Source organism: Adiantum capillus-veneris, chromosome 30 (assembly GCF_014529385.1).
Source record: "Adiantum capillus-veneris isolate H3 chromosome 30, ASM1452938v2, whole genome shotgun sequence".
Taxonomy (NCBI): Eukaryota; Viridiplantae; Streptophyta; class Polypodiopsida; order Polypodiales; family Pteridaceae; genus Adiantum; species Adiantum capillus-veneris.
The window spans coordinates 72,375,089-72,447,177 of NC_140960.1; positions in this window are offsets into that span (position 1 = coordinate 72,375,089).

A 72,089-nucleotide genomic window follows, 5' to 3' on the forward strand; every position below is an offset into this window, starting at 1 on the left:
GGGCTAATGATAGCCGTTTTTCGGCTCTTTGTAATTGCCAGAGTGAGTTACCTCACCCTACCAATTTCACCTAAACACTGTGGCTATCCCTACCATTTCACTGTACATAGGCGTGCGTGAGTCACGGGACTTTTCCCATATCTTCTTAAAAAACCCTCAATTAGCTAGTCATTGGGCTAGTTGAGCCAAAAAAAAATAAAAAAAAATAAAAAAAAATAAAAAATATAAGTATATTATGGCCCATGCGTATGTACATATTTCTTTGTATATAGGGCCTAAATAAAAGATTTTTTCATAATTATTTTGGTATTTATTTAAATATTTCTACCTAGGTGTGTGTTATTTATGCTCTGTACATTGCCTCACCATTACCACAATTTTTCCTTACCATTTTTCATACTCTTTATTCCATATAGAAATATTTTCATGTAATTTGGTGTAACTCCACCCCAACAAAAATCCAAAAAAACTAGTTTTATTTATGTGTATATTTTTTCACTATTGTGATTTTTCCCTTCCTACATCTATTTTGTTTTTTTTTCTAAAAAAATAGAACACCAAAAATATTTATCTTTTTATGGTAGCCTCATAATGAGAGAGATTTCTTTTGACCCCTTTATATTTTTTTCCACTTATATTATTTATATTTGACATGTACATATTTTTTAGACCCCTCAATATTTGATTTTCTTAGTTGTACTATTCACTTATATCACAATCTCAACAATATCTTCAATTATAGACCTACCAAATAAGGTCAAGGGTAGGTGGCATGCATACATGCACTATGGAGGGCTCACTCTTGGAGGTATTCAAAAGAATCATCCAAAGAAGGACCCCACAAGGACCTTGTGCAGTGGAAAAAAACGGTCGGTTTTGCTGAATTTTTAAAGTTCACTTGCTCTCCGAATTTGAAAAGGTGATACAAACAAACGTTGTAGCTCGTGGCCTGAACTTTTGCCTCAAATTTTTTCATATTTTTTTGAGCTACGAGCTGTGAGCTATGATTTTATTAGTGGACCCCAGTTTTCCCATGCTATGCAGCCACACTCTCTCTTCCACTTTATCATTTTCCTCTTTCACACACACTTCTCCACTCATCATCCCCACCTCTCTCACCACTCCTCTCTGCACCCTACTCACCTTCTCCTCAACCTTGAAGAATAAGAGAAACCATGGTGAACTCATACCTCCCACACACAATTCCATTCCAAAATTGACCACCTAGTCTCATTTTTCCTCCTCCAATTTACCCATATCTATCAAAAAAACCACAAAATTCAACCTCTTCTCTTAAAAGATAGCATCATGGTGGTTGATTACTCAGCTTCAATTACCTTGTCTCTCAAGGAAGGTCAAGAGTGGAGAAAAAATGTACCGTCAAAGCTAGTGGACCGTCAACAAGCGTCAAAATTGGCCCTACTCAAGACACTTGGAGCATCAACCTTGGAAGAAATCCACCTTTTCTTACCTCTTAAGAGTTTTTCTTCCTTATTTGTATCCTACATGGATACTCCCATTGTAAATATCCAATTCCATTTGTAAATTAATACTAACTCTACTAACACTAACCCACTATGAAAAGTCCTATCACCTCCATTTCTCTCCTCTCTCTTTCCCCACCAACTTCTTGATAATTCCAAGCAAAAGAAATTAGATAAATTGCTGAAAATCTAATCCAACCATGGTTAGAGGAGTAACCCTAGCCTTCAAAATTGCTATAAAAGGAGGGTGTAGCTAGCACAAAATGGGGAGCCATAAGCAAGAGCACTATGCTATAGCTTGAGAAGCCAAGCTCAACCTCTCTAGAAGGAGCTCTTGAGTGGAAGCTCATTGTCTTATGCATGTGCATGTGTTGTAATAGGGGATTAGCAAGGGAACTCTATGCCATTGTAAGAGAGAGAGTGATCATTCAATTGAGAGTAGGAAATCTATCATTTCTCCTACTAGTGTAAGCCCAACATTTGCTGAATCAAGGAGGGTGGATTTGGACTAAGCTTGGATACTTTGTCTCCCTTCCAACGTGAAGTAATGGACAACAATGATGCGTAAGTGTCTTGGTGTTTTTTGTTAAGTTCTTGATAGCTTGTCTCTGGTGTTGTCATCAATCTAGCCATAAATCCCACATACTGTAAGAGGGCGACAGGGTGGAGAGGACTCCCCTGGCCTTAAGACAGTGATTGGGGTGGCTTTTCTTGTGATGTGTTGTGGTGAAATTTACGCAAGCTATGTTGAGCAAATACTAATCTCACTTTGATTTGTCATGACAGATTTGTAAGAAGGTATTAATGCAACAAACACCCCCTCCCCCTTTCTCTCTCTTTCTTACATATATAATTGTGTTTGCTTGATCATTGCCGATACGTTTCAAAGCAACCCGAGCTCTCTCTCTCTCTCTCTCTCTCTCTCTCTCTCTCTCTCTCTCTCTCTCTCTCTCTCTCTCTCTCTCTCTCTTTACGCGTCCTAGTTCGCATCCAAAACTAGGTGGTGCCCCAAATTTGTGTAGGGTTAGGTTGCGGGTTTGTGTGTGTGTTTGTTGTTTTTTCCAATTCCAACTCAATTGAGCAGCATGGGAGCCTTGAAGGGTGTCTAGAGGTTGCTCTTCTTGTTGCCCGCCCCGGACCGCCTCATTACCTACCATGCATTTTCAGACCTCCTTTTTCCATGTCTTGCCACAAAAATTAACAAAGGTACTGTTGAGAATATTGCTCTTGTAAAGCTTATCTACAATTAGGGAGAGAAAGTGGGGATGTCTTCTGAGGCAGTGCTTCTTGCCAAGCTTGGGATATGCCTATTCTCTTATGGATTGGTCGTTCAATCTGTATACGATGGTAGCTCTGTGTTTGACCCTGCGGTCCTGGACTTGACAGAGAATTTTTCTTCTGGTGTGTCCACAGTGGCTGGGCTATCCTACACTGGCTGCAGCTCCGCACATGTTTCAGCTACGCCTCAACAGTGGTTTCATGAAGGACGATGCAATTCCAACGGGGCCAGAGGTTGATCAGTCATTATATTGGTGATAGCTTTTATGCATTATAGTTAGTTTGTTTTGTCAAGCATGTAGTTAGTTTTCAACAATAAGCAAAACAGTACACTCACACCAAACTCTCATTGGGACTGAAGTTGTGTATTGAGTCGTGTCTTTGTCGTTATGATGTAGGTGATCCATTCCTCGTGTAGCCAATTGCATTGGGATAGCAACCTAGTGCATTGCCTATATTGAGATGTTTTTCAGTCCAATCAAATTGAGTCCAAGTCCAAGTCCAAGTCGTGTCAGGTCAAATTGTAAGTCATTCCCCCTAGATGCGGCGTTGGAAGCGACAGTCCCCGCGTCAAATTTGTGTCCTTAGATCAATCCAATCCCTCAATAAAAAAAGATAAAGGGGGGAGGTGTGGTGTGTGGGTCTCGTAGGTGACTCTGACCACCTAGTGTGGCCGGAGGACACTAGCTGTAGGTTCTTGGCATATATAACCAACTCTCTCCTCTCTATAAAAGAGGCTGCTGACTCATAGAGAGACAAGCTAGTTTTGGAGCACACATCTCTCTCTCTCTCTCTCTCTCTCTCTCTCTCTCTCTCTCTCTCTCTCTCTCTCTCTCTCTCTCTCTCTCTCTCTCTCTCTCTCTCTCCTGTGACGAGTACATCCCAATATTTCAAAATTTCCCAAAAAACCCTTGTAAGTATTTTGGTTGGATTGTTCAAGATTTTCTAATCTTAATGCTTTTTGACAATTGATATCTATTTTTGACTGCTTAGAATGTAATTTGTCACAAATTACCTCGAAAAAAAGAAAATTGTGTTTAAAAATAATGAAGAAATTCATCTTCAAAACCTACATAACCGACTTAAATTCTACTTTAAGCATCTTGTATTGATAGACAATTACTCTTCTTATGAAAAACTTTTAAAAAATATCTTTAGAGAAATTTAATCTCACAGCCTGGGGCATTTTGGAAAATTTGAAGGGCATTTTGGGAATTCATGTGACAAAATATTGGGAGTATTCTAGGAATTGGGAATATTGGGAGTATTCTAGGAATTCCTGGAAATCGAGGGGTATTTTGGGAATTTCCACAAATTAAAGTGGTATACTTGTAATTTTTCTTTCCAAAAAAATGGCAAACCTACATATGAGGAAGAATTGCCTAAATGTGGAATTCTTCCAGGGCCTTCAGTGCATGGTGTAGGCACTGTATGCTCTAGAATCACTAAGCTTTTTGTTGTGTGAAAGCTCGTTAACAGCGCTTATAGACACTACATGGGACGAGGCTCTAAGATCCCAGGTCACACCTCCTCTCTCCTTTTCTAAGGGAGATTTGTAACGGTTGAATGAGGGCCATGTGCCAACTTTTGATTTGAAGAGTGCATCCTACAAGCGAGGAGGGAAAGCCCTCCCAAAAATATAACCTATTCCCTAGCTTTTTTCATAGTGCTAGTAGGTGCAAAATTTCCATTTAAAATTATTGCCATTCTTTTCTCCTTTTTTGCAATTAGAAGGTGGCTTCCCCCCACTCACTCTGGTTGCGACCTAGTACTTACACTATATCTCTTCAAAATCTGTAGGTTACCCTCAGATTTAAAATTTAGAGTTAAATCTCAAAATTTATTGGAGGGATTGCACTAAACCTAAGCTCTTTTTTAGCACTAAAGTGTGTGAATGAAGCAATGGCCTCATTATGCAAGACCTTGCCCATAGATTATTAAATCAATCATCTTCTACCTCCACTACTAGAAATTTGATCGATCTCACTCATTCCTTGATGGCATAAATGGATTTGCAAAGTTGAGAGATGAATAGGTCAAATATAGGGGAGAAAAATGTGAAGAAGAAGAGGCTAATATTTGTGGATTCAAGTGTGGTACTGCAAGAGGATAGCCATAGGCGTGAGTTTGTTACGATCATTGAACCCATTGGTGGAAGAGGGTATGCATTTTCACGCAGGATTAGATAGAATATTGGTCGAAGGTAAAGGTTGAAAAGCTGGTATGGACGATTAGAAGAATTGAACCATGACATAAGATGACATGTTTTTGGACTCTACAAAATTGAACAGATAGATGTGGATGATTCATTCATGTTGGATCCCATGATATTAAGCATGGGGTTGTAGCACCATGTTTTTGGGGTCACAACAAATACATTACATCTAGGTCAAACCTTGGGGGTTCATGAAGGGTAATGTTTGGTTTTGTAATATAAGAAACATGCACACTTGGAAAGATTTTTAAGGGGCAAGATCAAAGCTAACAAAAAAAAATTAGATTACAGTTTATTTGGAAACTTCATTACAATGGAATTAATTAAAGAGGTTATTATTGTGTGCACTCACACATGTTTTCCAGTTTGGCATAGAGGGATCAAGGGAAAAGGGAGTTACATACTCTATGAAGTTGTGTAATTTTCCATGATGTACCAGCAAAGACTTTCAAAAGAGGGATTCCAAGAGGTTGCCTTATGTGCCATGCAAGAATATCTACTATGCGTTTCTCCAAATTTTAGTTTTGAACTCTCAAGCCCATGAGGACATGCTCCAAGCACCCTTCACCAAGATGGAGCTCTTTCAAACCTTGGGTGCAACACGACCAAATGTATAGCAATACTTTAAGTGTCTGAGGTTGTAAGAGTTTTACATTGTAGGGTATTTTGTTGTGAGCTATTGTCAATCTGAGATGTGGCCTAAAGTGTTTATCGGAGTAGGCACAAGTTTTTGGAGTTCGTTTTATAATGAGGTTCTTGAATTTACTGTTAATGCTTGCTAGCACATTTTGTATATTTGTTTGTGACTATGTATCAAGGTGCATGTGCGCATATTAAAGTAAGAGTATGGTTCTTTTGTTTGATACTATTTGAGAGGAAACATATTTACTTTGCTACACTGTCCTCTACAGAGTAGCTATTGAGGTCTTGATCTAGTATTTCTCATTGTATGTGGTCGCTCGCTTTCTTGTTTGCTCGGAAGTACTCGCTCGAGGATTGAGATTCCTCAAAAATAATCAACTCAGACTTTGTGGATCAGAAAGTGAATACTTGCCAATCTTGCAAGAAGCACATTTGAGGCTAGCGAGAGGTCACTTTTCTACTAAAAAAACAGCTAAGTCTATAATGTTTGTTGGAATTTGGTGGCCCAAAACACTTCATGGATGTTGAGCATACATGAGATGGTGCGGTGAATGCCAAAGAACAAAAATTATACTAAAAAAGAATGAAATGTCTATGAGACCAATGATAGAAGAACGCATGTTTGCCAGTGGGGTGTAGATTTCTTGGGTCCCATAGCATCATGGACTTATAGGACTCGTGGAAAATATATTATAACTGTTATGAACTATCTGACCAAGTGTGTTGAGGCAAAATGCACGCACTATGACACACTTCTTGTATGAGAATGTTTTTATCTAGTACGGTTTGCCTTTTGGGATTGTCAATGATCGTGGGACTCATTTCGTTAACGAAGTCATTGAGTATTAACTTGATGATTTCATGATCATACATCAAAAATCAGCTTTGTATCACCCATAGGCTAATGGTCAAGCCAAGACTACCGAAAAAGTCATGTGCACGGTAACCTAACCAAAATTGTGAACGACAATAGATTGATTGGGATCAAAAGTTGCCCTCTTTTATTTGGGCCTATAGAGTTGCATACAAGAATTCTCTAGGGACTACACCTTATAGCAAGGTGTTTGGAGTTAATTTTACCCATAGAGAGTATGATTCTAACCTTGCGTATAGCAAATAAACTTGACTGAACTGTCCAATTTATTGGAGGACCTAGAGAAGTTCGATGAAATTAGGCTAAAGAAAGTCATCGAAATATACACCAAAAAAGCAACGCATGAAAGAGCTTCATGACAAGCATGTGAATTCTAAAGACTTTGCTCCATGAGATTATGTGCTTGTTTGCACTCTTAAGCAAAAAATAATAATTTGAAAAAGCGAGGAATGGGATTATTTGTGATTCATTATATATCATTGACAAAATGGAGCCATTAAGCTCACCACATTGGAAGGACAGGAAATGCCAAATTGGATCAGTGGTTGCAAGCTTAAGACATATCACTTGCCACTGACTCAAGAGATGCTTGAAAGGGCACAAGAAACTAGAAAAAGAAAGAAAAATTATGATTTCGAGGTTCAATATGCACAACAAGAATCCAGAGAGTGTGCAGCAAAGAAAAGAACATTTTTGGAGATGCATAAGACTGTGTAGATTCATCAAATTACAAGCATTGAGGAAGATGAAGGAAGCTTGGACCCATTCATTTTTGCAAAAATAGGGGCCAACATGTTACCTATTCATGTAGTAGTTGATTCTAGTGCACAATTGAATACAATTAGTTGGGATCTTTGCCAAAAAATACCAAATTTGGTCCTACAACCGTTGAAAAGAACATTCATAGGATTCAATGGGGCTGTCAGATTGCAAGGAACTTCATGTGCATTCCCAAGGTTTGACTACAAATCTTATCTCCACAAAGGCTCTTCACAACAAATTTTCCCCAAAACTTCTACAATTCAGAATGTCATGCGGCCTCTTCACATTCCACACCACAAGAACATTTAGATATAGACAAGTGTGGATACCTAGAACCGTGACACTACCACCATTGATGTTAGAGTTAACATGGATACCATTTTTCGGAGTTCTCATTGTAAAACACTTATTATTTTGATAAATCGAGAATATTGTAACTCCTATTTTCTCGGATAAACTTGGTAATTAATGAGCTAGGGCTACAAACTTCCAGATTGTATCAGCCTGTCATTACCTATCTTTGGTCGAACTCCAGATTAGTAGTTTTGACCACCAAAAAACCTTGGCTAAGGTATAAAAGCCCATTTTTGTAAGTTATTATTAAGTTTTGGATAATGAAATACACAGCGTGAGCTAACGGCACTCACTCCTCTCCTTCTTGTGCTTCCTACTCCCTCCCTGGTTGTCACATTGCAGTCGCGTTTGTTGCATTGCAACCGCAGGTGAGAGCTCTACGCATTGACGTAAACACATCACGGTATTTTGTAGCTTTTGGCCTCGCCGACCCGTGGCCTAATTTCATCATAGCTAGGAATTTACACTTTCAAATTAAAAACGAAGTATAGGTGGGGTATTGGGGCATCATTGCTAAGCATTTAGATGCATTCTAGGTCGAAAACGACTAGGTCAAAAATCCACTACTGCTATTAATAATCGCAATTTTGGAACTTGACCTAAAGTGGGGTTTGAGACCATAAGCATGTGTGCTTAGGTCTTATAAACATGTCCTAAAAGTTTCACTACGTTTTGATTTCATTTGATGTTGTAACGGATGTGATTTGTTTGCCGATGAGCGATTGGCTTTTGGTGATTTCAGTCACTTGAGTGTAGCTTGAGTTAGATGCAAGTTGTTAGTTGTTTTCCGAGAAATTGACAACCTCTTGTAGCCTCTATGCACTAGTCGAGTCGGCTTTATCCCATGGATTGACAATTTAATCGTGATTCTCGATATTACTGCAATAAGATAGGATGGTGAGGTTAGACATGCGTCCCACATTTGGCACAGTTGCCGGGGACCGAAGAGACTTAAACTAGGAAAAAAAACGAGCGTTTTGTGAAGTTATCCTTTAAATTCCTCTAGATCGCCTAGAGTTCAAAACTTTCTTTTAGAAACCGCATAGCTTAAGATTGTCGTCTTTTGCTGTGTAGAGGTAGCTTGGAAGTAATCGTACTTGCCTTTAGGATTGTAGGATTGTAGAAATAGATTAGGATTTTGATGATGACTGGTAGATGAGACAAGTCTTAAGATCAATGCTCAGAAAACCATAAAAGACAAGAAAACGAGTGTTCGTGTGGACACTTTCCACAACCCCATTGCATGAGAATCTAGGAGTAGGGTAAGTAGGATATGAGGTGGATCTCAGAACATTGCTCTCTCACAAAGAATCAAGTGTGAGTTGTTATTGGAAGTTGCAGAATTTCAGGTCTACGGCTAGAAATAGCACGAAAAGAATCAAAACCACTCAATGCGATTGGAGAGTAAGCTTAAAAGTTGTCTGAACCAGTTGGTAAGCTCAAGGACACTTCGAGGTAAAAATTTCAAGAGTTGGCCAAAACTCCAATTATTTACTTTTTCTTGACATTTTAGGCCAAATTAAGTTTTGACTTGATTCAAAGGCTTAAAATAGCTTATGTAAAGACTGTCTTTGAAAAAATTGCAAAAAGATACGAGTGTTGGGGATGACATTTTGGGGCTTGATGATTTCAACGATTTTGGCTCTCTTTATAGCAATGCATCACAACCAGCTTTCTGACTAAATGCAACAGCACCTTCTCAATCTACTTTATCAAGGGTTTTTATATAGACCAGTCCTTGTTGTACACATCTTCTTTTAACACTTCATCACCAATTGGTGAGATAGCTAGCTAGGGAAAATTAGGGAGCATAAGATTGCAACAAGAAACACAACTCAAAACAAAATCGGTTGTTTCGGCCAATAGTCTTAACAAGGACTCATTAGGAAAAGTTTGGACTCAAAAATGGGCCTTGTAAGAATTGTTGATGTGGCATAGCTTTCAAAACGTGGGGATCGGTAAATTTTTTGCAAATAAGATCCAAACTTGTTGGAGGTTCGATATTTAGAATCTACTCTTCAAATGCTATCTATTGATATATAGCATGCATGTATTGAACATTGCCTTAATGTAGATCTAGAAAAAGGTTATTTTAGATTATCGTAACGGTAACAAAACCTGGTTGATTGAAAAAAAATGGCATAACTTTCATAGAAGTCATCCAAACTTTTCGGACCTTGGCTCTTTAGAATCCATTTTTCAAGAACTTTCCAATGATAGGTCATATCATGGGGTTCTAAGCAATATTTAGAGGGGTCTACCCAGTTGCTTTCTTTTGTACAACTTTGATGATGTGGCACTCTTAAAAGGCCCAAAAATGAGTTCAAAATTTTCCTAATGTTGATTGATTTGAACATAGCAAGCCAAAAGACTTTTGAAACTTCTTTTAATGGTGTAATTTTCTAGTTTAAACTTGGTTACTCACATTATCCTCTGTTTTTGGGTAGCTAATAGAAATCCTTGAGCAGATATAAGTATCGATTTAGATCAGTTGTCAACTAAAAGAATAAAGGATGACACTTTGTAGACAAGCAAGAGTACGACAAGCATGAGAAAAGTGATGGGTTCTGGTTTAAGATTTGGGGTGGTGGGTGCGAGTGTAATAATTTCTGTTGTTATGGATGGGGGTTCACAAATAATATGGGGATGGCTCCCAGCATGGGCATGGGTATGAGCATGGGAGTAGGCTCAACCAAGGGACCCATGATGGAGATGGGTTTTAATTCAAGGAGATCTACTGTGGGGTTTGTACTATCAGTAGGTTTTGGTAGGAACTCCATCCTAGGAGGTTTTTCAAATCAGCAACAATAGTATGGTGGATCCAGATGAATTGGATCTAGTAGCTTGCTAGTAATGTCAGTGATACTCACGCGCATTCTTCCTTTTGAAAATTTATTGAAGATATGGCATGAATTTTGGTAGGGTATTGGCAATCTAAACACGGCCATTAATCTTTGTACTAAACATGGACTTGACCAAGATTTCTTAAAACTAAATTAAATACATAAGAGATTTATTTAAATCATGCTCTTCTTTGAACCTCTTTGTCTGTAACATAATTGGCTTTGTAAGATGAGAAACTCAAAGGGAGAATTGTAGCATACCTTATGCATTCTTCCTTAAGAAAACTATTATTATTGTTGTTAAAATGTTGCAGAGGATTAATTAGAATCAAGAGATCTAACAAGTTGCGTAGTAAAGAATATGCATTTTTTATTTTTTGTTATCTTGATATCGGCTAGAAATGATGAACATTAGGAATAGATTTTCCTCTTGGGCAAAATTTACAGATGGAAGCTATTGTAAGATGTGTAATCTTATGAATGACAATTTTGAAATGTACGAGCTCCATTAGACATGAGAAGGGTTGTGCTTGCTTTTGTGATATTGGCTTGTACACTTCCATCACCAACATGGCATGACTTGCAGTAGCTATTTGTATTCAATACACCATTAGCTATCTGGCCATTGACACCATCATGACTCACATACCTTGCCAGGAAACATAAGCTAGTTTTCTTGTTAATATTTTCTTATATTTTTCACAATACACATCATAGTTAGGGATGTTTTTAGCATAGATTGCAATCTCTATCCCACATCTTCCTTCTTGAATGCAACATAGTTTTAAATGGCTACAAAAACAAAAAGAAATTGTGAACATGGCCATCTCTTTATCCACTATGTGTTCTCATCTTCCTTTGAGTGTCATCAACATTATGGACATTGATAGGTACATATGCAAGGTTTTCATGCATATATAGTTATATGATCTCATTATATAGGGTATAGCTATATATAAGATAATATATATTTATAGTTATATATATAATGATATAGTGCATCTATAATTCTATATCTACATAGTACAATTATATATATATGTATAGATGTATTCTTTGCAGTTCATATCTTGCTAGATGTTCAGGCTCAAAGTTAAGACTTTCTGAAACTTATACATGTTTTTGCTGTGTGCCGTTAGAAAAGGCTTCAAATTAAATGCCAAAAAGCTCGCAAAAATGGTTTTCATTGACAAAGCTCGAAATCAGAAGCTCGCTAAAAGAACACACTCTCAAAAAATCGTCAAAAAATAGTCTTTTTTGGTTATTTTTCATCACTTTTATTGATAATGAGACTTAAAAATAGAGAAATCCAACAAAAAACAATAAAGTTGTGTTTTTCAATGGATTTTCTTAATTATTGGATTTTGACTTTAGTTTTTTAGAGTATTTTGTTATTTTTGTTGATTTTTTTAATAAACACGTTAAAAATTAATAATAAATAGCAAGGAAGCTCAGATGGAAAAATGGAAGACACGATGGTGATCAGAAAGACAATGCGGACAAGCACAAAAATTTTCAATGAAATCAGAAGATGGAAGCGGGAAGCCTAAATTAGGCTGTCATACCTACTTTTGCAAAATACTTGCAGAATGAGCTAGAGGAATCCGATCAAGGAAATTTTTGGGTCTAACATAGATTTCACGGCCTGGTAGGACTAACGAGGGAATCTGGGGAAAATTGGTTCGGGAAGTCTGGGTATAGATATCCAAGGTAGGCTAAAACCACCTATCCAAGGTAGGCTAAAACCACCTCATTTCCACTTGTGGCCTTTGCAGAGAGAGCTTTTCGACCTCTTTCGTGCGTCTTTTCCGGAGTCTACAGTTGCATGTTTTCAACGCGGCCTAACACGAGACATGAGGGGAAGTTCTTTACGCATCAATGATCCATTTTGTACGGCCGGTAGCTAGTGTAAGCCCCTGGAAAAAACCCTAGAAACAGAGCAATGCACGAAGACCTATGACCAAAAACTGACCATAGCGGCCTGTCAGCTCGACCAAATCAGATGGATTTGAGATGTAGCATGTCCTAACATAATAGAACCTTTCTATATCATCAGTTGACCATTCGGCAGGGGTCGAGGGAATCCCCAGTAGAAAAGCTAGGTTTTTGGCAGATGCCAGAATTTCGATCTGACTCCACAGACAGCTTGCCTACGAGGTTCATATACAATGTATATGATTGGTTTAGTGAAATCAATCAAGCAAAGCCCTCGAAAAGCGAAAAACGGCTCAAAGGCTACAAAGCATCAAATTCGGCATACGGGGTCAAATTGACTCCAAATGAGCCAGAATTGGATGAGTTGCTTCACGACTATGTTGCGGACGAGTCCAAAGCCTCAAAATTGATTGATCAACTCAACAGGCAGCATAGTCACAGAAATCGGTGATTTCAGAGGTGACAAGCGCACAAAGTGATGCCGGCAAGATTAAACTTGACCAAATTCAATTTAGGACTTGTTCTAGGCATATAGAATGTGTTTAGGTCAAAATTTTTAAGTTTTGCAAAAAATTTGTGACTGCTGTAAATAATCATGTTTATCTACTTTTGCAATAGTTTTGCTTGGAAATTGTATCATCACCTCACCTATCATGTTTACACACCTATTTAATGCCAAAAATCAAGTATGAGCCAAAATGAGCACCTATAACTTGGCAAATTGCCAGAAAACGCAAAGAAGTCTTTGCAAGCCAATTTTTGGGTTATGGACCACATTTCTTTATCCAAATCACCTCATATCACATACACAAGGTCTTTACAATGCCTATAACCAATTTGTGCCAAGAAATGTTGATTTTGGTAGAAATGTTAATAATCGTGAGTATTTACTTTCTAGCCAAAATGGGGGAATTTTAATATTTTTCAATCATACATCCAAAGTACATGATGTATTAATCCCACTAGCCAAGTTTGAACCAATTTGGAGCTCAAAATCTCAAATTTCCATTATATCTACTGTTTCAAAGACCTAAAGCCAAAATCTGGTACCATTTTCACCCTATGCATCCAAACGAGCCCATATTTCACTCAGAGTATGTATTTGGCATATACTTCAAGCCTGTGATGCCAAGTTTGCAAAATGTTGAAAACATTACTCAGCTATAAATAAACGCGATTATTTACTTTGGTTACAAAATTTTGTTTGGACTTTACAATTTTGGTCCTTGCATGTTTTTATGCATCTATGCTTGTTCAAAAATTGATTTGAAGCAAATTGGACCAAAATTGTCAGCATTTCAGACTAAGGGATATTTCAGAGAAAAATCTGTCAAATCTGCTAACTTTGACACTCCATTCATTTCACAGGAGCCATGCAAGCAGCAGAGAGGGCCAAGAAGAAGCTCAACCAGAAAGAAAAGTTGCAGGAGCTACCCGCATACCAATTGGATCCAGATTCAGTCAAAGCCGCCAAGGCACCCTATCTTTCAAAAGAACTGCTAGAAGAGAATCACACCACAGTGTTCACCGGCAGATTCAAGAGTGAGGAGGGACATCAGGTAGAGTTGCAACTCCTACCAAAAGAAGTGTATGATGTCACCACCGCCAAGCCTGAGACCAAAGGAGCCAACCGCAGGCTAGGACTCAAAGATTTCTATGAACAAGAGCCGTACGGTGTGGATTTCCAAAAAGCTTACGAGCTTTTATCCATGATTAAAGAAGATGGAACTTCCGAGATTTGTGACCCTCAGGGGAATAAAGTCAAAGTGGTAATAACCAAGGAAACAGTGGTAGAAGCACTCAGACTGCCCACAAAAGGAATGACGATGAGGACAAGGGACAGGAAAATGGCTTTCACCAAAGAAACCACCGCAACCACCTTTGCAGACCTAGTTCACAAGCAGGTGGAAGATCTAGCCAGGTTATACCACCAACACTTCCACTTCTTGGCTAAAAGGCCACCAAGGTATACCACGCCAAATCATGCGGTTGCCACCACTTTCACGCAAGTCCTTAAGTCAACAACCACGCAACCGGTGGACCACGCACAATATGTCTTGACCACTCTGAAAGGCACAAATAAAGAAGAAAAGATTACTTACATGGGTGCACCAGAGGTATTGACAAGGATTGCATACCATGCCATCGGCATGGCCGACAACCTATCGCCTGTCCCAGACCAAAACACTTGGATACTGTCAGCTCAACCATCTCCTCGAGCTACAAGATCAGCCAAGAGATCCTACAAATATAATGAAGAGTCGGCTGAAAGCTCTCCGGCAAGGCACAACAATGAAAGCTCAAATAATGAAGAAAAGAGAGCACAAAGAGAGGAAATGAAGAGAAAAGCCATGGCAACACACCAAGAAGAGCCCGTGCAAAAGCAATCCCGGTTTGAAAAAGAGAAAGATGCATACCAACACAGTCGACAAGCACAAGAAAAGGACCCGAAAAAATGGGTGCCTAGTGGACTTAAGGGACCAAGGACCACACCAGGAAAGAGGCTGAAGATCCAACAGAATCCTTGGAAAAAATGTATCAAGAAGCAGAAGCCCTGAAGCTAAAAGAAACCCAAGAAGAGGCAAGGAAAGAAAAAGAGGCAGAGGACCAGAGACAACAACCAAGGAAACGGCAAGGGAAGAGGCACAACACGACCAAGATCACAAGCCTCCCCGACCCAGTTCATCGTCTACGAAATGGTAGGATAACCCTATTCCAAGCCCACCACCATCACCATCAATGAGAGCCACAGAAGCTGAGCCCACCAAAGAGATAGAATCTGAATCAAAAGAAGTAGAAGAATTTTCACAAGAGGCTACTGTTACACAAGAGCAACAAAAGGAGAAAGAACCCGAGCCAGAAAAGGGAACAAGTACTGCACAAGAGGACACAACAAAGTCCGAGTCAACACCTTCTACCTCAACACAGCATGAAATGGCCGAGGCATCCACAAAGCCTCAGGATGACAAAGCAGAACATGGCCAGCCACAGCCTCAAGGGCAAGAACAACTAGCCGTGATGATGCAGCCGAGAGAGACACAAGAGATGCCGAGACATCTAGGCAGCTAGCAAGAAATGAAGACTGGCAATCAAATGATGAGGTAATCCTGCAAGTCAACAAATATGCAAGGCAAATGCAGGATATGACGGAAAGACTCCCATCAGCAGCACTTAGTCGCAACACAAAGGCTAAAGAACTAGAGATGGTGATTGACACTCTCCAAGGAGAGTTAGAAGACAGATTAAATGTCATCACCAATCTACAAAAGAAAGTGTAGGAAATGAAAGTTGAAGCTGAACAACATCAGCTAGCAAGAGATAAATAGAAGAAGGAGATGGAGGAGTTAGGTGACCTACTTACAAAGTTGTCAGATGCTTGCAAAGCAAAAGATGAACAGGTGACAGAAGTTACAAACGAACTTCTAATGACAACCATGGTAGCTCAGAAGATTCAAGTGCAGTTGGAGGTCGCGAACTCTTCTCTACAATACTCGGAACAAAGAATAAATGATCATGCAATTTTCTTGCGGCAAATACGAGAGAATCCAGCCTTAGCCTCAATCAAAGGAACAGACGAGGTCTACAAAGCATTGGAGAAAAAGAACAAGGACCTCAAGCTGGAACTAAAGTTAGAGCAATCTCAACGCAGGGACCTGGCCTTGATGCGGGCCCAAAGAGAAGATGAATTGCTGAAGGAGATAGCTGAACTCAAAAGAGTCAACCAGCTACTACTGAGAGAGGGAAAGCCGAAAACGGAAGAAGAGGCAGTCACTTCAGAGCAGTCTCAAATAGAAATACCGGCAGTGTCATTTGCTGAACTGGAGACGCAGTCCACAGTAGAGCTGAGTGGTGAGGAAGATTTTCAGGTAACCATTACAGAAGAAGACACAGTGCCCATGGTCTAGCTCTAAAAGGCTGAAGAAGATGCACTGAAAGAAAAGATTACACAAGAGGTAGATGAGCAATGGAAGGCAGCGATGGATTGGGAGTTGAAAGTTCTTCACTCCGTCACACAACTCACTCCCAATAAAATCAATGCAGAATGGCACCAACAGTCCCTGTCATACCCTCTGATAAAAAAGGAGTTACTACAGGCAAAAGAAAGGCTTTATGTAGACATGCAAGTCGAGGGAGCAGATAAAGACCACCCAAAGTGGAGGTTGAGTTGGCTGAACAAAAATACACGATATTTGATTTTGTTCACGAGAGCACCTGCGGCCCTGCAAAAAGATCCAACTTTCTATCTTGTACCAAGAGTAAGTACTTGGATAGCACATGAGGCACTACTCAAGAAACAGCTAACTTGGCTAAACTACCCCAGATTGCTTGCTCCAGAAAAGGGACCACCGACTAAAGAATACATGGTGAAAACCCTAAAGGGCACCATGTCATTCTTTAAATGTCTACTTGATTTGTCATGTGCTATGCTATATAAGATCTTTCGAATGCTGCTCACATGCATCGAAGTGTTCAATGAGCCAGAGCAAGCACGTGTCCCTTGGATGTCATTCCTTGAGGGTAATAAAGGTTTGTGCTATGATCTCAGTGGCCAACCTTTCGAAGAAGTCCTCTATGGATTCTACGCCAGATGCATGTTTCTACCTTCACACAATATGCTGGCGTTCGAGGAAGCGTTCTACACGGGATTCTTCACTTGGAAAATGAAGATATTTGCATCAATGATCAGCAACCTCACATCAAGATTTGTAGGCTACTCAGCAGTGGAGCTGAAGAACAGAGTAACTACGCAATTTTTGCAAGTGCCAAATAAAGAAAGGAAGATCAGATACCAAAAGTGCACTTAAAGACCGCCTCGCCAGCCGCCAGCTCGAAGACTATTTCATCCCATAAAGCTGTGTCAAGAGACGACACAGGCGAGGAGGGAGGGAATGTTAGTAGCAAGATAACATGGATATCATTTTTTGGAGTTTTCATTGTAAAACACTTATTATTTTGAAAAATTGGGAATATTGTAACTCCTATTTTCTCATATAAACTCTGTAATTAATGATCCGGGGCTACAAGCTTCCAGATTGTATCAACCTATCATTACCCATCTTTGGTACAACTCCAGATTATTAGTTTTGACCAACAAAAAACCTTGGCTAAGGTATAAAAGCCGATTGCTCACTCCTCTCCTTCTCGCGCTTCCTACTCCCTCCCCGGTTGTCACATTGCAGTCGCGTTTGTTGCATTGCAACCGCAAGTGAGAGCTCTACGCATTGATGTAAACACATCACGATATTTTGTAGCTTTTGGCGTCGTTGACCCACGGCCTAATTTCATCATAACTAGGAATTTACACTTTCAAATAAAAAACTAAGCATAGGCGGGGTATTGGGGCATCATTGCTAAGCATTTAGATGCATTCTAGGTTGAAATTGACAAGGTCGAAAATGAATACTTCTTTAAAGTGAATTTTCTCTAATTATCTAGTTATTTTTTAGAAAGTTTCAATCAATTATGCTATTTTTCTCTATTTTCTATTTTTTTAATGTTTCTCTACGTAATAAATACCAAAAAAGCAAACAATTGCAAAAAAACCCAGATGTAGGTACGTGGAATCCAAAAAGGGACAAGAACTTTCAAAGGTCAATTTGGGGCAAGAATGACCAAGTTATGATCGAATTTGGATGAGTTGCAAAAACCGCTTTTTATGCTACAAACAATTGATTTGACAAAATGGACAGAATTGGGTTATACAACGTCTGATTTCCAATTTTTTGACACAGGGGTTATTGTATACATGAGGTAGGACTAACTATGATTTTTTTTTTTTACACAGGGGTCATTCTATACATGCGGTCTAGAAAAAAACTAACTTGGGAGCCCAAGGTATGTATAGTTGGACCTTCTGTGTGTGTGTGTGTGTGTGTGTGTGTGTGTGTGTGTGTGTGAGAGAGAGAGAGAGAGAGAGAGAGAAAGATTTTGGAGTGATTCTCTTGTGAGCCCCACGTTCTACATGCTTCTAGCTTCGACACCAGATATGAGAGGTATGCTCCCTACCTGGTACACTATGATTTAATGCCACTTGCATGTCAAAAATAGTAGATAGGAAGCTTGGGAGACATAAGCCAACCAACATACAAAAATGATGTTTACAGCGCATTGGAACATTAAATAATGAAAAAACTCCTAGGGTAGGTTTCCTTTTTAGTCGGCTAACATGCCCCTAACCTCTAGCTTCATATTGGCAACACTAGAAATCCCCTACAACAAAAAAATGCATTTTTTCCATGCTCTCAGAATGATTCAAGTTGACCGACAGCTTCAAAACACTAAGGCAATGCACTTTTGTGAAGGAGCTTCAGTGGTGGTACTGTTAAAAAGAGTTTGATAGTAGAAAACTCTTGTAGCTCAAGAAATGGTAATTTCTACGCAAGTTAGTAAAGGGATGTCAGATTGGGGAAAGATTTTACATCAAGTTCCTAAAGATCACTCCAATCAAGTCGACAATGGTACATTGTGCCACACAATGGCCGGTAATAAGATATCAAAGTCAAAGTGTTCTTTTAGATCACACAAAGGCCCCATCCTCAATGAAACTACAAGATTAATGAAGTAGCACCTTAGAAATGCTTCAAAGGGATGTATTACCATGTTTGATTCAATGCATGTTGAAAACATTTGTTCTTATGCTAAATAGGGAGAAAATTTGAATTTTTCCCTCCTATCTTTGCATCACTAAGTAAGATAGCCTATGAAATTGCAACCCATGTCCAATCTAAGGTAGAAACCATCTGTAAGACAAAACTCCATGAAAAAAGAGTCTACACATCCCTCGGGACGGAAATTTCACCGAATCAGAGTCTGAAACTATTCCCAAGATAGTGTGTGCAATCCAAATTAGACGGTATAAGGATCAACAACCTTAAATCATCAAGTAAAAGAGGTTTACCAAGAATCACGTCATTCAGAGCTCTGATGTGGAAGTCAGTAAGAAAAATCACAATTTTCCTTTCTAGAGTGCGAGTGTGAAATCAAAAGTGAGTCTGAAGCTACACATATGATACTCTAAGTCATCGAACCTTATGATCCAAAAGGTTTGACACCCGTTGGAACTATACATTTCACATTTTCAACCTTCTACTTGGTCAAAAGACTGAAATTGACTTACATTTTTCCTAGCAATTCAACTTCAAACTATAGGTGGGTAAGTAGCCATCAAACACCAAGAGAAATGAGCCTACAAATTTTGATGGGATTCAAAAGCCAACTGTGGAAAATGGGGGGGAAATTGCAATTTTCTCCCATAGAATGCAACCAGCAGATCCAAAAAGAATTTGACCTCAGGAAAATGTTGGCATGAGTCCTTGGATCACCTCTATGAGGTCAAAGTGGAAAAAAGTAACACCTGTGTCACATACGACCCTAAGAGCCTGAAGTAGATGCTAGAAACCTCGACCACGATCAAAGTCCTCCCCAAAATCTCATCAAACAAGAGCTAGAGCCAAGTCCATACACTTATAATTCAAGAAAACTCACCTGATCACGAGCCTAAGGCAAAACTGTGATTTTTTTTCTTATTTTGTATGAAACATACTTTTTTCAAAATGTTGAGGTTCTACATGGTTTATACAAGTGTTTTCAATAGGTTATTAAGTAACAAGCTCATTAGATTCCTCGAAATGAGAAAAACACCACACCTAGCTCTAGCCATTCTTTGAAATGTGACAATTGTTCACATGAGCTATGAAGTCTGACGCCAAGGGCAACAAGAAGAAATGGAGTTGCAAAAAGAGGTTGGAACAAATCTTGGAGTTTACCATCCTCAAGGACTCTTTGAAGAAAGCATCCACATACATAGAAAAGGAAAGATTGGAGCTTGAAGGTGCCATGGTTTACAAAGCTATCTATAGAGATGTTAAGAACAACATTCTTATGCTTCCCATGATACCTGGCGAGGCCTATAATTTGACAAGGAAGCTTCCCATAGAAGAATCTCTAGAAAAGACAAACCTCTTTGAACTACTTTTGCCTACCTCCTTGTGGAATTGACATTCAAAGAGCTCATGAGATCTACACCAACGTTAAAAAGGAGGGCACAACTAAAATTTCAATGCTAGACAACAACATGCTTCAAGTGAAAACCACTTCAATATTAAACTTTGAAGCATTAAATCTATCGGACAGGGGTGCGATAATGAAAGGGAAGAAAGATTTGGAACTAACAGTCTTTGCAAAGAATGGAGCAGCGGCAACATTCATCGACATGACATGGCAAGAAGCAAAGTTACCCAGAGACATCTTTATGCAGTTCTTCCATATTGATGACAAAAGACCGGGTTGCTACACCACACCAAACCACACGGTGGCTACAACTTACACCTAGGCCTACCATTAGAGAACACTAGAGATGATTGACCATGCCCAATACATCCTTGAGCTACTCCCCAAGAAGAAAAAGCATACAAAGCTAGCTTAATTATCAGCTCCGGTACTAACAAGGATAGCTTATCAGGCGATTGGTGCTACCCAAGATTTTATCTGAGGCCCCCTCTCAAAACGACTAGATTCAATACAAGGAAGAGGAAAGTGATGAGGAAGTAACAAAGCGGAACTCCACCCAGATTATCGCTCGCACCAGACCAAAGAGGAAGTTGCAAAGAGTCCACAAAAGAAGAGCTTGCCGATAGAAAAGGGAAAAAAACCAATGATGATGTACAAACTCGGCAAAGAAGAGAATGCTCAAAAACAAGCTAGAGAGGAAAGACTAGCTAAGGAATTTAAAAAGAAAAAGGTGGATGAGGGACGTTTTGCCAAAAAATGGATTTTACGCAAGATTCTCACCAAAAATGGGTTCCATGCAAGATTCGCATGAAAACTTCAATGTGCATTAGGGAAATTTTGGACTCTCAAAGGGGCCGTATAAGGACTTTGACTATCTCTTTCTTGTCCAAAACATGCGCACGGTAGATTTTTTATATATAAAATCAAAACTTGTCGAACCTTTTGGATTTAGGATGTACTCATTGAGATCTATCCATTCATATATATCATGTCATCAGATTCCTTACATTCTAGAAGAATCTATTTTTTGATGTGACAACTTCGTCTTGTAAATGGAATCTCTCCCCACATTTCAACTTCAGAGGGGAGGCCATAACTTCTCCAAATTTTTCGAATTTTGGGAATTTTGAACCTACTTTCTAAGATCTTTCCAATGACATGCTGGCTGATAGGGTTTTGACAAACTGCATATGTACTTCACCAGGGTACCCACTTTGGACAAAAGAGAAAAAGTTAAACCTCCTTATAGGGCCCCTTTGACAGTCCAAATTTTTCGTAATGGGCTCAAATGGAGCGAGAAAAAATGACAGAGAAAACCAGAGTAGAGGAAGAAGCCAAAAAGGCAGAGAAAAGACCATAGACGGATAGCTCAACTCCCTACCATGTGGGAAATCCTATGGACGTTTTGGGCATGAAACAACACAAACACAAGAATCTCAGCCTAAATATTCTCAAGCTCAAGAGACTTAGGAGGACCCAAAGGACTAGGATAGTTTCTAGAAATTGCAGAATCCCCCTACAGTACAAGAAGATATCAGGCGACGTGTCCCCATACCAAGCACATTCGCTCGATAGTGGAGCATGACAGATCCCTACTATCAAGCCTTGCAAAGAGTGGTTGAGGATATGTACCATGATGCATTACAAGATCACACTCAAAACATGAATACCATCTTGGCTCTCCAAGGAAAATTAGTTAAAGCCTATGCCAAGCTGCACACGCTAAAAAAAACAGGAAGATATCATTATAGAGGCTCAATTGGCAAGACAAGAAGCACATGAGTCAAAAGGCCAAGTGTGACCTAGACAATAGAAATTGGCCAATGCTTATGAAGAGATAGCAGTAGCTCATAGAGAAATAGACACATATGAAAGTGTGATAGAGGATCTGCAAGCAGTCTTCACAAATGTCATCGACCAAGTGAATACTCTAGAGAATCAGATACCAATAGCAAAAATCCAATCAGTCAGTGCAAAAGAGGAACTAATGGCCCAATGACACATAGTCAAAAAGATCAAGGCTAAGTCTTGATTGACGTGACTGGCTGACACTGGTGATACACCATTTGATACGAGTGCCAGAATTTTAGAGTTGGAAAGGGCGGTTGGAATTCAAGAACGAATGCAACATGATGCCATAGTACTAGCAATAACTTAAGAAGAAACTCTCCATGAATCATATGCTACTCTCAGGAAATAAAATGAAGATTTGAAAGCTTTGGTAGCCGCCTTACAAACCAAACTCAACTACAAGCAGCTTGAGTTTACCCACACAAATGATAATGGTGACGATGGCTAAGGAGAGCAAGGAGATACAAAAAGAGGCTCAACAAGGACAACCACAGACACAACAACCAAATTCATTCTTTGAAGTGACACACACCGCAACCACTAGTAATTGAGACAAAATGGAAACAACAGACTACCCAAGAGGCTCTTGAAACAAGTACAACTCCATAAACAAGTACAATAGAGGGTAGCAATGAGCCTAAAACTCTAGCTGAAAGAACATACCGCTTGGCAGAACAAGTCGGTGCTAAAATGAAAGAACAAATTGTAGTTATAGAGGAGGAGCATTGGAAAAAATCACTGGAATGGGAGACTAGAATCCTCCATTCACTTAATCTACAGCCCTTGAAGACAACAACAATCAATGAAGATTGGTATAATTACTCACTTCCACTTCCTCTAATAAGATATGAATGTCTTTGTAGGAAATTTTTCATTGAACAAGAGATGTTGGACACTCAATCAAATGAGTGATAGCCAAAGTGGAGAATGACGTGGCTTGAGAAGCAGAGTGGAGGATCCATATGATGAGGGCACCCACTCCCCTTGAAAAAGATGTCACGTTTTTCCCAGTACCTCAACTACGAACATGGATTTATCATGAAAAAACTCCAAAAATGACACCGCAACTGGCTGAACTACTTAGCACTACCAGGGCCCAAAGACAAAGAAAGACTAGATGAGAAATTGTACATGATCAATACTCTCACAGCAATAGTCAAGCAGTATGAAGGACTTCCCGACTTATCTTCTCAAATGCTAAGAAAATATGTAGAATGATGGTTGCATGCATCATAATGTACCATAAACCCTGGATTTTATACAATCCATGGTTATTATTTTTGGAAGGAAACAAGGGTTTAGTCTATGAACTCAGTTTGAGGACCTTAGTAAGCAACCAAACGAGAAAATTCTACATGGCTTCTTTGCACGTCTCATGTTCATGCCATCCTACTTCATGAACACCTTTCAAAAAGAATTTTGTAGGGTTTTTTACGTTGAACACCACTCTCTTTGGACCGAGAGTCAACAACTAGGCAAGTTTTGTGAGTTACCATGCATGCAATGGAACTTCATCAAATAGACACCATGAGACCCTTTTCCCCTAAAGATAGAGAGCTATCAAGAGCATATCAGGAAGGATTACAAGAGAAAGAAAAGTGCTACTCACAAAGGCAACCATTCATCCAAAGATCACCCCAATTTTGACTCATTTCAAGGACAACATGCAATAGGAGGGGGGAGTGTAAGAAGATTCCAATGATAATAAGGGCCAAGTGTGCATCAAGAGAAATTTTATCTTTATAACCCCAATTGGTTGTAATATTTTTGTGGAGACCTGTATCTGCTATCATTATATAATTTTGAAGCCTAAGATCTATTTCTTGCAAATTCAACCCTTATATCATCAAAATTGGAGCCAGGGTATAAAAGGAACTTTTGTAAAGGTTTTTAATTAGCATTATTATGAGAGAAGAGAGAAAACAATTTTCTTATGTACATCATGTGTGTCTTCTTCTTTCTACTATGAATTCATCTCCTTGTATTGCAGTGCACTGTTGTCTCGTCAAAAGTCAAGGGCACTATTGTGTTCATCTCATCAACTCTACATGTGGATACTTACATTGCAAACACTTCATCTCATCAATCTCTACATGTGGGTACCTACATTGTAAGCACTTTGCGGGAACCACACAACAACTTCTACAACCTTTTAGGTGACATATCTCACTATATGAGTGTTGTATTGTGATTCTATCAATTATACAAGGTTTTCAGCACTTAGGAGAACATAGTAGGAAAGTCCAAAATTTGAAATGACGACCTGTATCTTGCTGGACCCCGAGGTTGGATTGTGAGTCTAATTATCCAATTCTGTTTTGTGCAGTCTAAGGAATTATCTATTGAGTTTGGAGTCATTTGAAGTTAATTTTCTTGTGGATTTTAATGTGATTGTGTGAAAGAATTAGAGGAAGGAATACGGATTTCCAGTAGATAGAACACACATGAAGCATTAAAGTGGAGTGTATTGTGTTCATACGAGAGATTGACAACCTCTTGGCATGCCTCCATGACCTTGTCAAGTCACTTGCTTCCCAAGATTGACATTTTAGTATTGGTCTTGTGTCTTTCTAAGATGTGGTAGGTGTTGGCCATTATGGTCCCAAGACAGTGATACACCCTCCAGATGGACATCTCATCTTTTACTACAAAATCAAGGCTTTTACAATGGTAACAATCAGATATGGATACCAAATCCTAGTGTCCTTCAAGTGATAGAGAAAAAGTGGAAAATGCAAAAGATGGACACGTAGAGGCCAACAACAAGGTGGGTTCCAAACCTGCTATTGGAAACTTAATCATAGAGAACCCATAAACATTTACAACCACTTCTCATGGGAGATACGACAAAGGCTCCATCAATCCCTACTACAACCATAAAAATTGTTTTAAAAAGTAGTATCAACATGTGACAAACAAATCAAGAGGAGAAAAAGTATGCCAACCTACTAGAAAAAAATGATGGAATCCAAAGACCAAAACATTGAAAGAGACCTAAATCTCAAGAATCTATGGAATTGGGTTTTTGACCTTGAGTAGGTACATTCAAGGTGCCATTAGAAATACATGGCATAAGAGTTAGAGTTGGGTAGCTAACCCACTAAATTGTTGGAATTAGGGTTTCAAGAAAATACACACAACTTGGAGAGGATGAAGGAAGCTCAAGGCACATAACAGAGAGTGTTTTACTTAGTGTACAATGGAAAGATTGATATCCCTAGAGTGATGGGCGTATATACAATGCACAAGGAGAAAAAACCTTATAGTGAGGGAAAAAAATACCCCGTCGTTCCTAAGTGTGTTCACACACATCACTACCACATGTCTATGTTAGCAAATCCCCCCTATGAGTGATGCAATGAACGAGAGCTGGCACATAGAGTATAGGGAAGTGTCATGCCTTGTGAGGACATGATCAAGGCTCTCTATGGGTGATGAAAACAACCCTCATCAAGAGCTCCAACATCAATTTGGGGATGCGTCTCCTTCAAAAATGAGATGTCATGCTCCAAATGAAGACCCTCCACCAATGGAGAGAAATAGAAGTGATTCTCCAAACACTTGTACTGAAGATGTGGCTCCAAGAAGATAGCGGTCATAAAGGTCTTAAACTACTCCAAAGAGGAAAAGATCACCGCATAAATCTTCTCATCTTGATACCAAGAGAGAAGAAATATCTCCCAAGAAGAAAAAGGATAAAGATGTCACCCTCTTCTCCATCTTCATCACCCTCCTCTTCCAATGAAATTAGCAACTACTCCTCCAAGGAGCCTAAGAGGAGAGGACATTTAAAATCCTATGCCACATGAAAAATGTCCAACAAGATTAAGAAGTTCAAAGAAAGAAGAAAGAACGTCATTTTCCTCACCTTCAATGGTGCCTTTAATGCCACCAACAAAGTCTTTGCTTTCGTACAACAATTTGATGCAGCCTTTGGAGATGAGGGCTTTACAAAATCCTCTATGTTGCCATGCACTTTCAAAAGTCCACCAAGAGATGGTGGGCTAGCCTACGAGCTAACTGAGAAGCTCCAAAGACACGAAAAGCCTTGAGAGATTCCATTATGAAGAAATTTCTTTCAAGAAATGTCGCAGATAAAGTTCTCACCAAATGTTGAATCTTGAAGATGTCTCCATAAGAGTCTATCCACAAGTATGTAGACAAGTTTTGGGACCTACATCTCAAAGCCATTGTCTACAAAAAGCTAGGCTTTGGAGAGCAAAAGCAATAGTTTTGTGCCGGCCTACCCAAAGAAATGAATGAATATGTCAATTCTCAAAGGCCCAAAACCATCTTGGAAGTCATTCACCACACCACAGTTTCTTCAAGAATTAATTTTCAACAAGGGGCAAAGAAGAAATTTAAGCCCCATGGAAATTAAGGAAAAAAATGAGCCCAAGGGGAAGAATAATACTTCGCAATTTCTTCCAAAGGCAACCTTAACAACAATAACAACAACAAAGCAAAGGACAAAGGTTTTTACAAAAGTAAAAACAAACTCTCACCTGAAGAGCTAGAGCATTATCGTAAGGATAAGAAATTTTTTAAGTGTGGCGAGAAAGGACATGGCTATCAATTATTTTCACAAAGAAATGTACATAATGAACCACCTAGAGCCTCTATGATTGAAGCTCCAAAAGAGGACGGTCATTACAAAGGGTCACCACTTGCCTATGCATGGGGAAAGGTGATAAAACATGATGCTTTTATCCTCTTTGATCCTGGCTCAACTCATAATTTCATATAAATTGAGATAGCCACCAAATTAGGGATACAAGCTTATGAGATGGGGGATACTGTGCAGGTGGATGGGGCTTTCAAGGGACAAGAAGCCTTGGTCACACCCTTGATGGGGAATTGAGACTCCATGTCCAAAGTTATGTGGATAAAGAAGACTTCTGTATCTCAAGAAAAATCTACTTTAAGTGTGTGTGTGTGTGTGTGTGTGTATATATATATATATATATATATATATATATATATATAGCTTCAAATGAGAAAGGTAGCACCATACCCTTGTACATATACAAGCTTTTAGCAAGTCAATGAAAAGTTCGGGCTTCCGCGTACATGTTTTTTGTTAGAGAGTCTATGAATGACACTACTGCATTATCAAATAACAATGACAAAAATCAAGAAGAATAAAATTTATCTAACTGCATAAACCAACTTCAAGATGTGTTTCATTGATGACATCCCTGGAGAGTTACCTCCAAAATGAGGGGATGCCGACCATGCCATAGAGCTACTACCAAGAAGTTCACCTCCCAATAAGCCTCCTTATAGAGTCTCTCAAACTTAACAAGAGAAGATTATGAGGCAAGTGAACAAATTGGTAGAAAAAGGGATGGTAAGGCCTAGTCCATCCCCATTTTGCTCCCTGTTTCCATTAGTGAAAAAGATATATGGCACCTACTACATGTGCATAGACTATAGAGCCCTAAATAGAATCACGATTAAAAATAGATTCCCCGTGCCTTGAGTAGAAGATCTATTTGATAAGTTGCAAGTGTCTACCTACTTCAATAGACTTGACCTTAAAAGTGGCTATCATCAAATAAGAATAGTCAATGAAGACATTTTAAAGACGGCTTTTTGTACTACATTTGATATTTATGCATATCTTGTCATGCCTTTTGGCTTGACAAATGCTCTAGCCACTTTCAATCACATGATATGGAAAATCTTCCAAGCATATCACAACTTCACTGGACTATTCTTTGAGGATACAACCATATAATCCAAATCATCCAAATCTCTTGAGGAGCACATGAAACACCTCCAGGTGACTTTGCAAGCTTTGAGAGATAATAAGACTTTTATTAATCAGAAGAAAAGTGATTTTTTTCTACAAGAAATACAATACTTAGGTCATATTATCTCTCAAGTTGGTATCTGTACAGGCCCCCCAAGTTGGAAGTAATTAAAGAATAGCCTAAACCAAGGAGTTTACATGAGCTACAAAACTTTATTGATATGTGTGTATACTATATGCACTTTATAGAAAAATTCTCATTAATAGCTAGTCCACTACATGATCTAACAAAAAAACGTTAATTATGCATGGATTGGAAAGGATCAAGAAGCTTTTGAGATGCTCAAACAAAAGCTTATCTCTCAACCCATGCTTATTTTACCGGACCTCACAAATCCCTTTTTGTTAATATGGAGCCTAATTTACCCCTTGTAATTTTTAGTATTAAAAACACATATTTGTAAGGCCCCCATTATGACGAGAAGCCATCGTGCATGAAGAATAAATACTCATCAGAAAACCAAAAATTCACGGTCAGTCCCGAGCTTTGCTCGAGACCAGCTATGCCAAAATATTATGGCTGGACGACGATCGAAAAGTGATCGAAAAATGGCAAGTCGATTGGCCGGTGGCCTGTAGTCAATGGCTAGTGGCTTGTGGACAAATTCAATGGCCGATGGCCAATTTCAAGACAGACTTGTCTTCTCAAGGGCGGCCACACATGGGAGAGGGCAAGCCTTTTGGCCTTGTCTACACAAGGGTGGCTACACACGACTGCCTCTCATGAGAGAGGGCCGCCCTTTTGGCCTATAAAAAGAGGCCTCTTCTACACAAAAAAGGCATTGGGTAGCATTTTGGTGCATTGTGAAGTTGATGCAACAAGGTGGGTGTGAAGTGGTGAAAGTGAAGCAAGGCGGGAGCTCTATTAAGTGTATAGTCCCTTTTTAACCTACTTCTTGTTTGAATTACTAAATCCATTAAGTGGTTGTTTTCCCGTGGATGTAACCCATATTGGGTGAACCATGTATATCGTGTGTACTCTCTCTCTCTCTCTCGCTCTCTCGCTCTCTCTCTCTCTCTCTCTCTCTCTCTACTCTATAATCTCTAGTGTGTGAAAATTTGTCTCGCTCCATATTTAAGTAAGCTACTCTAATATCTACTTAGCTACTTCCTATTTTCTAACACTTTGAGGTCCAATGCAATGCATGTGGTAATTGGCTTGGACCATTTTTTCTTCAAGAAGGGCATGCCATAGCATATGAGAGTAGGAGATTGAATTTTGACAAGCAAACATTGGGAATTTATGAAAAACAGTTATTAGCTATCCTACATGCCCTAGAAACATGGAAGCATTATCTCCTAGGGACTCCATTTATTCTATGTATGGATCATCAAAGCCTCTAATACTTCATGACCCAAACCAATCTTTCTGAGGTGGGAAAATTATCTTTCACAATTCAGTTTTCATATTGATCACATTGGACGAAAGCACAACCAAGTGATCGATACACTTTCATGACGGCCAAAGGTAAATGATGTGACAATAACAACTCACAATGATTTTAAAGATGTAGTTTATGCCCTTGCGTTAGGGAAAAAACAAGATCCGTTTACCTTGCAAGAAGATGATTAATTTCTATATGGCAATAGGCTATGTGTTACTCACTCACTTCGTGAGAAAGTAATGTATGAATCTCATGCTTCTCCTTATGCAAGGCATAGAGGGACTCAATCTACTCTACGAGGAGTAGAAACATACTTCTATTGGTCTAGGATGAAAATAAACATACAAGACTATGTTTCCAAGTGCGAGATATGCCAAAAGACAAAATATGATCGAGGGAAGCAACCTAGATTACTCTAGCTATTACAAATCCATGATACACCATGGGAGAGCATATCCATGGGATTTATCTTTGGATTTCCCAAGTCTATCCATGGGAATACGGAAATATGGACTATAATTGACAGGTTCAAAAAACGCTCATTTCATACCTATCAGAAAGACTATTAAGGCACATCAAATAGCAAATCTCTTCATATCACAAATTTGCAAGTACCATGGCTTGCCTACATCCATTGTGCCAGATAGAATGACCAGTAATTTTTGGAAGAGTCTCTTTGAAAATCTAGGTACTATATTAAATTTCTCTTTGGCCTATCACCCACAAACAGACGGCCAAAGTGAAATAACCAACTCCACGATCCTTGATCTACTAAAAGCCTATGTTACAAAAGTACATCAGCGTTCTCAATGGGAGAAGTATCTAACTCTTGTAGAGTATGCATACAAAAACACTATATATACTTAAACAGGAAAAGCACTAATTAAGTTCATTGAGGGAAGATAAAAAAACCCCTTGCTACTCAAAGTACATAGGAAGATCTTCGTTGCTGACGAATATAGCCAAGACTTAAAAGAATCTTTTCAAAACGATTAAAGAAGCTTTCTTAGAAAAAGAAAAAGGTTATTTTTAAGAAGCACATAAGAGCCTTAACCTTCAAGCAAGATGATTGGGCCTTTTTAAAGTTTTTTAAGCTTGTCTAAGGCATACCTCGGTCAAGAATCCTACGGGACACCAAAATTATTATGCTAAACTAGCCAAAAGATACCATGGTTCCTTTCAAATTCTTAAGCCAATCAATGAGATGGCTTATCAATTGAATTTTTCCAATCATTCGCTCGTACACAATGCCTTCCATGTAAGCTTACTTAAGCCTGACAAAGGAGAGCCACCTCAATAAGCCATGATTGAAGATCCTATAGAATTTGAAGGTCAAGAAGAGGTACTCCAACCGGAGTCAAACCTATGACATGAAGACAAGGTCTTGTGAGATGGTAAGACTTTTTGATGGTATCTTATTAAATTTAATAATTTTCCTTTTGAAGATGCTAGATGGATGCAAGGAGTCCAACTTAAGGATAGTATGAACCTTGTCAAGGCTTACAATGACTCACTTGAGTAAACACATGTAAATGTATATAATGTATAGATTTCTGTTCTTATACGACTCTCTTTCTCTTATCGTGCACAAATTTTAAGGTATGCATGCTTATGATCATGTTTGTGGTGACTATGTCAATGATGTCCATTTTGCTTCAAATCAATTTTGGAGCATGCATAGATGCATAAAAACATGTAGAGATCAAAATCATGCAATGTAGGCAAAATTTGCAACAAAAGTAAATAATCGCGATTATTTACAACTGGGGATTTTTTCCAACTGTTTGCATTTTTGACATCACAATCTTGAAACATATGGCATTTACGTACTCTGAGTGAAATGTGCGCTCATTTGACTGCACTGCGTGGAAATGGTGCTAGATTTAGGCTTCAAACTCTGAAACAGTAGATATAAAGGGATTTTGAGTTTTTGAGATCCAAATTTGATCAAACATGATTAATGGGCTTGGAACATTATGTACTTTAGTTCCATGAGGTCAAAATTGCAATTTGCACTCAATTTGGTAAAAAAAGTAAATAATCACAATTATTAACTTTTTCATTAGATTGTACATTTTTTATTGCAAGTTGGTTCTAGGCATGATGTAGAGTCTGTGTGGAGATATGGGGTGATTTGGATCAAAAAATATAACAGTTAATCCATAAATTGGATTGAAAAGACTTTAGTGTGTTTTTTGACAAAATCAGAGTTTTTCTTGATCATTTTGGCTCATACTTGACATCTGGCATGTATTAGATGTGTACAAGTGATAGGTGAAGTGAAAAGATGAATTTCAAGCCAAAATTGCACAAACCTAAATAATCGTGATTATTTACAGCAATCACTTTTTTTGCAAGAAATGACAAATTGATGACCTAAACATCTTTAATACATCTAAAACAAGTCCTACAATGAATTTGGTAAAGTTTGGTCTTATGGGCATCACTTCATGCTCTTGTCGACTCTAAAGTCGTCGATTTTTGTGACTACATGGCATGTAGGGTTGGTTAGTCACTTTTGAAGCCATAGACTTGTCCGCTTCATAGTCCTAATACTACTCATCCAATTTGGGCCCATTCGGAGTCAGTTTGACTTCATATGTCAAATTTGACACTTTGTAGCCTTCGAGCTGTTTTCTGTTGTTTGAGAGCTTGCCTGACTATTTTCATGAAACCATCTAGGTTCATTGTGTATAAATCTCGTCTATAAGCTGACCATGGAGTCAGAATCCAATTGTGGCATGTGGCAAAAACCCAGATTATTTACTTGGGACCCCCTCGACCCCTGCCAAATGGTCATCTAATGATATGGAAATGTTCTATTATCTAGGGGCATGCTACAGTTCAAGTCTCATCCAATTTGGTTGAGCTGACAGGCCGCTATGGTCAATTTTGTATCGTAGGAGTTTGTGCAAAGCTTGGATTCTAGGGTTTTTTCTCGAGCCTAGACCTGCTACCCGGACATATAGAAATGTTCTTTGATAAGTTTAGAACTTTACCCTTATGTCTCATGTGAGACGGCGCTATAAATGGGCGACTATGGACTCCAAAAATCGTGCACGAAGAAGGCAGAAAGCTCTCTCCTCCAAGAGTGACTAGTGGAAATGAGGTGATTTTGGGCTACCTTGGATATCTATACTCGAACATCCCAAACTATTTTTCCCCAGATTCCACTGTTAGTCCTACTAGGCCGTGAAATCTACGTTACACTCAAAAATTTCTTCAATCGGATCCCGTTAGCTCATCCTGCAAGAATTTGCAAAAGCAATCCTTGACGGCCTATTTTAGGCTTTCCGCTTCCATCTGTCGTTTTGATTGAAATTTTCTGGATGTCCGCCTTGTTCTTTTGATCATTCACGTATCTTCAATTTCTCCATCTGAGCTCATTTGCTATTTATTATTAATTTTTGACATGTTTATTAGAAAAATCAAAGAAAATAATAAAATGCATTAAAAAAGTAAGTGAAAAAACAATAATTATGAAAATCCATTAAAGAACACTATTTTATTGCTTTTTGGTGGATTTCTCTATTTTTAAGCTCTAATATCAAGAAAAATGATGAAAATAAGCAAAAAAGGCTATTTTTTAATGTATTTTTTAATAATATATACACTATTTACACTCATCGAGGAGATGTTATCAGTCAAAATTCTTCTGTTGATGATTCTTAAGGAGATTATTAGGTAACTGCACAAAAAATCACACATTAATATCCAACTTTTTCCTCCCTCTTCAAACATTGCCCTTAATTACTGAAGTTCCCTTCCACCCCTCCTAGATGGAGTACTCCGGGACGACAGTGCATGGGCTGAATAATCATGGCTATGCATAGCCGTGGTTTGCTCTACCATGCTTTGAAGATCAGTTGCAATTCAAAGCAATATGTTGTGCAAGATTTGGGTCTTGAGTAATTAACTCAAGGGTTTTTGTGGTCGGGTTTCCTGTTGATGTTTTCCAAAGAGCCAATATTGTGGTTTGTGTGCTCTTTGCCTGATTGTACAGTCAGGATTCTTTGGCATACTGATTTCCTAAGCTGTTGGTATCAATGATGACGATTGTTGAGCTTTAACTCGCCACCGGTATCTTCGTTTTTTGTTGATAAACTATTGTGGTGGCGTGTTTTGAGACTTGACTTTCCACTATTTCATCAGCTTTACAGTTTGTGGAGAAGATAAATGCTCCTTTTTCCTCCAAACCCATCTTGTGTGAGGTTCCATGTTTGAAGATGCTTTTCTTTGAGTCGTTAGATTTGGATCTTTCTTCGGTACCGTAGATGATGTCTTGGGCACCCAAATTTGAGACGGTTTGTCCTTGAGTTGTGCTTTTGGTACCCAAATTTTCCTGACTCCTTGCATGCTACTTCTAGCATTTGCTTGTCTAGAGGATGAAGAAGATTGATTACCTCGTGGTTTCTTTTGTGGGTAACCTCTTTTCCATTCCTCTTTGCTTGGTGCAATTGGAACGATGAGTTGTCCTCCTTTAGGTGATAGCTTGAGTTGGTTGGTGTCCCAATCTGGTAGTGCCTTGTACGGCCATATCCATGAGATTCCAAGAATCATTGTTTCATTCCTGTGTTCATTTGGTAAGCATACAAATTGATGAGGGCATGAACATCCATGTACTATCACATTCAAGTTGACTACTCCCAATGCCAATGTTGGGTTTTTGTTGCATCCTTTGATAGTTGTTATTCCCGATGTTAAAGACTGCTTCGTTTCTTTCTTGTATATGGAATAATTTACTGCATTTTATCTGAGCTTTGGTATCTACCAATGCATTTGTGCTATGATTGTTCAGTTGTACTTTGATGTGATGTTCCGTTCCATCTAACCATTCATCATCCATTAACACATCATTTTTCTGCAATTCCCATAGTCTTTGATATGGTTCCAAAGTGTTGATGGGAATAGAAATTTGTTGATTTTTGAAAGCAGGTTTCCTCTTGAGTACTCAAATTCAAGCTTCCTCTTGGGCTTCATCTTTCTTTTCTTTGCTGCATGCATCTTCTCTACCAAATCATTGGTTAGTGGCAAATTGTACTTCTTTAAGCGGCATCCACTAATACAATTAGCCATTGGTTCACCGTCTAGAGTGGACAACTTAACTGCTCCACTTGGAGATACATCTTCAATGATAAACGGTCCATTTCCCATTTTCTTGAGCTTGGGAATGTGTTGCTTAAGGGAATAGATTAAAACTAGATCCCCTTTTTTGAAGATTTTAGTGACTAGATGTGAATCAAAAAACTATTTCTATTTCCGTTTTTGTGCATAGATGTGAGCTACAGCTGTTAGCCTTTGCTCATCGAGCTTTTCTTCATCTTCAAGCCTCTCTGACAATTCATGTCCGGTCCACTCAAGATCCTTAGCTACCCTTAGTGTTGGAAATAGAAATTCTATCGACAGTATGGCATCAAGAGGATAAACAAGGTTGAAGGGTGTAGCATTTTAATTTGTCTTGAATGAAACTCTATAAGCCCATAGATCAGCATGTAGATTCATTTCCCAATCAGTCCGTCCTAACCTAACCACTTTAGTCAATACTGATCTAAGAATTTTATTCGTGTGCTCAGCTTGTCCATTTGCTTGTGGATGATAGGGAGCAGATTTGTTATGGATGACCATAAATTCATTCTATAGATACTTAATTACCTCATTGAGGAAATGAGTTCCCCTATTTTTAACAATTTCTATTGGAATTCCATATCTTGTGAATACATTCTCATACAAAAATGCAGTTGTGGTTCTAGCATCATTTTTTATGGTTGCCTTAGCCTCTGCCCACTTGGTCAAAACGTCCGTAGTTACAATGATATATTGATCTTGAGTTCTATAAGTAGGGAGTTGTATTGGCCCGACAAAGTCTATGTCCCATTTTGCTAAAGATCTAGCCCCCATCATTGGTCTTAACACTAGGTTGGTAACCTAACAGGACATAAAAGTGTCCTTTCAGGGTTTTGAAAAAAACCTCCAAAACCATAGTAGATCCACTCATTTTGTAAAATCCTTTCATGAGGTTATAGTTCAAGGCCTACTACACATGTAAAAAATAAGAAACTTGGAAAATTTCCCATCTTTTGGTCACACCAAGCCTCCAAAGTTGATGGACCAGTACATTTTCACTAAAACAGTCATTTCTTACGTTTTGTTGCATAAAAATAAGATTAGGGATTTTTGTAGGACTTGAGATAAATTCCCTAGTTAACTTCAATGGGTTGGTGATAAGAAAATATGACTGCTTCTCACTCACTATTTTTTGTTTTGCCAAAAGAAATAGGTACAAAAAAGTTGAATTTTTACCATTCTGCAAACCTATCATCAAAGTTTCTATAGCCATGCTCAATACAAATAATATATGCATGTTTTCTTAGTTCCACATTGTTCTTTAGGTTCATAAGGATCCATGGAGCATGTCAAAAGAATAATACATCTCTTACCAAGGGGAATCTTGGGGACAAAGATGAAGTGCTAAATACAGCAAACATGAAAAAACTGGGTTCAACATTATGAGTTGTAGAATCCCATAGAAACTATTCAATATCTAGCCAAATTTGATCCTTATGACTAGATATGGTTACTACCTACAAAATGCATGTAGTTGTCACAAGAAACTAACAATATTGAAAAAGCTATACTTGATATACTAGATGTTTCGTTTTCTTCTATAATTGAAAAAATCAACCATCGTTGTTTACTATGAAAAATAGGGTATTAGGTGCCCCAAAACTCAAGGAATATTAGCTTTATGTTACAATATGCGACATAGAAAATCAAAAATGCATTTGGATATCATGAAAGCCACCAAAAAAATCATAGAAGAGCTAAAATTGGCTAAAAAACAGGATTTGACAATTTTTGTAATTTGGTCATAACTTACAACTTTAACATTTATTTCTCCCTAGAAGCATCAGGACATGTTGAGGACTACTAAAGATAGTTCTCTAGCAGTATAGACCTCACAAACATGAATTCTAGAGTGGTATAGTTGCAAAAAGTTGAAAAAAGCCAAAAACAGGACCCGTTTTTTCACACAGTTTAGGTTGTGAAATGTTGTGGAAGGACAAGGTTAAATATGGAATTGATATTCCAAAAAAATGTCGTGTTTTTTTCAGCTCATGAGACAACTTTCTAGATAGATAGCACCTCAAAATCTATTTTGAAACTCTTGACATAATTCAAGGAAAATGGTCACTTAATAGGACATAAAAGTGTCCCATTACCAACCTAGTGTTAAAGGCATTTTATCTACCCAGGTTGACATTTTTTCTCATTGACATGCATCACACCTTTGAACATATTCTTTAGCATCTGCAAAAAGTGTTGGCCACCATATGCCTGCCATTAAAATTTCTCAAGTGGTGGTTTCACTAAAAAAGTGACCTCCGGCTAATCCATCATGTGCTTGTTCTAGAATGAGGATGTATTCATCTTCATTTGCACAAAGACGCCAATGTTGATCCTTTCCTCTCCGACACAATTGGTTTCCAATAACAGCATAGTCTCTTTCTTCAGTTTCAATTGCTCTTTGGCAATGTTTACTCATGTCCTTCAGAAATGTTCTGCTTGATAAGTAAGTAGCTAGAGATAGTTACTCCACTTAGGAATGAGAGAAACTTGAAATAATGTCACATGAGGTATCTTGATTTCTTTTGTATAGCCTTCCAGCTAGTAACTAATACATAACCGATTGCCCAATTAATTTGGGTGTAATAGGAAGTGGTATTTGAGAATCCACTTGAGCTATGGTCATCAACGAAACCATATCTTCTGACCAACGGGGTATCATTTCCACAGACAACAGATATACATCTGGTATATCATCATCTACCCATCTTGGTGGTTCTCCTAAAATAATTCTCAATAAATGATCTGCTCTTTGGTGTGTGGTGCCCTTTTTTACAACTACAGTGAAATCAAATTCCAAAAGAATGACGAACCATCTCACTATTCTTTCTGTTTTGCATGGCTTGTTGACCAAGTGCAACAAAGCTTGGTGGTCCACAAAGAATACAAATTTGTTAGCTAATAGGTAATGTCTATACTTTTTTACGGCATTGATAATCCCTAATCCTTCCCTTTTAATGGTTATATAATTCTTTTCTGCCACATTCAACTGTCTACTAGCATATGAAATAGGAAAATGAATTTTTCCATCTCCTGGTTGAGCTAATATACATCCAATGGAAAAATTGTAAGCATCAACATGTATATGGAATATCTTATTCCAATCTGGTGCTTTCAATATTGGGGCTGAAGTGAGAGCTTGCTTAAGCTTCATGAAGGATTTTTCACATTCATTAGTCCATACAAAGAGTGTAATCAGGCTATACATGGGTTTTGTGATTATCGCATACATGGGATTGTTCACATTCATTAGTCCATACAAAGAGTGTAATCATACAAAGAGTGTAATCAGGCTATACATGGATTTTGTGATTATTGCATACATGTAAATGAATCATCTGTAATATCCACAATGTCCCATGAAAGCCCATACAATGATTGGATATCATTGTCCATATCAGGAGGTAAATGGTCTAACCAAGATGGTCTCACATGTCTATTTTGTTCGGCTGCAACTCTTCTTGCAGTTGGTCCTATTTTGAGTCCTTCAAACCAATCTGCTGGAAATAGTGACTCATGTTGTCTTGGACTGGATTTAGTGTTACCTAGTTTTCTTCGTGATGAGGTAGGTTTGGGTTTTTTAGCATTTCTCCAAAAATATCTCTCACGGAGTTCCTCTCTTGGAATAATTTCTGGTCCTTGGCCCAATATCCAATCTCTTATAGAGTACCCTTGGTATTTGATCTATTCTACCTACTCAGGACTCATCATAGCAAAGTTATTGTTATAAAAGTCCCTAAAAAGGTAAGTTGGTAGATCTGCTAAACCCTTGTCTTTGATTTTGAATATATCATATCATTTTCATGGGTGTTAACTGCCCTGATTTGGCATGAGAAGTCCATAAAATATCCTTCACATTCCTATCCTCCCAACAATAGACTCCGATCCTGGGATTATCCATGCTAAGAAGTTTCAAAGGTTTCAAATCAACTTGATCGTATTTCTCAAATTCTAAAGGGACCTTCTTTTGCTGCCATATCTAGAATTATGGTATCTACTTCTAACCCCCATTTGTCTATCACATTAGGGTTTTCAAATTTTAAATACTAAGTCCCGTTATTATCCATATACATTTTCCCTTGTTTGCCCTGATTTCCTCTTCAAACTCTATGTCATGGTCATTAATGCAAATGGTATACTCCTCATTAGGATCCAGGTAAACATGAGCTCCATGGCCATTAGTCTTATAGAAGATGATTATGTGCTTATATCGCATTGTCGTTCCGGTTCCTGAATGAGTTGAATAGGAAGACATTTCAGATGTTGAGTCTGAATAAGTGTCTGAGACTTCTTCAAAGATAGTGTCCAAGTGATTGTAAAGAATGAGGATGCAAGAGAGCTACACAAGACAAGCACACACCACACAGAGATGGAAAGCTTCTTCTTCTTCTCACAGAAAAGAGAGTACGAAAATGACTTAGTGCTAAAACTGAAAAGTAGCACATATGTACATGCAGTCACTAAGTGTGAACTCGCTAGAAGCGTACTAGGCTGGCACTATAAGTGTAGTCCAGCTGTAGAATCACTGGCAGAGATCCTCTGTGTCGGTCACCTAACGCACCAGTGAGTAAATGCCGTAAGCGGCCAAGACCCGTAGTGGATGCCAGCTCAAGATGTAGAGCTCGACATCTCAACACTCCCCCTTGAGCTCTGCATGTCGCAGAGTCCAAGCATAGTCCAGAAACGTCGAAGCTTCTCAGCTCCGAGGGCCTTGGTAAAGATATCCGCTATCTGCTCCTCTGTGCGGACGTAGACTAAGTCGATGTCGCCCGCCAACACTCGCTCTTGAACGTAGTGGTAATGGAACTCTATGTGTTTGGTCCTGGCATGGAACACTAGGTTCCTAGCCAACTGCATGCTGCTGAGGTTGTCACAATGGATGACAATCTGCTGGTCCACCTGCACTCCCAAGTCCTCAAGTAATGTGCGTAGCCAAGCTACCTCGCACGCCGCAACTGCTGCACCTCTGTACTCGGCCTCTGTGCTCGATAAAGCAACCGTAGGCTGCTTTTTGCTGCTCCAAGTAATAGCAGCACTCCGAAAAGAGAACATGAAGCCACTCGTAGATCTCCTATGAACAATGCTACCTGCCCAATCTGCATCTGTATACCCATACAATGCTAATGGCGCATCTGCTGCATAGAAAAATGCGTAGTCAAGAGTCCCTTGCACATACCGAAGTGTGCGTCGTACTCCATCCAAATGTGGCTTCATCGGAAGCTGCATGAACTGACTCTCCAAGCCTACTGTGTAGCTCAAGTCTGGCCTCGTGATAGTCAAGTAGATTAGACTACCCACAATCTTCCTGTACATCTTGACATCCTCAACAACATCACCCTTCTCTACACTCAGCTTTGCATTCACATCCAAGGGAATAGAAATTGGCTTACAATCATCCATACCATACTTTGACAACATGTCCAAAGCATACTGTCTCTGTGACAGCCATACACCCTCTGGAGTCCTGATCACCTCAATGCCAAGAAAGTAGTGCAACTCGCCCAAATCTTTCATTTCAAACTCCTGTTTGAGAAGACCCTTCACATGGTCAATCTCCATAGCATTGTCACCCACAATTATAAGGTCATCTACATATATGGTAATGACCACAATCCCCACATCACTCTCACGTACATAGAGTGAATGATTAGCATGAGCTCTCCTAAAACCAATATTGACAAGATACTTGGCAATCCTGTCATACCATGCTCTAGAGCCCTGCTTCAAACCATACAAAGATTTGAGAAGTCTGCATACATCATCTGGGTAACCTGGATCGACATAACCAGGTGACTGATCCATATACACTTCCTCTTGCAACTCACCATTCAAGAAGGCATTCTTTACATCCATTTGATGCATAATCCATCCTCTAGATGCAACCATTGCTATGACAGCTCTCACAGTCGTCATCTTTGCCACTGGAGCAAAGATCTCCTCATAATCTATGCCATAAGTCTGTGCATAACCCTTTGCGACCAGCCTTGCCTTGTGACGCTCAATGTTACCATCAGACTTATTCTTGGTTTTATACACCCATTTACAGCCAATAGCTTTCTTGCCACTTGGCAATGGCACCAACTCCCATGTGTCGTTTGCTTCCAATGCAGCCATCTCTTCATTCATTGCATCATCCCAATGCACATTTCCAACCGCATCCTCAAAACATGTGGGCTCCACATCCTGTATCACCTTAGCCATGTAGGCTTGGTGATGCGCTAGATACCTATCATAAGTCAATTTTTGAACTGGATTTCTTACTCTGTTAGATCTGCGCGGTCCTGGGTCACTCCTTTGCCCTCTAGCATCTTCTTGTACTTTCCTTACACCAGGTGTCCTGACAGCCGGAATTCAAAATTCCTCATCAAGACTTTGTTCAGAACCATCTGAATCCATGTCTACATGTGAAAAACTTGATGATGCATCAGCCATAAAGGGAGGTTCATCAACCTTTTCCTTTCCTTTTCGTGATACATTCCCTGTACCTGCTGGTGGAGTAACCTGCGTACGTAGTCTACAATTCCATGGCTTCTCAACAGAGCCACGAGAAGAGGACTCTTGTGGTCCACTCAAAACCTGTGACTATGGCCTCACATTTTGTAGAACCACATCATCTTTTACATCAGCCCCAATAGTGCCATGTGCATTACTGTACCAGCTGCTCATCTCATCAAAGACTACATCTCTTCTCACTTGTAATTCTTGTGTAGTAGGATTGTAGCACCTGTACCCCTTTTGTTCAAGGGAATATACCACAAGAATACATTTCTCTGCTTTAGGATCCAATTTCCTACGCAACTCATCTGGTACATGCACGTAAGCTATGCAGCCAAACACTTTCAAGTGTGCCAAATCAGGCTTTGTACTTGTAAACTTTTCCTCAGGTGTTACATCATGGACCGCAGCTGTAGGTGTCCTGTTCATAATGTACAAAGCTGTATTTACAGCTTCAGCCCAGAAATGATGAGGCATGTTCTTCTCATTCATCAATGCACATGCAACCTCTGCAATGTACCTGTTTTTCCTTTTTGCGACCCCATTCTGCTGTGGAGTATATCTGCATGTAAACTGCTTGCGTATACCATGCATTCGCAGAAAATCTGAAAAATCATTGGAGAAGTACTCTCCCCCTCCATCTGACCTCAATGTCTTGATTTGCATATCTGTCTCCTTCTCAATCATGACTTTGAAGTCCTGAAAGTGACCAAACACTTCACTTTTGTTACGCATGAAGTAGACCCATACTTTCCTTGTATGGTCATCAATGAAAGAGACATAATACCTGCAACCTTGCAATATCGGTTGGACCCCAAACATATGTGTGCACCACCTCAAGTGGCTTTTTACATACATTGCGCTCATGTGGAAATGAGCCCTTTGGCTGTTTTCCAAACTGGCATGCAGCACACACTTTATGCATACCATTGTTAACCCTCACGGCACACGGACACCCTATGATCTATAAACGTTGTATTATTTAGAGTCAGGTACCAGGCTTGTCGGACCAATAGGAAAAGGGTAAGAGTGATCGCCGATGAGAGGCGCACTCTAACTGGGACATTCAAGGGATTAGTTGGCTAAGCATGGGCGCCCAAGTGTGAATGGGGTGAGCTCATATAAAAGCCAACTAAACCTAATTTTTACTCATTCTCTCATTTGTGCAATAGAAGAGTGCTCTTGCTCCATCTCCATCTCCATCTTCTTCTTCACCTCCTTGTGTGTGTGTGTGTGTGTGTGAGAAAGAGAGAGAGAGAGAGAGAGAGAGAGAGAGAGGAAGAGTGTGTGTGCGATCGAGCATTACGAAGGCACGACGGCGGCGAAGCGGTTGAGTGCGGCACGACTGCAGCTTCTTCTTCATCGCGGCGAGGAATCCACCACGAAGGCGAGCGTAGAGCGGTGAGTGACACACCCTTTGCTCTCTTGAGCTTGCTAGTTTAGGCTTGTTGTGTGCTTGGAGCCGTCTGCGGCTCGCACACGGTGTATCGGCAAGTCCTCTGCTTCGACAGTGCGGCAAGGAGCGCACATTTTTGGCGCCGCTGCCGGGGATATGCCCTACACTAAGCTCGGTTAGCACTTTACGCTTTCTTGTGGTGCAATTTTTATCATAGGAAAGGCAGGGAATGAGTGTGTGTAGTTGTGTGGAGATTTCTGTTTTTTGCGTTTTCTACGTTTTCTGGTTTGCACTGCACAGTTAACATTTCTTGCGTTTTTTGCATTTTCTGCATTTTCTGGTTCTGTCAAGTTTCAATTTTTGCATTTTTCTGCATTTTCTGTGTTTTTTCAATTTTCTGCATTTCTTGCGTTTTTTCAATTTCTGCATTTTCCAGCATTTTCAATTTCTGCGTTTTCAATTTCTGCATTTTCTGCATGTTAAAAAAAAAACAATTTAAATTTTCTGGAAAAAGAAAAAAAAAAACAAAAATCTGAAAAAAAAATCCGAAAAATAAAAACGCGAGTGAGGGGGAGGTTAAATTTTCGGAAATAAAAACGTTGAGTTATAAAAACGCGGACGGGTTGGTTTGTATAAAAGATAGATCGGGATCATTTCCCCAAGCCCAAGCCCAAGCCCAAGCCCAGGCCCAGGCCTCAGTCCTCAGTCTTATGATATATACTAGACTCACTCTTATATATATACCCTACTCCCTCAAGAGGGAATGAGAGCATGTGGGACAAGTCCTCCACTCTCCTCCTTTCTCTTCCCACTTGCACCCTTAGACTTTCTAGTTTGGGCCTAGTTCCCTACTGGAAATTGACAGTTTTAGGGATTCCGAGGGCATAGAGTGACCAAACGGAGGGCTGTAAAGCACGGCACAACCCTCTGACCGAGACGCTCGTTTTGAGCTATCATACGCTTTATTCTATAGCCGGGTTGGAAAAAAAGGACCAAAAAGTCAAATTAAAGGAAGACTTGGGTTGCAAAACACCCAAAAATACTAGGTGAGCAGCCTTCATGGGCACTCACTGACACTTCTAGGGGATCAAGTCATATGAACCTACGCTCTGAGCGGGTGCTAGAACACGAGCATATTGAGGGTGCCTCTGTTCATACGGACACCCATTACCCATCCACGATATGATCTACACCCTCAGCGGGGACACAAGGTAGCACCACCCAAGACCCTAAAATAGCCGCTAGTGATTCCTCCTCCGACTCAGAAATCATGGAAGCATACCCTACCCAAAACACTGAGAGAGAAGGCCATGCACCTCCCGAAGCTCCACAGCCTAGTACTAGTATGTTTAGCCGTTTCATGGAAACATTAGGTAGAGCTACTCGCTCGGAACCTGATGCAAATGAAGCACACGAAGGGGGTGGGGAAGTGGACTCTCCTTTCACATCGCACGTGGACCCCACACCCCCAAAGAGTGTCCATGTGGATATCCTGCCAACTTCTTACCAAGTAGGCCCTATTGAGCTGCCTCCTTCAGAAGTTCCCTCTAGAGTACCGTTGGTGACAAGTAAAACCACGGGGAGCAACATTGCTTCTACCTCACAAGAAACCGTTAACACGTCGACTCTAGAAGGATTGTTCATTAATGATCATTGGACATACGACCTCCACACTGAGGTGTTGACGGATCTACACTCTGGCCACGCCTACCATGTAGGATGGATAGATATTGTACAATCCACCTCTAGTGCCACGAGCATCGAAGATCAACAGAAAATGATCTGTAATGTTATCCATGGCATTATTCAATCAGAAAGGCAAAACCGAGGGGTAAATATACTCTCAACTGGCCCCATGAGATTTCTGGATACGAGCAAGGCTCAACAGCCTACTCTATCACAAATGGAGACTCCTCTAATGAGCCCCATGGACCCATCTTACATCATTTCACCTGGGGTCTCTATGCAATCTGAGCCTCCGAGCGACAACTTTAGCTTCCCTAACTTGGCTCAACCCTCTACTAAGGAAAACCCAGTGCTCACTCCAGGGATAAGCCTGACAGAGAATGTACCGATGACATCTACGGTTAGCGCAGTGCCACTACCTAATGTCGTAGTACCTAATATGGGGCCTCGACCGTATGTGCCTCTAGCCCCTTATGCACACATGGCCCCCACACCTCCAATTGTACCACTTGCTTATGCTCCTCGAGTGCCGCTCCCTAGCCCTTATCCGAGTGGACCTATGCCCGGTTATGTTCCATATCCTGCATCATCCACACATATGCCAAGACCGGTACCCGTCCCTCTCCCACATATGATTCCAAGAGTACCTCCACCGGCCCTGCCTCCTCACATAGGTGACTTGGCAGCGTTTGCTCAAACCATAGGTCGATCTATCGCGGAAAATATGCGTCATGCATCTGATAGAGAGCCTAGAAGTAAGGCAGTACAAATTGCCAAACTCACGCAAAAATTCAATGGGGACGAAGATGCTAGAAAACACATTGAAGTGTTTGAACAAGTATGTGATTCCTTAGGGGAACGCAACGAACTACATAAGTGCAATGCCTTAAGCTTGACATTAAGTGGGAAGGCTGGAGATTGGTATAGAACCCTAAGGGTGGACGAGAAAACAATCTACCCTACCCTTCGAAGGTTGTTTCTAAAGGAGTACATACGAGAAGGTGTGCTTTGGGGTGTAGCATCTCAGCTACAGAAGGCCGAACGTAACGAAGGAGAGTCAGTAAGGGACTTCATTAGTCGTCTAAGCACTTAAACTCTCGCTGCCCTGTAAATGAGCCCTTCAACAATAACCAACTGCTTGATCGATTCATTCGAGGGTTGAGGAATGAAGGAATCTATAATGGACTAGTGATTAGAGGTATCACAACCTGGGAAGATGTCACTGCCAATGCAATCCAATTAGAGGACAACTTGATGATAGCAGGCATGAGGGTGTCTACTGACACGAGATCCACTAGCTCACAAGCCATTGAGTATGAACCCATGACTGCAAAGCCCATTGCCAATGAGCCAAAGGTATTTGAGACATTCTTGACAGACCTCACCAAGGAAATCCAAGAGTCTCTTAAGTATAATCGACCCCCTCAAAATAGTCACATGTATCCAAGAAGAGAGCAACAATGGTGTTCCATTTGCTTAGGTCCACATAGCACTAGTGAGTGCCCTACGTTTAGAGTAAAATTTAATGGAACTTGCAACGCATGTGGTAGGTATGGTCACCAAGCTAAGGATTGTTTAATGATCAAACGTATGATGGCAAATAGACCACCTGTAGCCTGGACGGATGCACCTCGAGCTCCTGTATTGATGCCTGCTCCACCTGTTGAGCAACTACCGCAACACATGGTCCCTAGATCTCAAAATGTTGTACAAGCTACACCGCTACCACCTCCTGTGCTAGGACCGCAGCCCCTGCATCCAAGAGTCGCCCCTATGAACCAAGTGGGTTGCGAGCCATCTAATGCTTATGCAGATGGCTGTGAGGAGGAAATAGACACTAGTATTGCCTACGGACTTGATACATTGGAAGAGTGTCCTATATACTACATGGAAGATTGTTGGGGGCAAGTCAAGCCGGTTTATCAAGTTGCTGCTCTCGCATCCAGAGGTCAAAATATCAACACCCAGGCTAGGAGGCCACCTCTTCAATGCTACGAGTGTGGTGGACCACATCGGGCAGCGGAGTGCCCTATTAGGCTGCAAAAGAATGCTGCACAGATGCAAATGAATCAAGGGAGCACGTATGCAATGCCAATACTCACATGTAATCGTTGTGGCATAGATCACTTGATTGCCCAATGCCCCTATAACCCAAATGCGCCTAAAATCACACCCCTAAATTTGGTCGAAATTGCTAGTGTGACATCGCCAATACCACCCGTCGCACCCGCTTATGCGATTACACGGTCCATGCTTCAAGGGCCAGGCCATATCCTCGAAGAGAGAGATACCATTTCAGTTATCCAAGCAAAGAAAAAGCAGACACGAAGGAAGAGGTCGCAGAATACGGGAAATTCAAAGCCAAGTTCCAAAACAAACATAGGAACAGGAGATGACCCCGTGTATATGAATGACCTCGAGGATGATTCAGATTCAATCGAGACAATGGAGACTAGAACCAATACCACAAAGGGAAAGACCAACAAAGAAAACCGTAACATGGAACCAAATGAAAACCGAATAAGAGAAAACCATAAAGAGCCTCTGAAAACACCACAGGTGTTTCCAAATCCAATCGAAGACCCCCAAGATAAACCGCAGGCGCAAAAAGGGAAGAATCGTAAAAAGAAGATTGAGACGTATCCAAACCCAGTAGACGAGATTGAGCAGGTGAAACATCTAAGAGGTTTAGTGGAGGAGACTCAAAGGGAACTAGAACCAGAACCCATGCATATCAAAATTCATGACACAGTGTTTCCCACGCAAGTTCATCCACCCCACATGAACCATAGACCGTTAACCATATCTAGTATCATCCAAGAAGGGAGTGAGGACGGGACATCAGAAAGTGAGCATACACCTTTCTTGTTGGAAAGGATGTTTAACGAAGGAATACCTGATCCCATTGAGGAATATGAGATTCCATCCTCACCAGTTCCTAGTCAAGGACCTACACCCTGCAAAACGCCAATGAATGTTGCCAAACTAGTGGACTTCATGTCTTCTGAGGTCCGAACCACGATCATAGCAAAGCTGTATGGAGATCCTGAGTTATTCCTTGCACTTCGAGCATTCCTTAACGGAGAGCTACGAAGGGGATTACCACAGTTTGCGCAACCAAATAGGCCTGACTCGATTATGATTGATGAGGAAAATCATGTGCCATCACTTGACTTAGATGGACACGAGTCTGTGATCGAGGTACCCATTAACGAATTAGGGCAGTAGTTTGAAGGCGACGAGTCTAATGCGACCCTACCCATCACTACCAAGGGATTAACTATAAAGGGAATTCTTGATGGTGGTGCGGGAGTTAGCATCGTTACAAAATATTGTTGGGAATCCATGGGAAAACCCCGCCTCAGTGTTACTAACATTGTGGTAAAGATGGCAAATGGTACCATAGCCAAACCTATGGGGATGCTCAAGGATCTTAAGATCAAAGTTCTAGGACACAAGGTACGACATACGTTCATTGTAATGGATTTCTCTAAACACCTTATGTCGTATGAAATGATTTTAGGACGACCATTCATGAGGGAAGCACAAATGGTTCATGATTGGTCTAAAAATCATGTCTATTTGCAATTCCAAGACTCTGTCCTTAGAGTGGATTTGGTGAATGGTAAGGTACACCCCTTAGGGAGTAAAACCATTATTGAACATCGCTCTGACACCACAATTCACTCAGCCCCACTACAATATTATTACACTTGTAAGAAGGATACAGACATCGGCCAAGATTCTCCTTATATGGATATCCTACCTGGGATGACTGAGTCGGACAATGTAGACTGGGTCCACCTAGCAGCAACCATAGACACTTGGGGAAATAGGGGGACGACCTGGGTAACACCTGAGGGGGATGAAATTCCTGTACCCTTAAATATGCTACAAGCAATGCATATCGCTTCACACAAGACTCATCCTAATGTAACGAAGAAAACATACAAGTGGGTCCCTAAAGCTTCTTTAGTGACCATAACTAGTGCTAAAAAACAAAAGCCTTGTAAGAAATGTACCACTCGCTCCAAGAAAAGTAAGAAAATGTTACGATGGATCCCTAAACGACTATTGGAAGCCCAAGGCTACTATCAAGGAAATGATCAAATCTGGGTGCCAAAACGTAGATTGTGCTCTTACCTATCACCTGACCCAAGTGAGCCCAATCCCGTAGCTCCAAAACGAATCAATGATCGTGGAAAGAAAAAAATCACAGAATGCTACACACCCGCTCCCGAGCTAGTTTGGGTACCTAAGAAAGAACGATTTGTTCCACCTAGCTCAGGAAGGGGGGAGTCCCATGAAGCTTCTAGCTCCTCATGTAATACATCCATAGAGGTAAAAACTTCTACACAGCCTCCATCTATAGTAGTGGACCTCCATGAAGCTACAAAAGAATCCACACCTCCCAGTGTTCAAGAATCACCTGATGAACCACTTCAAGTTCGATCCTGGGAGAGTACCTTACCACCCTTGCAACTTGACGAGGCACCTAGGGTAATACAAAACTACTGGCAAAAATCCTCACCTATTACCAACTGGAACAATTGGTTTCAAAGGGTGACAAGCTCATTTCAAATGGTATGATCTACCCAAGAAAGGGGGGAGTGTTTGTGGACATCCATCATTCACTTGCTTCCCTCTCAACCTTTCTCCCTGACCTCTTAATCACCAATCTTAGGGAATGTACATATAAAGCCTTATACTATAAAAAAAAACAAACAAAAATAAAAATAAAGATCAAGAGCAATTAGCAAACGAGTATGCACATTAAAAGTCAAAACATTGACTCAGACCTACACATGTCACATCTGGTACAGTGAAACAGAAACCTATGCCATAAAACACCTTTGATCCTCATCACTTGAGTGATGGAGGGTAGGTAAGATTAGTACGATAGGAGTGTTTCTGTTTTAGAGTTGAGAGATTAGCGAAGTTCTCTTTTTCCACTAATGTGCCTCCTAGAGGTATTGTTTTGTTTCCTAGTGTGTACAGGAGCGTGTTGCTATTGATAGGATTTGGACCTTCATGGAACCTTTCTCTCGTTCACACTTCAAATCAAGCGCGACCATCAGCACAAACAGGTGTTTTATGTCCATTAGCATTGCCCTTATCTTTTTGCATCCATGTTTGTCTGCCTTGATTGTGATTGGTAGCATAATATTCAGCGCATTTGCTTAGTATCAAACATTTAATTCAATGTAATGTTTTGTCATAATCACTTGTCTAGGTGTAAAAATCTGAGCGCGGCACGACTGCAGCTTCTTCTTCATCGCGGCGAGAATCCACCACGAAGGCGAGCGTAGAGCGGTGAGTGACACACCCTTTGCTCTCTTGAGATTGCTAGTTTAGGCTTGTTGTGTGCTTGGAGCCGTCTGCGGCTCGCACACGGTGTATCGGCAAGTCCTCTGCTTCGACAGTGCGGCAAGGAGCGCACAACCATCGACCTTGAATTTGGGCAAACCTTTTACAATCTGTTTTGATTGCATGCTGCGCAATCTCTGCTCATTGACATGGCCAATGCGTTTGTGCCAAATGTCAACATCAGCCACAACACCTGTGCCCTGTGCAAATAATGCAGCTTTTACCTCAGGCATGTCTACATTCAGCGTAAACATTCTGCCCACACATTTGCCCTCTGTGATCAGCTTACAACCATTCAGGAAATCTTCTACATAACAGCCATTTGGATTGAAGAGAACCTACAAACCCTGCTCAACCATTTGTCCAACAGAAACAAGATTCTTTGTAATTTTTGGGACATGAAGTACATCTGCTAAGTACTTTGATTTCCCACTCTTCGTATTTAGAGGTATGTCCCCTACATGAGCAATGGGGTGAGCTGTGTCATCTCCTGTCTGCACATAGCCTGACACATCTGGTTTACGCATATCTCTAAACCACTCTCCACGAGACGTCATGTGATTAGAGGCACCTGAATCCACATATCAAACATCATCTTGGGTGGAATTCTCTGCAGTCATTGTATTCATTACATGCTGCATAACAAACATGCGCTCGTTTTTGCTGTCATCTGCATCTCTACTAGTAGATGCATAGTTGCCTTGTTCTCTCTTTCCACTTGCTTTTCCCTTTGGACAGTCACATGACATGTGACCTCTTTCACCACAAGTCCAACATTCTCTGCTATCTGCAGTATGTTGCTGCCTGCTTGATCCTACACCACGATCTCTTTGACTCCCCCTGCCTTGAGAGTGGTTTCCCCTGCCACCTGTATTGTTTTGATTTGATTGAACTTCTTGAAATTGGCCCCTGCAACCTCTTGGGCCTCGACCACAACCTCTACCTCTACCTTTGTTGGAGTTAGAATAGAAGGCCTGTTCAGAATTATTTCTGCCATGAGAAGAAGATGTGTCAAGGTTCTTCTCCTCAAGAATAAGCATAGAAATAAAATCTTGGAACACGGGGATGTCGTCTCTTGTATTCATGGAATACTTGAAATGTACATACTCATCTCCTACGCCATCCAAGCATGCACAGACAATGTCATCGTCTTCCACTGAGACTTTAATAGATCCAAGAGCCTCAATGATACTCTTGATCTTCAAAGCATAATCATTGATGGAGAGGTTGTTCCTCTTAACCTGATTTAGCTCCAACTTTAGTTGAAGCTTCCTGGCCTTGGTGTTCACCTCGAACACTCTGCCTAAGTTTTTCCATGCAATGGCAGGGGTTTCAGCATCCTGTAGATAGCCCATCATGCCATCTGTGATGCTCATAGAAAGCTAATACATCACTTTGCTCTGGCCTTGTTGCTAGTCCCTCAAGGCTTTTCTTTGTTCTGGTGTAGCATTTGCCTCGGGAATCTGTGGTTCCTTTTCATTGTCTCCTTCTACATAGTCCCAATAACCTTTTCCTTTTAGGAAATTTGTTATTCTGAACTTCCATGCACGGTAGTTATTTTTCTCAAGCTTCTCAGTAACAATCTGACTGAAACCGTCAGACATCTTGAAGCACTAAGACAAAATAGCCGCAATCTACAAAAACTTGCAAATCTGCTGAACCTGCTATCGTGGTACTTGTAACGCTTTCTACACTCAACGAGTGTCCACAATCAAGCGTACATACAACCACTGTACTTGTACAGTAAATCTCTGTGTACTGCACTTTGGAAACCTGTTCAGAAACTTGGCATCTGGTCATGGATTGAGAACGAAGGGATTGTGATGCTCTTGCTCTCTTAGCCTCTCTTGCCTGCACCAGGCTCTGATACCATGTAAAGAATGAGGATGCAAGAGAGCTACACAAGACAAGCACACACCACATAGAGATGGAAAGCTTCTTCTTCTTCTCACAGAAAAGAGAGTACGAAAATGACTTAGTGCTAAAACTGAAAAGTAGCACATATGTACATGCGGTCACTAAGTGTGAACTCGCTAGAAGCGTACTAGGCTGGCACTATAAGTGTAGTCCAGCTGTAGAATCACTGGCAGAGATCCTCTGTGTCGGTCACCTAATGCGCCAGTGAGTAAATGCCGTAAGCGGCCAAGACCCGTAGTGGATGCTAGCTCAAGATGTAGAGCTCGACATCTCAACAATGATCACCTTGATTCACACTCTCTTTGGTGGACACTCTACTAGCAGTCTCTATAAATATGCCTTGATTTGCTAGTATACGACCAGATCTAAAGTTCATATAGACTGGTTAAGACCTAGATAGAGTACTTACCGTCGGATTGAATTGTTATCCGCTTTTCCACTTGACTTGAATGCAACTCCTGTCAAGTTTTCAATTCCTTACCTGCAACCTGATTCCTGTATCAGTTTTAATCAAGTTAGTTATTCTTTCACAAAGACTGTACAATTTTTGCTAACTATCGTGATTGGTCTATGTATATCACTTCAATTTGAGCTAAGTGAGTCAGCAAATGAGACTTTCATATTGTATCCTTGCAAAGAGCTAAAGAACTAATTTGCAACCTGAAAACTGAGTCAACAGGTATCAATTTGAATCCAATGGAACCCAAAATTGACCAGTGGCCTTGTATTATGTTGTTCTAACACTGTACAAGCTCAAAAGTCAAAAATATTGTCTCGGGTCTCAGTAGTAAATAATCGCAATTACTCACTTTTCTCAGTTTTTACACTTTTCAGGCTTGTTTTGCTAGGTAATCACCTTGTTGTGGTGATCTCTGGACAAGTTTGGTTGAGTTTGAACAAGAGTTGTCCAAGTTATCAAATGTTGAGTGTCTGCAGACTCTAATTTCACTAATCTGGCTTAAGTCTCAATTTTGTGATCCAAATTTCACCAAATTTGATTTGTGGATTCTACTTGATATGCTTGACCTTCTGGTATACTTAAATGTGAAAATTTGTCCAATTTTGTAGCAGATAACAATCACGATTATTTACTAATGGATTTTTTTTGCAACTTTTTGCCAAGATGTTGATACCAACTGGTGAAGCAACTCAACTTAAGCTCCCTAACCAAGTTTCACCACGTTTGGATAATTATTGCTCAATTTGTCAATAGTTTTCTGTCCAGAGACTGACTTTTCAAATCTGGCCACAGTTTTCACTTTATAGATCCAAATCTTACTAAATTTGATATGTGTGCTCAATATAACATGATAAAACTGGTGGGATGCTTGCTTAGTTGGTCAAAAAAGTTGAAAAATAGGACAAAAGTAAATAATCACGATTATTTTTTTGACAAATTTTTACATATTTTGGGTCATCTAAGCATATGCACATGTTTAACATTTCAATTTAAGCCTCTGAGTCAAATTTCACTAAGTTTGAGCAAGATTTACCAAGCAACACTCAAGTTCTCAACAATCAGTACAGATTTCAGTTTTCTCAAGGTTTTGGTTTGTTTTGTGATCCAAATTCTACGAGCCTTTACAAAAGATGTTTGCAATCATGCATAGAGTCTCTGGTATCAGCCTTGGTCAAGTTTGAGCTAAAAGTAAATAATCACAATTATTTACTTTTGGCCTAAAATTGAACACTTTTTGAAATTTTTTCACTAGACAGTCTTTTAATGGCCTGTCTTAAGTCTCTAAGTCAAGTCAAAACTTTATTTGGTCAAAAATCTCAATAAAAAGTAAATAGTCTGAGTTTTTAAAAACTCTTGAAAATTTACCTCAATTGCATCTTTAAGCTTACCCACTGGTTCATACAACTTTTAGAGCATTATCTCCAGCCGGATTTAGTGGTTGACAGTCTTTTGGTGCTGTTTCAAGCCATAGACCTGAATTTTTGCAACTTCACATAAACAACTCACAAATGATTCTTTTGGAGTGAGCAATACTTTGAGATCCACCTCGGATTCTATTTACCCTACTCCTAGGTTCTATTGCAATGGGGTAGTGGAAAGTATCCAAAAACACTTGTTTTCTTGTTTTTTATGGCTTTTTGAGACTTGATCTTAAGACTTGTCTTGTCCATCAATCATTCTCACAATCCTAATCTAATCCTACAATCCTACAAGGTACTTAGCAAGTACAATCTACTTCCAAGATACCTCTACCCAGCAAAAGAGGATAATCTTAAGCTATGCGGTTTTTAAGAGAAAGTTTTGACTATAGGTGATCCTAAAGGAAGTTAAAGGACAACTACACAAGACGCTAGTGTTTTTACCTAGTTTAGGTCTATTTGTTCCCCGGCAACAGCGCCAAATGTGGGACGGGTTTCTAACCTCACTCCTATCTTATTACAGACGTAGCGAGAACCACAAACATAATTGTGAATCCATGGGATGAAGCTGACTCGACTAGTGCATGTCAATCTCTTGAAAAACAACAAACAATTTGCATCTAACTCAAGCTACACTCAAATGACCGAAGTCACCAAAAGCTAATGATTAATTGACAAACAAATCATAATCGTTACAACATCAAATGACATCCAAATGTTACGAAATTCTAGGACATGTTTATAAGACCTAAGCACGTATGCTTATGGTCAAATCTCATTTCAGGTCAAGTGCAAATATCACAATTATTAACATTATAGTGAGTTTTTGACCTTGTCATTTTTGACCTAGAATGCATCTAAATGCTTAGCAATGATGCCCCGATACCCCGCCTATGCTTATTTTGTGATTTCCTAGCTTAAATTCCTACTTATGATGAAACACGGGTCAGCGATACCAAAAGCTACGGATTACCATGAAATGTTTACGTCAACGCGTAGAGCTCTTACATGCAGTTGCAACGTAATAGACGACACTAAAATGTGACAACCAAGAAGGAAGTAGGAAGCACGAGAAGGAGATAAGTGTGCGGTGTTAGTTCACGATGTGTTTCTATTATCCAAAAAACTTGAAATTAACTTACAAAAATTGGCCTTTATGCCTTTGCCAAGGTTTCTTTGGTTAAAACTAATAATCCGGGAGCTCTAACTAAAGATAGGTTTATACAATCTGGAAGCTTATAGCCCCGGTTCATCGATTACACTATCCATATGAAAAATAGGAGTTACAACATTCCCGATTTATCAAAATTATAAGTGTTTTTATAATAAAAGCTCTGAAAAATGCTATCCGAGTTAGCTTGCTGCTAACAATATGATTTCAAGGGAGAGATAATGTCATAAAATCTAATATCTAACTTTCTCAAATGATTTTCTCATTGTTTTCTGGCCATTTAAAATGGGAGGATAATGAGAATAAGAGTTGGGATATTAATATGTGCTACTAGACTTATCTCAATATAGGGGACCAAGAGGAGAGATAGTCTACCAAAGAAAAATGTGAACCCAATGAAGCTTGAAATGACGTTAGGGTAAGCTTAGCTAAGCCTCCAAAATGATGGTATTAAATTCTATTGGCTTGGGATTAATGGGAAAGTCTATTGCCAACTCTAAGTATTTTAGACTATCTAGAATATTTTCTGTTAGCATGAGACCCCAAGTGGGCAAGTGGCTTCCCCCACTTGCAAGGGGAAAGCCCTAGATGTAGGGATATAAGAGAGCACACGCACGCACACACACACACACACTCTAGAGAAGTCACCTCTTTCATATAGGGCATAAAAGACACATGGTAGACTCCGAGCCATGCTACCCTCAACCAAACTTGAATCCTATTGGCTAGCCAACTTGAAGAACCAATCAGAATTAAGCTTCATTAGAAAAATATTAACTATCATTTGATAGCTCACAAAGAGAACCAATAAGATTTGATCCCCACATTATCTAGCCTTGATCCCATTGGATGGCCTACCATGAACCAATGAGAATTGAGCATCCCATGATCTAGCTTAAATCTCAATGGATAGCTTACCTTGAGAGACAATAATAATTTAGATCCATTTAATTAAATAATTAAGCATTCTTCTCAAAGAGGGAATGAATGACACTTGTCGCAATGCTAAACATATTTCTTGTTATGAAGAAAGCCATTCATTAGCTAGCCCTAGCAAGGACCAATAGCCTTCAAGAATATCTTTTGGGAGAGGGGGTCAATTGGGGAGGGGGCGCTTTCACTTGCACTAGAAGTTCATTTTACACACAATGAGGCTCTACTTATCATGGGGAAAGGAAGGGAGAAGCCAGCACCAACAACACTTGACATGGAATGAAAATCCAAGCAAGTGCTAAGATTACAACCATGCTCACCTCCTTCACCATATCCATTACTATGCTATGCTATGATTTATGAGTGAAATAATGTGAGAATAATACTTCGTTTGAGAATACTTCTTCTTATTCTCCTCTTTCCTCACTCCCCACTAGCTCTCTCCACCTTTGAAGGTGTTTGAGGTCTTGGGATTGAGGCCCTACCAAGTGTCATTTTGGTGCATTAAGCTTTCCATCTTCATGGCATAAATTGGATTTTGAAGAACACAAAGATTGTATTGTGAACAAGTCTCTCTCAGTGGGAGAACTTATAAAACAAAGTCCATTTGGAGGGGGGACTGGCTCCAAGTAAATCTGGTCTTCAACTGTTGTCGGTTTTAATCTCTCTCTCTCTCTCTCTCTCTCTCTCTCTCTCTCTCTCTCTCTCTCTCTCTCTCTCTCTCAAGCTATTTTGCATGCCAAGCTAGCAAGTTATGTTGTTTCATGTTATAGACTCCAACCAAGAACTTTCTTTTTGTTCCTAAAGAATCTCCTAAATGAAACTCTCTCATTTGCTCATATAATTTTGTTACAGTTAATGAAACTAGCTTAATTATGTCACATTATTTATACATGTGTCTACTTGCATTTTTGGTGTCAATATGGAATTTGGCTTTGAGCTTTCCAGATAACTGACAAGAACCATGTGGCTCAGAACATCTTTTAGCTCTTTCTAAATGTCATCTATAGGAATGGGCTGAGTGTTTAGAGGTTCGATGTTTTTCACGACCTCCAATACCTAGATTGCCTTTAGTTTCCTCACCCTTGGAGCACGATTTCTCATTATTGCACCTACGCTATAAATTGTTTTTCACTATACCAAATGAATGACTAACTCTAATTTTTTTCTGAGAAATTGATTCCTATCAAGACTTAGACCTTTGATCACCAAAATGGAATGAGCTAGATCACTTTTGATAGCTATTCCAAGGTTAGACTCAGAGTAGTTGAATAAGTTTAGATGATTAGATTACCAGATGGAAACTTTAGAGTTCAAATATAGATTCCGGATTTACATGACCAAATAATACATTCATCCTTCACATGACTTGATATCACACTTCATATGAACAAAGAAATTGAAATAAAATAGACTTCATAATACAAGTCAAGTTGGAACGCATTCACATTCATAGCTTAGATTCAAAGTGGTTGAGATCCAAATTATAGAATTATTAACTAGGAAGTTCAAGTGATACAAACATTAGGACTCCATATTCCTAAGATCTTCTAGGCTCTATAAGATACAATAATCCTAAGAAAAGGTCCAAATAGTCTCAAAAATCTTAGTTCTCCATTATAGGATTAGTGTGTCCTATCTATAGATATATGCATTGAGCTTTAATTGGTCAGAACAATCATATAGTATAGAATAACTGGTGGTAACTCCGTTAGCTAGCTTGAGCAGATTCCAAGTAGACTCCAAAGAGAAGTCGAGAAAAGGTTCAAAGTGCCTCAAAGGTCTTAGTCTCCTAAAATAGGATTAGTGGGTCCTACCTACAGATATCCGTGTTGGGCTCTAGATGTGCTTGGAACAATCATATATTATAGCATAAATTATGGTAGCTTTGTCAGCTAGCTTGAATAGCTTCTAGGTAAACTCCAAAGAGAACTCATACAAGGCATCTCTCTAAGGTCTGGTTTCCACGCTTTAAATCATCCTCCCCTTACTTGAATTTTTTCATACACAAAATTTCATACTTTGCACTAGTGTCATCTCTTCCACTCAGTCTTCCACTTTAGGCCTTTGAATAAGGAAAGTTGGTGGTTCCACATGTGTGACCACCATCTTGTAAGTGAATAAGCTATGATGTTCGGATTACCAGATGGACACTTCATACTTCAGATGAGAGATTTAGACTTCAAATGACCAAATAATAGATCAATGCTTTAGATGACTTGAAATCAGACTTTAGATAAACAAATGAGCTAAAATGAAATAGACTTTAGATTACAAGACAACTTGGAATGATTCAAAATATAGTTTAGATTACAAATGGTTAAGATCCAAATTCTAGAATGATTAGCTAGGAAGTACAAATACAATGATCAGTATTGCGTACTCCTAAGATCTATAAGATACAATAATCATAAGTAGAGATTCAAGAGGTCTTAGATATCTCAACCTCCTAAAATAAGATTAGTGGGTCCTATTTATAGGTGTCTATATTGAGCTTTGATTGGTCAACATAGTCGTACAATATGGTGTAATAGATTGTAATTCCTTCGAGTAACTCGTACAACTTTCAAATAAACTCTAGAAAGAAACTGTACAAGGCAACTCTCTAAGGACTAGTTCCCACCTTCCCTACATAGAGAGTTTGTCCACAAAGTTGTAAAGTGCGTTCACCAGGAAAAGAGATGAGAATATAGTAAAAGAGTAGAGAGAGATGGTTTTTATTCTTTTTCTACCCATAGACAAGAGAGAGATTCTTATGGTAATGGTGATGGAGAACTTGAACCACCTTTGTATAATACGTATGTAGAGTTTCACCAAGTTCTATATATCTTTCAACAATTGAAATTGAGGTCTACTACTCCTTATACGCTAAATCTATAAGTTAGAGTGTTCCCCAATGCAAATTGGATGTCCCTCTCTCTAGCTAAAGGCATTGCTAAAAGTATGGAAATGGTGATGGAGAACATGTACCACCTTTCTATAATATGTCTGTAGAGTTTCACCGAGTTCTATATATCTATCACCAATTGAAATTGAGGTCTACTGCTCCTTACATGCTAAATCTATAGGTTAGAGTGTGCCCCAATGAAAAATTGGATGTCACCCTCTCTAGCTAAAGGCATTGCTAAAAGTATGGAAAGGCTCCCCTCTTTGCCAAAAATAGGCTTTGCTTCTAGAAGTCAACTTCTGGCCACACCATTCACTTTTTCTATTGCAACTCATTTTGTAAAACAAAATTTTGGTAGTTAATGTGATTGTAAGTGAGATAGACCTCACGTGATGCCCTGGCATAATCATGAGACTCACCATACCACACAAGCATATTTACAATTCCACTTCGCATAAAAATTAATCCATGGTTAAAAAGTCATTTTTTATCCATTCTGCACATAAATGGTGACTAAAAATGATTTTTTTAGGTTAGGAGATATTAAATACACATTGATTTTTGAAAATGCCAAAAAGTACAAAAAGAAAAAGAAAGCCCAAAAAGAAAAAAAGTAAAGTTTTCTAAATTGCGTCACATCTTCACTTGGTATACTTGAGCTAAGAAACGTATCTATTTTCCATGGAAGAGTGTCGAAAAGCACTTAGAATGAAAAAAATTACAAAATTGTACCTTACCTTCCCTTGATCTAGTAGAACAAGTGAAAAATTCACGAGGCCTGCTAATTAAAAGTCATGTAAAGATAGTTTCCTAGCATGCCGATGAAGTTAACTTAGAAAACCCTTAAGCACGATAAGAAGTGATACATTATAAGTGAGATCAGCCTTTGAGGTTCATGAATAAGGTGGAAAAAGTTCTACCAAGCAAGCAAAGAGTGCAATTTCACATATATCATAGACATAGCTTTGAAGCCCAAACAATTACATAACTTATCAAATAGACTTTAAAAAAAGTATAGCAACACAAAGCTAGCCTAGAAATTATGCAGGCTTTCAACAGACCTTGAAGCATCTTTAAACATGTGGTATAGTGGAAGGTGGAAGTGGAAAACTGCTTGGCAAACTCAATCGAACCTTTGAAATGTTTACACTTCTTTGACAAACACAATAGTACCACACTACTAGTGTAGAACCTCCTAAAAGGTTGACATAATAATTAAAGTTGAGTGTATGTAAATGAGTGTACAGATGGAGGGTGGCAATGCCAGACTTGTGTGCAGATCTTATGGTGGATGAGAGTGAACGCCCGTCTCTGCTTTTCACCCTCTTACAATCTTGTTAAACAACATCTTTTAGACAGTCAATATGGTGTATCTACATCAATCACAGCCCCAATTAAAATTTAGAGGAATCCATCTTTGTCAAGTAGATATCTCCATTCAAAAAAGCACATATCTCCATTTAGAAACTCACATAGTAGCATACAAACGCTTCAACCTTGTCCATGTTTTGAGTTTAGAAGCAACATAGAAATATCAAACCATGGAGTCGAGGGTTTCATTCTCTTAAGACTATCAAGCAAGGATCACTGTCAGAGGCAATTGTAGACACATCTGGCACCCACACCTTAGTGCCATCCTTGAGGGTAACAAAAAAATTAACCTACTGATGTGATACTTCAGCTCTATCACACCTTCCCGGCCGGTACCTCTCTTTCGTGTACAATCTGATATATAAGTGAGACATGCCAACAAATGAAGCTTAGTGCTCATCTCATGCCCGTACCTCTCTTTCATGTACAATCTCTTTCGTAAGCGAGACATGTCAACAAGAGAAGCTTATTACCGATCTATGTAAAGCATGAGGTATGTTGTAAAGTAGGCTTCCTAAAGTGCTATGGCACTGTTGGACGGGTACGCCGCGACGGACGTCAACACAGTGAGAACTCACCTAACAAGTAATGTCAGCTAAGGACGAAGCTCGACCCGCAGGCGCGTGGAAGCAAGCATAAGGTGTCAACCTACACTCGACCGACTCCTAACTAATTCCTACAGAGGCCCCTACCAATTGTCTAAGTCACAGTCTTCAAGAGAACAAAAGAGGATGCTTCCTACAACGCTTGCTAGAGCCGAACACCTATTAAACACTTTCGGAACACCATAGAGCTGGAAGGAGACCCTACTAATACCTATAGGCCACTCTCCTTAAGGTCTATGAACCAAAATCACGACCCAAAACACCCGGTGCAAAAACACATAGGATGTCTGGCCGAAATCTGCAGGTCTTTGTTTCCGAAATCTGAAGTGCCTAATGTGTAGCTCTGCTCAATGTAAACGCGTGGATATGCTGCAATGCGAAATCAGATAATGTATGCTCACCCAAACAACCGATGAAGCTCGTAGAAGGAGCTCCCAAAGCCGGACCGTACGCGCGCAATGTTGGTATCAGCTCGTAGCTCTAGTCGGGGGCAACACGCTGCACTTCTCCGCACTCGATTTCGACCACCGTAGCACATGTAGCGTCAAGACAAAGCTCACACTCTCTCTCACGTACACAGTACGCTCACTCACAAACTTAAACTTGTTTAAAATGACAAAAGGTTTTTCATTAAGGTCAAAAAGTGATATATATACCTTACAACTTCTCAAACCCTAAAGTTCCAAAATCATCCATCTACTCCTTCTAACTATCAAAACTGGGATACAATCTGGAAACTTCTGTAAGTCCCAATATTTACAAGGTGAAAATTCGGGTTTTCCTCAATGAATGACTAATTACAAAAAATAATAATCCGCCGAGTAGTTGGATGCCGTGGGGTGTGTCCAGCTTCTAACATCCCCCCCCCTCCTTGTTCATGTCGTCCCCGACATGGCCTTCATCCTGTGCTTCACCTTATGGTCTCCCGCATCTTTAGCATTGATTCGTACCGTGCATGTAGGTTTAGCATTGTTGGTCCAAAGATATCTGTATACATGGTGAAGAATCCCGTGTAGAATGCTTCTTCAAACGCCTGGAGGTGATAGGATGGGAGAAACATGATTCTTTGATACAACGCATGTATCACCTCCTTGGAAGGCTGACCTGACATATCATAAGCACATCTGTATGTGTCCTAGAAGAAGAATATGCTGTCAATCACCTGTCCTGGCTTGAAGGTTTCAAAAACTGCTAAGATGGTTCTGCAGATCTTTCTCAACATAATGCATGTAAGGTCAGGTGAGCCAGTGAACAACGTGATGGCGCCCGTTAGGGTTTTCACCATGTATTGTACACTTATTCTCTCATTTGCCTTCACGCCTGGCAGCTTTGGGTAGTTCAGCCAAGTGGGTTGGCTTCTCTGTAAGATTTCGTGTGCTTTCCACGTCCTACCCCTTGGTAGAGGACAGAAGCTGAGGTTGTCTCTGATGTGTTTAGGTGCTTCTACCAAGTGTATTAGGTACTACGGGTACTTGGTAAGCCAAGCCTTCCTCCACTTGGGCTGAGAGTCCACTATCAGCTTTACTCCTTCTGGCCTCGAGGTGTTTGCATTGTAGAGAGGGACCGTTCGCTCTTCTCTGATTCGCTTATTTATTGTTGCTGCCTCATACTTCAGCAATGGATATGGGAGAGAGGGTTGAAGCCATTCACGCCTGAGATTGCTACTGTCGATTTTCTGAATTGTCATTGATTTGAAAACCCTCTGTTCCCATTCCAAATCCTCTTTTGTGCTTTCTCTAAGCTCTGCCTCTATTGCTTTTCGCAATTTTTCCTCCTCTTCTTGTGTTAGATCCTGGGGCTCTTGAGAGGAGCCTGCTATGCTTTCCTCTGGCATGGGTGTGTCCACGGGATCTGCCACATTGTCGAGGTCGATGCCCTCATTGGAAGCTGGCCGTGAGCTCTCTGCTTCTGCTTGTTGCCGGCCTTTCAACTCCTCAATTTTCTTGAGGAGTGTCTGCTTCTCCGCTTCAGCTTCTCTGCCCATAGTCACGAGGAGGTCATTGAGTTCAGCATTTACCTTTTCGGCCTCCTCGAGCTTTATCTTCATGCTCTCCAATTCTTCTTGTAGGGCTTTCTGGCTGTCCTCCAATCTGGTTTGCATTGCGATAGAACCTTCAGCCATGATTACCCTCTGCTTCTTCTCAAGAGTCAACTCCTTTTGGAGTTCTTGCATCTGCTCTTCATACATTTGACTCTCCGAAATAATTTGAGTCGAGCTTGTAGCTCTAACTCTAGCAGGTGATGCTCTCAGCCTCTGGATGGTTTGATCTTTGACTTTTAATTGGTCCTTGAGATCAAGGACTTCATCCAGGCTTGCTTCTTGTTCTATTTCCGCCTTTTCCTTAGCATTCCTTGAGGCTTCTACTTCTTTCATTTCCTCTGCTAGTTGGAGTGTCAGATTATCCTTTTCTTTTTCTGCATCTCGCAATGACTTGCTGAGTTGCAGGCGCTCTTCTTCAGCAGCTTGCAATCTTTTTGCCACTGCCTCATTTGCTTCTTCCTTTGCTTGGCAGTTTTGTAGAGCAGTGGCCAAGCTGCCCTGGAGGTCAGCTTCTCTTTCTTTTTGTCCTTGGCTTTTTGCCTGCAATAGATCTCTTTCCATCTTGGTCTTTACTTCAGTGGCCTTTAGAGTTATTAATTCTTCGTCTGATGCCACAAATTGTGCCCTTATTCCACCTAGCATTGTCATCACCACATCCCCATCATTTGAGGGCGGGTGCAGGTCTACCGTGTCGGTAGAAATTTCCTTAAGTTCAACTAGCCGGATGACTAGCATCTGTTCTTTACTTCCTGTCCTTGCCAAGTCGAATGCGACTGTGGCGGCTTCTTCCCTTGTATAGCTTGCAGCTAGCAGGTCTAAAAATGCATAATATGCTTCCTCAAGCTCTTTTTGCTCAAATGCAGGCTTGGCCTCTTCCTTGGGTTCAGGTTCTGGATTTTTCTCTTGCTCTTCAGCCCGGTGTTCTTCTTGATTGTCTCCAGCCTCCTTATCTTCGGGTGGCGGGCTGCTAGGAGGTGGTGATGGTTGTGGGCTAGGTTTAGGGCTATCTGGCAAAGCTGTAGGTTTGCCCTTAAAATCTCTATCTGATTTCGTTTTTCTTTCCCTTTCCTGGTTTTCTTGTTCATCTAGCAATGTTTGCCGTATCTGCTCCACTTCTTCCTCGGTGAAAGGGATGTGGGGAATGTTTTCCGCTGCAGCATCAAGAATCTCAAAATTCTTGATGTAGTCTTCGAAGAGGTCCCTCTGCACTTTTCTTGAGGATCCGGACATAGACTCGAGAGATGGCTTTCATAATTCGTTTAAATCGCCCTTGAGGGCTCTTTCTACTCGAAAACTCTCTATGAGCCTGTCGAGTCTAGCCGCTTTTTGTGATCGAGTCTCTTTGGCCGGCACTTGAGCAGATTCTTTTTTGCCTTTCTTCTGCTCAGGTTGCTCCTCTTCCACTGGCTCTAGTCGTCTCTTCAACCTTGTAGCCACCCTTGGTGCTCTTTGTTGCTCGTCTTCTTTGTCTTCCTTTACCCTTAGCCAGTCATTCTGAGATGGGGGGTCGGGCCACCTTCCCTTCGCGTGTAGTGCTGCATAAACTACCTTGGTTATCATTTCTCCTGGCACTATGTAGGTTGGCTTTTTGTTTCCCATTTTCACCAGGCTGTCATGTATGTATGCCGCATAGTCGATTATCTTTGGGGTGCCTTTCGTCATTGCCCAAGTAAATGTTGTGGAAATTGCACCTGGCAGCATCCTGTACTTCTGTGGCCTCTTCGTGCACATGTAGAAGTACTGGTTGTACAATTGGCTCATGATCGCCACCTTTGGGTTGGCGATGTCTTCAAAAGTGTAATTAGCCTTTTTCTCTTTGTATACCTTTACTTAATCCCTTCTCTTTGTCACATTGTCTCCCTGATTGGAGAGATCTAGTGCATGGGCTACAACACGCTCCGTGATAATGATCTCTGTATCGGGTCTGCCATGCAAATGTGTTACCTTGGCCACTCCATCTTCTTTAATGCTGGTTACAAACTCCCATACTCTTTTGACGTCCACCCCTGTTGGGATTGCTTCGAAATAGTTATGTAGGTCAATTTTCTCCAAGTAGCAGGCCATTTTGCTTCGGACAAATTCATTGAGCTCTCTTGGCAGCATTGGCAGCTCTATTACATTGCCGTCATTGTCCTTGAACACTCCCTGGTAGATCTTTAGGTCGTTTGACTCTAGTAGATCTTCCTGTATCCAGGTGCTTGTGGGCTTTAATGTTCCCTCTGGAATGACAAATGGTTCCACCTCGTCCAGATAGTCTTTGATTGTCATTCTCTTCTTCTTTGCCGGTGACTTCGAGGCTGCCATAGATCCTGTTGCACTCAGCAATCCATAGTTAGCGTTTTTTCCATATCAGCTACTAAACTAAGTTTTACTTATCCAAATGACTTGAAAATTGAAATTTTAGCTTAAAAGGAACTTGTGAAGTTGGCATGTGCTCACAGTGCAAATTTGACCAAAAAAATCCATCTAGACATCCTACGCGTAGGATATCTTATTCTTCAGAACTGGTCCATACTTGACATGTAGGTAGTGTAAGGCTCATGGAACATGGTTATAAGCTTGGATTTGAATTTGGATGTCAAAAAGTGGATTTTTGGGCTGATTTAGGCTTTAGGTTACAATTTGGGTAGATTGTCCATCATGGGTAGCAATTGATGTCCAAATGGGTTGAAACTTGGCATATGGGCTCAATGCATCATGGTTTTAGCTCCTATGATGTCATTTCTTACACAGAAGGCTAAATCTAAGCTTAAGACATCCTACGCGTAGCATGTCTTTTTCATCAGAATTGCATGAATTTTGATCTATGGGTTGTCCTTGACCTATGGAACATAGCCATGTTCTTGGATTTGCATTTGGATAAGAATTGATGCCTGTAGGGCTCTGTGAGGTGTTTTTGTGCTCAAAAAGTGTATCTTGAAGGTGTTGGCGGTCAAAAGTGATTAGAATGGCTTCAAACTTGTCATATGGGCTCTTGCTGATGAGGTAATTAATTTTGGAATGACAAAACCTCTCCTCCATGTCAAGAAGGTCAATTAGACATCCTACGCATAGGATGTCTTTTTCTTCATTTTTACTCCTTCACCACACAGAAAGTTAGCTGATGTGTATGTGAATGTGTTGTGCAAGTTTCATGAGATTTGGACAAGATTTGGTAGGTCAATGGCCCATTAGTGCCTTTATGCCCTAACTTTGCGTTTTTCCATGCATATGAGGTCCAATCTCATCCAAATGTGATGAAACTTGGTGTAGGGCTTGTAAATGTCATTCAGAACATGTGCATGACAAGAATTGTTGGATTTTGTGCCAAAAATGCCCCCTCCTGGTGATTTTTCCTTTGTTAGTGCTCCCGGTGCTTGCCCTTTGCCCCCCTAAGTCCCTTTTGAGCCTAATTTCAACAAAAAAGTCAAATGGATAGAGTATAACTCCCTATGTGGACTTCAGAGCCTCCGCGCCGTTTTCTAACTTTTGGAGTGATTTTTGGCGATGAAATTCCTCGATGTTGGTCTCCATAGCTTCCCAATCCCTTGGGGATCCTTGCCGTATGGTTTTTGTCGACTTTGGCTTCACCGGAGCTTCATTTGGCAATTTGTCGCTCTAGAAGCACCCATGGCTACGTTTACATACCTTTGATGATTTGTGGTGGTCCACCACCATAGGACTTGGTTGTTGATGGTCTAGGAAAGCCGCTTGTGAAGTTTGGTGGCAAACGGACTTGCGGTTTGGCCACAAGTGCATTTTGACACTTTGTCTATCTGATGCCGTTTCTGAGGTTTAGTGCCGCTTTGGGTCACTTTTTTGGTCATGCTGGTCATATGGACTTGTCGAGCATGTCAATATGCTCCTACCCATAAATTTTGGTAGCATTTGGTCGCCGTTTCGCCGATTTCTGGCCTCTTGCGGGTTTCTGGGAATTACAGTTTTTCCCGATGGTTTCCCACTGCCTTTGGCTATCCAGAACTGGTCTCCTAGACTAGGGTAAGCTGCTGATGAAGTCTTGTTGCTTTCGGTTTAGCCGTTTGGCCGCCGTTTCTACTTGCAGGTCTCTACCGCTCGCTTTGTGTGTGACCTCTACGCTAGTTTTCGCGACAGAATGACAAACATGCGCGAAAAGCTCAAGGTGGTGAGCCTACCTCTCATGTCTGGAGCTGGTCGGGTAGACGTGCACGTCGTAGAAGCTGCTGGAAGGTCGATCCACTCTAGGTGGCAGAAGCTCTCTCCACAAGGTCAATAGTGAGAATGAGCTAAAAATGGGGTGAAAATTTCTTATAATGGAAGTCCCCGAACCATTTTTCATGAAATTTGACATGTGCTCCTATCTTTCTGCAAGATGTGGTTTAGGCTCAAAAATTTCTTGATTTGGACTCCATTTGCTCTGTTTACCATAAATTTGTCATTTCGGTCAAAACTTGGCCAAAACACGCTTTCCGCTCCAGTCTCATAATTGACCCCCACTGTACCATAGGTTGTTCTTTAGTCATTGGTCATCCCCATATTTTTTGTTTTTCATTACGACTGTTTTTCATCTGCTTTTTGTATTTTTGGATTTTTTCTACTGATAATTAGCAAAATTAAAAGAAAATAGCAAATCAAACCCGGAAAATTCCCAAAATTCATAATAGATCACAAACATCACCGCAACACATTATATACACTCACATACAATTTTTATGGCCGGATTTCTCAGTTTTACCAATATTTTGCATGAAAAAATAGCTATTTTTACTTATATGCACACACCTAGGGGCTTAATTTGGCGTTTGGCCCCATATACCTGTAGCTTCATGCTGTATAAGGGCATATATACTTGGGTTACTCCAGAAAATTTCGCAATCAAATGTCAATCCTTAAAATAGTCGAAAATCGTGCCCTTTTTTGTTGTTTCTGTTATTGGTTCCGCATTGAGAATGCCTCCCCCCCCTCCTAGTCGGAGTCCTCCCGGACGACAAGGTTTCGCCTCGGAGTATGTGTCGTGCATAGGTTGAAAAAGTCGTGCTAATGCCTAGCCGATTAATGTGGCCCTATTTTATGCATACTCGGTCAATGCATGGAAATATTAATGTTGTGCAAGAGAAGGGAATAAGCAAGATGCTTATTGGCATTCACCGTCGAGGCTTCCTGCTTTCTTTGTAAGTAGCAGCTGTAACTCTACTGCTCTCTGTTTAATTGTCTTTTTGGCAAGAGGCAAATGCTTTGCCGACACTGTTGATGGAGTCGTAGCTATTTGTGAGGATAGAATTGGCTGGGATGTGATAGCTATGGGCCTTATGGCCTTGGCTTTCCATTGGTAGTTTGGTGCTGCCAACTTTTGTAGATGGTTTGGCACTTTCTTGTTTGCCACTGGTTTGTCTGTTATCGGCACCCACTTATATATGTTCTCCCTGTTGACCTGCAGATGTCTGCTTTCCATTGTTGCTTGTACCGTAGGCATTTTCCTTGTCTTTTGCTTTGGTATCCAAATGTGAGTGACATTTGAGTTTTGGCTAAGCCGTTTCTTTGGAATCCATATCTGCCTGGTTACCTTGGTTTTGGGTTGCACCGTCTGCTTTGTTGGAAGTCGGTTGTGACATTGTGTCTTTCCAGCCATGGCCTTTCTATCCTTCCGCATCCATACTTGTTTAGCTTGTTTTGGTAGCCTAGATTTTTGCAGTGTAGCCCGTGATTTTAGCTGTCTGTGATTAGAATGGTTGGCCTTTACCTGGTTGTTGGTCTCAGGTTTCATGTTGATCTTTGAGGGTATTTGTTCTTCTGTCTTTGTTGCCAGTGATTGCATGGCTTGCATTTGATCCTGATGGTCCTTTTGAGCAAAAGCTATCACCTGTTGTTCGTGTTCGTGCTGGATTGTGACCGCCTGTGCTTTCCAGTCTATCTGGACATTGTATGCTTTTTGCCAAGGTTGCCCTAGCATCATTGGTTGTTGTGTGCTTTCATCTGTCACCACATAGAATTTGTGTGGGTAAATATATTGATGTAACTGTATATGCAATATAATCCACCCTAATGTTTTCAATGGGTGTGATGTGCTACTTTCCAGCACTTGGGGAGTAGGATGAAGTTGATCTGTGACTTGGAGCTGTTGGTATAATCCGTAAGAGATCAAATTTGCTTGAGCACCCGAATCGAGCAAGGCTGTTGATTCAACTTGATTGTTGCCCACCTTGACTGTAATTATTGGCTCTACTGTTTCCTCCTCCAAGTTCATCAGTCAAATGGCATTGATTCTCAATGGTGATTTACTTTGTTGTTGTTGTCGCAGAAGCCGTCTTTTTGCAATGCGTTCTTGTGCTTCGGTTTGAGATTCCTCCTGTACTCTCTCTCTTTCTCCTTCATTCTTTGCTTTCCGTGATGAATTTGTTGGAGCATCTCCTGTGTGAGTGGTAGGTGATATCTCCTTAGTCGACACCCACTAATCTAGTCTGGCATTTCTTCACCTGCTAATGTAGAAATCTTGACAGCCCCACTTTGTGATAGATCATGAATCACAAATGGTCCCATCCCTCGCTTTTTAAGTTTCTTGGCATGTTGCTTCAAGGTATAAACAAGTACGTAATCACCTGTTTTAAACTCTTTGGTACGCACATGTTTGTCAAAAAATTCCTTTTGTCTTCTCTTTTTAGCATAGATCGAAGCGATAGCTCGTAAGCAGAGTTCATCTAGCTTTACAAGATCGTTAATTCTTGAAGAGAGTTCATGCCCTGTCCATTCCAAGCTTGTTGCTACGCGTAGAGTTGGGATTAAAAACTCTATGGGTAGTATAGCATTTAGCCCAAACACCATGTTGTATGGTGTTGTTCCTATTGAGGTTTTGTAAGCTACCCTGTATGCCCATAGTGTTGAGTGTAGCTGCTGATCCCAATCGGTCCTTGAATTTGACACTATTTTAGTGAGAACCGTACATAGTGTTTTATTCGTGGCCTCAGCTTGCCCATTGGCCTGTGGATGGTATGGTGCTGATTTCCTATGTATGATCATGAAATCCTCTAGTAGATATTCAATGACTTCATTGAGGAAGTGTGTTCCACGATCACTGACAATTTCTATTGGTAACCCGTAACATACAAAAACATGCTCATACAAAAATTGAGCCGTGGTGCGTGCATCAGCTTTTTGTGTTGCTTTGGCTTCGACCCATTTTGTGAGATAGTCCGTAGCCACAATGATATATTGGGTATGGGTGCGATATGCAGGGGGTGATATAGGTCCCACAAAATCAATGCCCCATTTTGCAAATGTCCTTGCCCCCATCATTGGCCTTAATGGCATCTCATCTCTTTTGATTGGTACCTTGGTGCGTTGACATGCATCACAACGTTTGACAAACTCTTCGGCATCCATGTGCAATGTAGGCCACCAAATTCCTGCGGTTAAGACAATTTTTGCCGTCTTATCGCCCGAAAAATGGCCTCCACTTACTCCGCTATGTGCATGTTCTAGAATCAGCAGGTATTCGCTTTCACTTGCACAGATTCTAAGTTGGTTGTCCTTTCCCCATTTATAGAGTTGATTTCCAATTAACTGAAAGTCACGAGCTTCCAGCTCTATAGCTTTCTCCCGTGCTCTTGTAATGTTTTCAGGGAATGTTCTATTGGTTAGGAAGTCAATGATGTATTGACTCCATGCAGGTGTTATGTTCACCCGAAACAAAGTTGCGTGATCCACTGGTCGTTTGCACTACATACTGTACAATTGGTAACATAAGAATGTGTATCCGCATACATAGTTGGCTAATAAACCCCTAATTGTTTCAGTCTCTGGTGTGTTTTTACTATCGAACAATGAAATGCACAACCCTGGACATGTGCCTCTTCTAGGTAGCACTCAAATTCATCCGGATTTATACATAATCTTAGGATTATGTCATATTCAAGATGATACAGCCGTCCTGCTATCAACTAGATGTTTTTTGTTTGTCGAATTGTTCTCTGTTTGGATCTACATCCTGTATTATCAAACTCACTTCCAAAGGAGAGAATGCTAACTATTTCCTGAGACCATTTGGGTACCATTTCAATGTTGAAAAGATAAGCATCTGGTATGTCATCATCTACCCCTTGAGGAGCTTCCCCGTTGTGTATTCTTGAAAGATGATCAGCTCGCAGATGGGTTTTCCCCTTTTTGACCACCACTGTGAAGTCAAATTCTAGCAATATAATAAACCAGCGTACAATTCTCCCTGTATTGCAAGGTTTATTTACTAGGTATAAAAGAGCTTGATGATCCGTGAAGAACACAAATTTGTTTGCAAGCAAATAATGCCGAAATTTCTTTACAGCATAAATCATTCCTAACCCTTCCCTCTCGGTGGTTGTGTAGTTCTTTTCTGCACTGTTTAACTGTCGGCTCGCATAGCAAACTGGAAAATCCATTGTTCCGTCTCCAGGTTGAGCTAGAATGCTTCCAATGGCATATGCTGAAGCATCAATGTGCACATGGAATATCTTGTCCCAATCTGGTGCCTTTAGCATAGGTGCGGATATAAGGTTTTCCTTCAGCCTTTGGAATGAAGTTTCACACTCATTGGTCCATTTGAAATTGACTAGCAAACGATACAGAGGTTGTGCGATAACCGCATACATGTAAATGAATCTTCGATAATGTCCACAGTGCCCCATAAAGGATTGCACTTGTTTTGCATTAGTAGGCCTGGGCAGGTCTACAATGACTTTGACTTTGTCCAGGTCTGTGGTTATGCCATTTCTTGAGACAATGTGTCCCAAGATTCGTCCTTGCTTAACAATAAATACACACTTTTCCGGGTTTAGACAAATTCGATATGTTCTGCACTTTTCAAAGACCTTTTTCAAATGGTCAATATGTTCCTCTCGCAGAAGAGAGTGCACACACAGGTCATCCATGTAAATTTCTAAGAATATTCTTAGGTATTCCTTGAAAGCGTGAGTCATTAACCTCTGGAAAGTGGTTGGTGCATTTGTTAAGACAAATGGCATAACTCGATATGCATAAATCCCCCATTCTGTGGCAAAAGTTGTTTTGTGTTGATCTTCCCTTGCTATTGCCAATTGGTTGTATCCTGAAAACCCATCCAAAAAGGAATAAGCCCGTTTCCCGGCCACTCGCTCAAGGACATGTTCTGTAATTGGCAAGGGATAATTATCCCTTATGGTTGCCGCATTCACCTTTTTGAGGTTTACACACACTCACAGTTTTCCATTCTTCTTGGGAACTACCACTATGGGTGAAACCCAATCTGGATGTTCAATTTCATAGATGAACTCAGCGTCCATCAGCTTATCAATCTCTTCTTTGATTCGCTTGGCAAATGTGTCATTATATGTATAAGGACGTTGTTTGCTAGGTTTTGCATCCGATTTTAAAGGAATTGTATGTTGGCATATCAATGGATCAACTCCTTTGAGGTCTTTATAGGACCAAGCGAACACATCTTTATACTTCGTGAGAAGTTTTGTTAGCTGTGCTTCCTCCTCAGGCTCTAAATCATTAGCTATATAGACCGGCTGAGGCTTTTCACCTGGTTCTGCGAGGTCTATTCTTTTTGCATTTTCAGGCCCATCGTAAGATTCTTGGTTGGTTCTCTCCCGGATTGGTGGTGTCATGATGATTTTTCTATCCTGGATAGTAAATTTCCTATAGTGTGGTGGTACGTTCATGTTGCCCTTTTCAGACTCCCCTTTACCATCACTATCCTCTTCAGTAGTCCATATCTCCCTCAAAGACCGTTTCAGTTCTTGGTATTTCTGTTTCTGCTCCAGTTTGGTCCACTCTTGGTCTTTTGTTGGTTCTTTTTTTGA